Source organism: Oncorhynchus tshawytscha, linkage group LG27, assembly GCF_018296145.1.
Source record: "Oncorhynchus tshawytscha isolate Ot180627B linkage group LG27, Otsh_v2.0, whole genome shotgun sequence".
In the NCBI taxonomy this organism is placed as follows: Eukaryota; Metazoa; Chordata; class Actinopteri; order Salmoniformes; family Salmonidae; genus Oncorhynchus; species Oncorhynchus tshawytscha.
Genome location: NC_056455.1, coordinates 13,070,027 through 13,131,442, shown reverse-complemented (window position 1 = coordinate 13,131,442; position 61,416 = coordinate 13,070,027). Strand labels below are relative to the sequence as shown.

Genomic DNA, 61,416 nt, shown 5'->3' with positions numbered 1-61,416 from the left:
TATGCAGTGAAAGGACTTGTGCTGATCATATACACTTAATAGCGCATTTTTAAGTTTCAAAAGATTGCGACCTCCCCGCCCTTTGCCTCACAATTGTTTGATCCACTACCAGTTCCTTATCTGGCAGGTAACAGAGGGTTAGTATCTACTGTCTGAAAGGCACTCAATGCACGTAACTGACGTGAGGTTAATCCAGTCAATCGCGCCATAGCAATGTTTTATTTTTATGTTGGCAGGGTTTACACACACTAGCTGAATTTGCAGAGCTAGCGGGCAAACATGAACTATTAAGCTAGCTAGTATCTATTCCATTTATGTGGCGTCGTCAAAGATGGAATCTTTGCTATCGTCAGTTTATTCCAAGATCAGCATGCAGCTGTAGTGCTTCAAAATCCCTGTGAAAAGGTTAACGATAAACTGAACTCCCAACTGAACAGAACTACACTCTCTTCTACCATTGTCTTAAATATCTTTAATGGTCTCGTTGCAAAAGCTAAATTGTGGCTATGGGACTTTGAAGCACATGTGTGCCGATCTTGGAGTAAACTGACGATAGCAAAGATTATAGCAAACACCACAGAAACGGAATTGGTGCTCGCTCGCTTTGCAAATTCAGCTATTGTTGGAAGCCAGCCAATATGAAACAAACTATATTAAAATGACAAAAGGGTGCAGCATATGTTGTGTAAATGCTGATCTCATACAGCTGTCAACTCGTCAGTGCAATCCGTTTCACATTTGCTAGCTACCTTTTAGATCGAAGCCCATATAGAATGATAGAAGATGAGATAATAGAAGCCCATCTCCTACTGTAAATAACCTACACACTGTGTGTGTGTGTGTGTGTGTGTGTGTGTGTGTGTGTGTGTGTTTGTGCAGCTAGCCAGCCTGTCAGGTAGAAAAATGTCAGAAAAAAGTAAAAAGACAGACATCAGAGTATTTTTCAGTACACCAAAACGCAATGCAAGAACCCAAGTAGCCTAAGACTAATTGTTAAAATGTTCATTAGAAAGAAGTGAAATGCTAATGGAAATGTTTCACAATGATGTCATTAGGCAGAACAGGCAACAGAGGGCACACAGACAGCAGAGCTGGGGACAGATGGGCAGGGACAGACTGGCAGAGACAGGGAGTCTCGGGTAAGTTTGTTGAGTCTTTGTTTGGCAACATTATGAAAGGTTCTCAATGTTTTTGACATGTAAAATAGTGACATCATTGGAAAATACCATGGATACCCCCAGACTATTCTATGGATTACATTTCATGAAAATCACCAAAATATTTGTTTCTCTGGGTTTTGTGAGGAATCACTATTTCACCCTAGCCAAAACCTCCCTCCTAGGTTACATCATCCACTCCCTCCATGTCTCCTTCCTACCTTATGTCTTCCCCATCCTCACTCCTTTGCTACTGTTAGACTATTCCTCCAACTCCACTATCTTTTTCCCCCTCACACAGACCACATCCTTATTCTTCCTATCAACACCTGCTATAATTATCATCCCTCTCACAAAGATAAAATCCTTGCATGAAAAGGCTTCAAAGATAAGCAGGCAATATCGCTTTTTCTCATAATATAGATACTGTTTGATGTCTAATGAATTGTGTGCCTTATGTCTACAGTAGTTCTGTTCTCTTGAACTTTGTTCTCAACAAAGATAAGCTTTGCCTTTTCCCATCTGTCTTCACCAATGATGTACACTACATGACTAAAAGTATGTGAACACCTGCTCGTCAACACATCTCATTCCAAAATCATGGGCATTAATATGGATTTGGTACCCCTTTTGCTGCTATTACAGCCTCCACTTTTCTGAGAAGGCTTTCCCTTATATGTTGGAACATTCCTGCAGGGACTTGCTTCCATTCAGGCACAAGAGCATTAGTGAGGTCGGGCACTGATGTTGGGAGATTAGCCCTGGCTCACAGTCGGCGTTCCAATTTATCCCAAAGGTGTTCAATGGGGTTGAGGTCATGGCTCTGTGCATGGCTCTGTGCAAGTTCTTCATCACCGATCTCAACAAACCATGGACCTCGCTTTGTGCACGGAGGCATTGTCATGATGAAGCAGGAAAGGGCCTTCCCCAAACTTTACAGTTGGCACTATGCATTGGGGCAGGTAGCGTTCTCCTGGCATCCACCAAACCCAGATTTGTCCGTTGGTATGCCAGATGCTGAAGCATGATTCATCACTCCAGAGAATGTGTATCGACTGCTCCAGAGTCCAGTCAAATCAAATTGTATTTGTCACATGAGCTGAATAAACATGCATTTTTCGAGGACTGACAGCACTGCAACCTTTTTGTTATTTTGACTAGTTGTCAGTTTCTGCAAATAAATTCCCTAAATTATTTGGAATTTGGGAGAAATGTTGTCAGTAGTTTAAAGAATAAAACAAAATTTTTAATTTTACCCAAACACATACCTATAAATAGTAAAACCAGAGAAACTGCTAATTTTGCAGTGGTCTCTTAATTTTTTCAAGAGCAGTGTATAGTGTTTATAAACCCTGGATTGCTAATTCTATGTATTGGCAATTGAGAGGCTTTGAAGCCATATTAGCACTTACTAGTAGGCGCAGTCCTCCAGGAATTAATGGAATTCTACAGTATTTCAATTAAAGGACAAAATTGCATTTATTTAAGTATTTACATGTTTTCAAGTAAAATGTTTTCTTATATATTTTTTAAATGTTTAGCTCACTTAATGTAATTTTAAAATATGCATTAAGGTGTCTGTAATATGTGTCTGTAAAATGTCAAAAACTAATGTAGACATCAACAAATGCTTTTATTTTGCTCCCAAAAATATTATTTTTTACAATTGAGGAGTATCAAGGTGGCTTCAACACAGCGTCCCCTGTCAGTCATCCAGGGTTTATACACACTTGGTCTTCACTCACCTCATTTTTTCATTGCTGTTTTAAATGTTCCACGTGTGACCCCTGCCATTCATGACTGGACAATTAGTAAATAATTGCTCATGAAGTTGCACAATGTTTACTTTGTTTTAATTTTGAAAGCAGAGGCTGTTATCGCCAACACCAGAGGGCGATATAGGCTTAATCGACCGGACGTGAAATGTCTGTGGTATGTCTGCGGAACTTTATATCCCATGATTCCTTTTTCCGTCTTCCTCTTTCCCTTTTGCAGCAATGTCTAAGAGAGGTAAGAGACTTGCTAAGAAAAATCCACATCCATCTACCCGTTTGCAGAATGTCTAACATAGGAACATAATGTTATTTGGATAATGGACGTTTTATGAATAATTGTCATTCATATTGGCTTGAAAATGTGAAGGACTGAGCATTATTCAGAGGGATGATTTTAGGGGCTTGTTACGGAAGCCATTTTTGCTATCATTTAGCTGATTAGCTTTTGGCGTGTTAGCTAAAATGCATGAATTGGTGAGTGTGTTCTAATTCCTCACGTATAAGCGCAGTTGCCATTCCAGTACAATGTCCAACAAATGAGTGGCAGGTGAACTACTTATTTGAGAGTGTTCTAGTCAGTGCGTGGTAGCATAGCGTCTGACTAAAAGCAAGGCATGACTCCAAATCATGGACACCGCTGAAGCCCTAGGCTGACTAGCTGTAGCTACGTGTTCGCAATGATTTCCCCGGCTAGCTAAGTTGAGCCACGGTGTATTGTTTTAACTTTAGAAAGGGGGACTCTAACTCAAAAACAATGAACCAAAGGCACTGATTTCGTCTGTGATTGAACGTTATTTTCCTTGCCAACTAGCTAGTTTCCTCCAACTCTTCTCCCAGGCCATGCAAGTAATTTCTAACTAGCTAGCTATCACCTTACAGCAGCCTACTCACAACTAATTGGTCAATTGCTTTGCAAGCTACCCTAGTTGGGTGCATTAAACAAGGGGTAGAACTGTCAACATGGGCTGTCTTTTTGTAGTGCAAGCAGTAATGTTAGCCAGTGTTAAGTCACTTCTAATCTTGAGGCCTTGTGTGTTGGTTCTATGGTGACTTTACCATGCCTCCCACATAGTGCTGTGGCTGCATGTTCTTGGCAGTAGTTTAAATCTGAAAAGAAAATAACGAAATGTGAGGTTGAACCCCTTTCAAAAAGCACTTGCTTTGTCTGGTCAGTAGCTGGGTGAGTTGTCGAAGAAGGGTATAGTAATCATCACTGGTGGGTGAGATGGCAGTCACCTATACTGAACAATCTCAATCCGTGATGGAACAACTTGGATAATATTTGCTTGATTTAAGCAGTGTGTTTTCAGTCTGTATTATGCAAAGTTTACTTAAATGGAATCTCTTCTCTTGTTCAGGACGTGGTGGGTCATCTGGGGCAAAGTTTCGCATCTCGCTGGGTCTCCCAGTGGGTGCCGTCATCAACTGCGCTGACAACACAGGTATGTTACATTCAGATCTGTTAGAATAAATATCCCTTCAAAAAGCACTTGCTTTGTCTGGTCAATAGCTCGGCAAGTTGTCGAGAAAGGGTATAGAAACATCATCACTGTGGGTGAGATGGCAGTCTCATTTTGGCTGCGCAATCTCAATCAGTGATGGAACATGTCATGTAGTTCAACCTGGTCTTGTTTTGAAATGGTCTACAAGGATCTGTACCTTTAATCAAGCCTGGGCAGTGGAACCATCTCCATCCTGTCATATATTCACCATCTTCTTCCCCCTTTCTCACTAGGTGCCAAGAACCTGTACATCATCTCTGTCAAGGGCATCAAGGGGCGTCTGAACCGTCTTCCTGCTGCTGGTGTGGGTGACATGGTCATGGCCACTGTCAAGAAAGGCAAACCAGAACTCAGAAAAAAGGGTGAGTGTTCTACATTATGTATTCAATTACTAGAATAGGATGAACTGGGGCTAGCTAATCAAGAGATTATGGCGGTTTGCATAGTAATTTGATTGGTTTTTAAAATTACTTGTAGTTTTCACCACCGTTGTAGTCCCAGACCGATTGTTTAACTGAATGGTGAAAATCAACAGTGTAGCGATGTGGGTTATGTCAGGTTGCTGGATTCTGATAGTCTTCGTCTTTCCCACAGTGCATCCTGCGGTTGTGATACGGCAGCGGAAGTCATATCGGCGAAAGGATGGCGTGTTTCTCTACTTTGAAGACAATGCGGGGGTCATAGTGAATGTCAAAGGAGAAATGAAAGGTGAGTTGGGATTTTGAGTCTTTGGGCCCCCATCCCAAGTCGGTTCTTCATAAGGATGTTTGGCTGGGCTTCTTTGAGTGCTTTTCAAATTCTGGATGTGAATTTTGAGTAGTACATTTTCTTTTCTAATACTCTGTTGCGAAATATAAATGACACCCCTTCAAAAAGCACTTGCTTTGTTTGTCTGGTCAGTAGCTCAGTGAGTTGTCGAAGAAGGGAATTTTAAGATCATCACTGTGGGTGAGATGGCAGTCTCATTTTGGCTGACCAATCTCAATCAGTGATGAAACATTTGTGTTCACTGGATAGTGGTCATCCTTTGAATACATTTAGATGCAATGAAATAATGGAGGCAGTGTGATTCTGTACCATTCTCCTCGAAGTGTGTATGTCCTCACTCAGTCATTTATTAGAAAACATGGATTGGTATGCACACCTGTCCATTCCTTTCAAGTTCACTTGGGTAGAGAATCTCACTGCTACATGTCATATTTTGATGTTACAATGCCAAGTGGGGTTATTTGTAGGTAACGCTATAGGAATTGACCTGGAAACGGTGGGGATTTGTTTGTCAGCAACCAAAGTAAAGTGTGGATGTTCAAATCAAGACGGTGCAGTCAAATTGAGTATGTAGTTTTCTTGTGGATGCATGAGCTCCATAACTATGTTTTTGTTCACATTGTAAGTGGCAGGTCTGCAAAGAGTGAAATGTTATTACACTGATGCAAGGCCAAAGGCATCTTGTCTACTATTTTATCTCATTTTTGTTGTGGGCTGAATTTGTCTTCTGTGTTACAGGTTCGGCCATCACAGGACCGGTGGCCAAGGAATGTGCAGACCTGTGGCCCAGGATTGCTTCAAATGCTGGCAGCATAGCGTGATCCTTGATCCTGGCTTGTTGTTTTCAATAAAAACCATTGTAAAGTCAGTGTCCTGTTTGCAAGATCCCAAGGCAGTGTCAAACTACACAGTATCTACTGTATACATCTGTTTAGTCTCACTGGGTGTAAGAACAGGAGCACATTCAAAAAATATTGACACGCCGATTATTTTTTTTAACCTTTTATTTAACCTAGGCAAGTCAGTTAAGAACAAATTCGTATTTTACAATGACTGCCTACCCTCCCCTAGCGACACTGGGCAAATTGTGCGCTGCACTATGGGACTCCGGATCACGGCTGGTTGTGATACAGCCTGTGATTGAACCATGGTCTGTAGTGGTGCATCTAGTGCTGAGATGCAGTCTCCTAGACTGCTGTGCAATTTGGGAGCCCATAAAATTGTCAGAATGGCCCAGCGAATTGTCGTCCAAGTCAGGATATGTTTGATAACTTGTTAATGGATGACTAAATTATGGATAGCGGGGGTAAAATTGTGGAGAATTTATCTTCATGGCTGAAAATACAAATCCATATTGCAGGAGGTTGCTCGTCGAAGAGCCTAAATTAAGTTTCATTGAGGGATATGAAGGCCCCCACAAAAACAAATTGTATTTAATAACGAGATGGGTACATGTAGTACCAGAAAATAATATATATTTACAAAATTACCAAGTGGGTAACCTAGAAGGCAAGACAACAAGTGACATTTTCATGTAAGGGCCCTGAGATCAGAGAATCCTTGTCCAGGGAAACGTGTAGGGTGGGGTAGGCAACCCTGGTCCTGTAGTGCCGCAACCACTTCGTGTTTCTGATTTAATTAACCTGGAAGACCAGGTGTGTTGAATTCAGGCAATCACTGATCAATTGGTCATGTGGTGCCTAGTTGGAACAAAACCCTGCAGTACTTGTGGCACTCCAAGAACCGGATTACATACCCCTGGTGTAGTAGCTTGCCTGCATGTAAACAAGTGTAAGGATGGGACATTGTCATTCATTCAACTGGGTCCGTATCAAGCGTCTCCGTAGGAGGGTTGATCTGGGGTCAGGGCCCATTATCCATGTAATCTTATTCATTGTAATCTATTAAAGGCAAAACTGATCCTAAATTGTCACTTGAATCTGAGACGCTTGATACATACGGTTCCTGATGTTTATTTGATATGTCCATCAAAGGTACACTTCATAGAACTACAAGTCAATTTATATACAGAAAAAGGAACATTTCCATTTCAGTGTTAGAACCGTTCTGAGATGGATATCAATGTTATTAAAGAAACAACAGTAGTCAAAGAAATATACAGAGCAATGTTAATGTGCACTAGTGTAAACCTGAGATTAATAAAAGGGTGAATGTTGCCACCATCTCTAAGTGTCCACTTACACCAGCCCTTTGATGACAAAACCAGACTACTGCAAGTGAAGGACAATGGAGACAAATTAATTTCACAGAACTATATGTTATAGTTGTGTATTGTCTTTAATGTGCACCATATATTGTTCCTGTGTGCAAAGTTTTATATAATGTTGCACAAACACTACTAGCTCGTAATGTTATTGTGGTTGTATAATGTGGTGTAGTAGATCATCCCTGGCCCTAAGCCCTATGCAGACTGCACTCAGCAGGGCACGGAAAACAACCTGCCCGATCATCTCCCCGTTTCCCCTTGGCGCACTATTACCCTCACACCCACCCTCCTGCCTGCTCACGGGATCCAGTCCAGCCTGGGGCGGAAGTCCCTGTCCATCTGCTTGGTCTCGTCTTCCTCGGGGGGCTCAGAGGGGCTGGGGTTGAGATCGGGGTCCGGCAGCGAGCGCTGCTCGCAGGTGGCATGGGGGTGCATCTGCCAGGTGCTGTCCCGGTAGGTGCAGTAACACACAGTCTGCTTGTCTATCTCTACTCGCTCCCCTGCCGAGATCACTCTGTCACCCACAAAACAATTGGGCCCTGTAGGCAGGATGCAGAAAAACTATGTAAAATAAATAGATGTTATATCAGATGTCACCATAAATGTGAATTGCATATGTTTTTGACAGTTAATTGTATATGTAATGTGCTCTTTTGATCAGCATTGCAATGAGAAACTTCTGTAGTCCTATTAAAATCATCCTACTGTCATTTGCAGCACCAATAGGCTATACTTTGTAGAGTTACTTACACATCCATAAAGGCAGACATACAGTTGTGGCCAAATAAATTGGCACCCTTGCACTTTTCTTAAATAATTCCCTACACAAGAAACGCCTATTGAACTTCGCAAAAACACACCTAAACAAGCCTAAATTCTGGGAAAAATGTTCTGTGGACCAATACAATACAAATCAGCACTATTTTTTACTGATAACCAAATTAAGCATTCAAAGAAAGACCCTTCCTACAATCAAACATGGGGGAGATCCAATAATGCCGTGGGATTGCTTTGCTGCCTCTGGTACTGGGGGCCTTGAACATGTGCAAGGCATCCTGAAATCAGCAGATTATCAGTCCAACGTTACAACCCAGTGTACAAGAACTGGGTCTCTGTCGAAGGTTGTAGGTCTTCCAGCAGGATAACAAACCCAAACACGCATCAAAAAGCACCCAGGAATCATTCAAGAATAAACACTAGACTGTTCTGGAGTGGCCAGCATTGAGTTCAGATCTGATTCCATCTAAAACATATGGCGAGATCTGAAAACAGCAGTTGGTGGAAGGCACCCCTCAAACATCACAGAAATTGAGCAGTTTGCAGCTGAAGAATGGGCCAAACATCCAGTAGAAAAGAGCTAATTGAAGGCTTCAAGAAGCATTTGTCAGCAGTTACTGTCTCAGCAGTTACAGCTCTTGGTTGCTAATAATTTAGTCCATGCCATTTGTTTTTATTTTCTCAATTAAAAGTGTAAACTTAAGTTTCAAAAACCAAAATTGCTTCTTCAATGTTGAAAATCCAATGTGTGGAGACCAAACATTTTTTACATGTGTTTATATTTTTGTTCAGTGTACATCTGCATTGCTTGCTCTTTGGGGTTTTAGACTGGGTTTCTGTATAACACTTTGTGACAACTGTTAATGTAAAAATGGCTTTATAAATAAATGTGATTGATTTACTGATTGAACTATATACGGCACACACACAAGCTGTTCATTTACTGCCTGCTGTTGGATGAATGGCCCCATGCCCCACCAGGCTGGGGGCTAGTTACTATTCCTGTGTTGGACAGAGCACTATCGAGCAGTTTGATTTACATCCCTCTTTATCCAGTGTCTAAATTCAGTTATGTAATCTGTGCAATGCTGAATTCCATAGTTTAGTTCTAAGGATGCTAGGATCCCACATCAGTGACTAAATATTTCCAAAACTGCTTGGCTTGACTCTAACTAATAATTGAGCTTGTTATGAATATGATGCACATATCATGTTGAACGCACAGTACAGATGGTACCAGTGCAGTGGAGCAGTGATTAAAGAAACATTGAAGATATCGATGACCTTAGACTCCAACTGGGGGCAGCAGCCAACTACTGCCATTGTAAACATTACATAAGAGCTGCAGCTGTCTTTATAATCAATATCACACGCTGTGTCAAAGCTAATTACTAATGGTTGACATCAAATCAACGTTTATTGGTCACATACACAGATGTTATAGCAGGTGCAGCAAAATGCTTGAGTTACATATGACCAGGCTTATGGAGTCTGTATATTTGCGTTGTATGTTCAGGTCAAATTATACAGAACACATCTGTGTGTGTGTATGTCCACCCTATCATTATAACATGTAAACTAGTGTGGAAGAAATTGTGTGTTTGGGTAGAGACCATTGGGTAGAGACCATTAATTGTATTGGAAAGTTGTGTGTTTGTAGAAGTGAACTCACCAGTGTAGCAGACAGGACAGCAGTGGTTGGGCTCATATGTAGGGTTGACACAGTGTGGTGCAGGACAGTCAGAGATGGAACAGGACACCTCCCTGTTGGACTCGCAACGACATCTCTCACAGCGTGACAACTGAAACAGCAGGTTAGATACACCTTTAGACATATTTTCTACCACACTCACTTTCATTCTCTCTAAAGTTAAACTCTGTGTTCTCCTGTCATTTGGAAGGAAGCATAATACTTGAGAAACCTATGAAGCATGCATCAATGTAATACCTGAATGTTTTCAATTAAAAAGAGATCATATGAAATGTCACCTCATGCCATCTCAACTGCTGACCCCCACATGACCCCTTGTTGATGGGGAGTACTGTTATTACACTTGACAATAGGCCTACATCTCTCATGCAATAGAGGATAAATAACCAATGTCCCCATCTTCACCACCAGACTAGACACTAAAAACACTGCTTTGACATTGAGTATAATACAGTATAATAAACATATTCCAAGATCCAACCTTAACCTTGGATAATGTTCACAGTCACTTAAAGTCGATGGAACATATTTTTAGTCATGTTTCATTAAAAAATTAATCTCACCCTGAATTCTTCGAATATTCTGTACATTTTGCCACCATATACACACACTTTGCTAACTGCCTCACACACTGGACAGCAGGATTTGTATTTAATCCGTGTACATCGAGGATGAATGCGAGGACACTTGGGTCGTATGCACACGGGTCCGTCTTCAGTGCAGGTGCACGGACAAGCAGATGGACTGGGATAGTACACTTCCCCGATGCTATACACAAATCCGTGGTCGTCTAAGCACCACTTGCCCCGGTAATCCCCAAACTCGTACTCCGAGTCAGTATTGGTTGAGTATTCCGTCAATGTTTTGGGGATCGGGTAGAGGAGCGCGACGTAGAGGCAAAGCGCGCGGCTATTCATCATTCCTGATATCGACACTGTGACCGTCTGGTGTTCTCTCGTTCTTTTAAAGAGGTGTGACGACGCATGGACGGCAGACAAGGCAAGAAAAGTGGGCATGCAACCACATTCCCCAATGGTCAACGAGATTTTACTTACAGTAGTCCAAGTTTGACTTTTTACTTTTTTATTTATAATTACAGTTTGAATATATTGTCGAGTCATCAAAATTACAATGCTGAGCTATTATTTCTGAATAGGCAGTCTAAGCAATCAGTAGGCCTACATCTAGAGAAAGCCAATAAAACATTTGAAATAAGCCATTGGTCCGAAAGACAGAAATTACTTTTATTTGGGCAAGAGGCTTGACAGTACAAAAAAAGATGCAAATCGCAGAGGCATACTAAAATCATTCAAATTCAAGTAAAAACAGTCATTTGAAAGCGTGAGGTTTTATCTGAGGTTCATCATGACCATTTCTCTAGTGGTGATACACAGCAACAGGGTTTGACAGCCGTGCAGTTGCAAACAGCTCATGTAAAACAGTTCACAATCATCCATTTGCTGTGATATAATAGGTGATATTCAAGGACTGGCCATTTCATATGAATTATGAATTTAATCCATCACTAACAGTCCACACCATATTGATTACTAACTAAAAGTTAGATAAAAATAGGCAACAAAAATAGCATGTAAAAACCATTGTCAATTGGGTGTGGAATAAATTAGGCCAAGGCCCTTCCCTGTTCTATCAACGCAAATAGCTAAAGAGGAACTGTTGGCTTGTGGTATGAATCCAGAGGTCCATTGCAAGATCAATAGAAATGTCAAACACACAAACCAAGTGTGGGGATGGTGGAAGAACATCACAGGGTCATATTTAAATGGGCACAGGGTTGCACGACATCGCAAATAACATACAGAATGTACAAAAGTATGGACATCTCTACCCATGAAATCACTTCTATACATTCCAATATTTTTGATATGCAGCACTGTGCCCACAAAACATGGCCCTAGTCTATAGGTTAGAGGGTGTGCTCAGAGAGAGGTGTGCCCTTCTACAGAGATGCTATTGGGAGGGCTGGCTGGCTGGGCGTTCCTCTGGGGCAGGCTCAGCTGAAGCAGGGAGGTCTGCAGGGGGCCCGGTGCTGCTTTCGGATGGGGCGGTGCTGTCACTGGTTCCCTCGTCCGTGACGCTCTCCACCGGCGGGCCCTGCTGCTTCTCTGCAGCAGGTGTGCCCTTCTCAGCCTCAGGATGGGTCTCAGATGTCTCTGATGTAGGAGTCTCTTCTGAAGGAAAGGAGGAAAGTGTGTAGGTCAGGTGTTTTTGTGTAGATTGTAATGATCATAGATCACAATGCTCAGTCTGAATGCCACAGCAGATAACATGTTACTGCAATAAAAGCACTACTTGTATCAGGCTTTTTCTTACTCCAAAACAGCAAGTTACTGAAATAACAGAGAAAATGCTTTAGTGCGATGTTGGTATGACTGACCTGTCTCCATAGGGGTTGGCTTGTCCTGGTCCTCCTTGGTCTCTGTGGTTGGTGGGGTGGTGTTGTTCTGTTCAGTGATGGGCAGGGTAGATGAAGCGGAGGCCGCTGCCGCATGCTGCTGCTCTTGCTGTTCCTGGGCAGTCTTCTCTGCCTGCTCCGCCGCTTCCTTCTCCCTCTCCTCCGCCCGCCGCCTAGCAGCCTCCTCTGCCGCAGCAATCTCTGCTGCAAGCTTCTCCATGTCTACCTCCACCTTCTGACCGCACAGCTGCACACAGACAAACACATCTAGTTGTAGACACTGCAGCTTTGAGCAGTTACGACAAATCAGACTTTCGTACAACACACCAGGGCTACAAAGACAAACTTGAACAGCTACTGAGTGGCACAGAATACAAACCTATCATCACAGCACGGCTGCTGTTAAAAGTAAACAAACTACACTGGTACAAAAACAAGACACAGGCTATCAGCTGTTGCACTTTGTATGAGGTGATTCTCACTTTGGACACTGTTGGGTGGGGGCACATACCCGTTTGAGCTCACTATTGAAAGAGTCTGTAGTCTCCAGGAACCTCCTCTTCTTGTCCTGGTGCCGATCCTCTATTTGCAGCAGCTCTGCTTCCAGCTTTCTCTGTGGAAAGGAACAACAGTGTCAAACCAGACTATTGTGTGATTACAGGCCAGTGCGTGTTTTCCACTAGCTTTGCTTACCTGGTGCACCATGAGGGACTGGACCTGGCGCTTGAGGACTTGCATGCGTGCAGTGGTGACGACAGAGCGCACATCTGGCACCACAATCTCACTGAGGATGTCACTGATGAGCCGGTGGTTCCTCTGGAAGCGAGCGGTGGCCGTGTGCTTCATGGAGAACCCATCGTCATAGTCTACGGAAAGGACACACAAAAACATTGGCTTTCAATACACACAATATGGATAAACAAAAAAAGGTACAGGAGAGACAGAATTTCTAGTCCCCAGGCCATTACCATCTGGGTCTTCAGCAGGCTGGATGCTCATGTAAGGTTCTCCCTTCTCAACGCGGGTCTGCCGCTGTCTGCTCTCCTCCTCCAGAGCCGCCTCTGCACGGTTCTTGGCATTGATGTAGGCCAGGTAAGCCGGTGAGTTGTGGTAGGCCTTCAGGGAGTCGTTGTACTCAATCTATAGAGGCAGTAATTATAAAATCTCAGTGAAAGGACTGGACTTATTTACCCAAGGCAAAATAGCTAGGGCATTGTAAAACTGCAGCACCCAACTGTCCTCACCTTTTCCGCTTCATATTCGTTCAAGTAGTCCTGCTTCTCCTCTTCAGTGAGGTCCCTCCACATGCCACCAATAATCTTTCCAATCTCCCATAACTTCAGATCCGGATTGGAGGCTTTGACTTGGTCCCAGACCTGGCAAAAAGGAGGCACCGTGGTCAAAACAGAGCAGCAACTAAGATGGAAAATGTATAAAAATAAGAGGAAGAAAGAGGGAGAGAAAGATTTGATTTGGAGGAGACAAAGGGAAAGCAAGCACAACAGGTCACACAGAAACAAGGACAGACAGAATCAACAATGAAGACAGGTGTTGAAGAGGAGTGGATCCGGATGGTGGGGTAACTCGGCTGTCTCCGACCTCCAATCCAGAGGGGGTAAGATGTGAGGAACATACCACCAGGGGTCATCAACAGTGGGGTCCCCGGCCATCCAGACGGTTGGCTGGGCGACCCCCTGTACAAGCAGTAAAAGTAGACACCGTGGGTGTCTTACCTTCCTGCTTACCTTCCGGCTGTACCGCATGTAGGGCATCAGCGGCTTGTCTGGCGGTTTGGGCGGCTTGGGAACAGTGACTCCTGAGGAATTCTGGGAAAGAGAGCCAAAGAAAAGAAAATATCAACAGGTCAAACCAATGGACATAGTTATTACAGAAAACACGTATATAACACTTATGTACTACTATGAAAAAGGGGCAGGGCCACAACTGAAAATGACACAATCTGCATTAAGTGAAGCTCTTAAAGAGACTCATTCCAAAATGTTGCACCTTATTTTTGGGATAGTGTTTCATGCATAGCTGGTATGTAGGACAAATTATTGCCCTCTCAGTGTTTAGGGCTATAATTCAAATGAATACTGCTATCAGTTTTGGCTGCCTTGTGATTAAAACACCAACTAGTATGAACCTCTGACATGCCAAGTCATGAGCCTTGGATGGACGGGGCAACATGCTGCTGCTCCCTAGCAGGCTGTACAAGCAGGGGAGGGGCATGTCAGAGGGGCAACTGTACTAATATGAAATGCTTTTGCATCAAGGACAAGATGAGGGGAAATGGTGACACTAACAAATAATTGGGTCATCAAGTGGAGCATCAAATCAGTTGGAGTAAGATGATTGTGTGATTTACAGAAGATTATAGGAGGACTTCAGCAATTACTGACCTCACTTGACCACGACCAGCAGCTGTTTTTATTGTACCATTGATCCCCCCCAAAAAGTATCCTTTTCTACATGTTGATTTTTTTTCTCTTCACCCTTCTATTCTTGTACCAAACACTCATTTCCCCTTTCTCCAAATTATCCCTTTCTCACTCAGGGAATAGCCAGCCTTACTCCTTGGGCTCTAGCCCCGGATGGCATTGGTCCTACCATTACCCTGTTGTTGCTGCCGGTATTCCCTCCCAGCCTGTAGTTGTTGTAGGCCAGATGGCTGTATGGGTTGTACCCCACAAACCCAGGGGTGTTGGGCACTTGCTGATGGAGACAAATGAGACAAAACACGAATGAGAAATGACACAAACAAGGGGGAGGGACAAAAAAAATATGAAAAGGAGAGTTGGGGCTAATGATTTGCATAGCATAGTCATGCGAAAGCAGCCATCTTGAAAAAACAAAAAGCAGTGCATAGTCATTGGCTTGTTTCTGTCATAGGAGGATCACAAAATAAAAAGGTAGCAAAGAGGGAGGTAAACAGCTGGTAACTGGCCAGTTCTACTTCCATCCGTTGATGTTCAAAATGTATAGCAGCATGTGATTTAGATGAAGGGAAAATGTTTGTCTGCGAGTCACAATCTGGCAAATGTATTGACAGAACATCCCGAGCTAATATGTCTGTGCGGTCCTGCAGCCCAACAGCACATTACTGAGCTCCTGTTGATTGTATAGAAGACCCACTCCCCTGGCATTGGGAGGAAAATGGGAGGACTGGTGTGGGATGGTGTGTGACACTTACAGTTGTGGGGGCTGGGGTGGGGGGAGGTGCATATGATGGCCTTTCTGTGTAAAATAAATGTTAAGACAAAGATCAGACATACAAAACTAAGAGTAAATTGCACTCCCTGTATGAATTAAGCTCTATAATGCAGTTAGTGTTTAACCTGTATCTAAACCTACATGTCAGTTATATTGGTCCCATGTGCTCATTAATAACAGTTTTTACAATACAGGTCACAGATTTCTTTAAACTGGTGAAAATTCTTAACCCATGTCGCTTGTTAGTGTATTTGTACGTTTGAGGTGAATCCGTGCAGTATTTTCACTTGGACCCCTTTCATTTTTTGGGGTTGTCATTTAGCAGACATTTTGATCTAGACTAGAGCATGAGGGTTAAGTGCCTTGCTTAAGGGCACATAGACATATGGTTCACCTAGTCAGCGCAGGCATTTTAACCAGAGACTTTAATGGCCCAACACCCTTGACCGCTAGGCTACCTGCCACTCCAATTCAAAACCAATTGAGATACAGTTGAAGTCAGAAGTTTACATAAACTAGTTTTAATGCCTCCAACCTAAGTGTTTCAACCACTCCACACATTTCTTATTAGCAAACTGTAGTTTTGGCAAGTCAGTTAGGACATCTACTTTGTGCATGACGAGAAATTTGTCCAACAATTGTTTACAGACAGATTATGTCACTTATAGCGCACTGTATCACAATTCCAGTGGGTCAGAAGTTTACATACTCTAAGTTGACTGTGCCTTCAAACAGCTTGGAAAATTCCAGAAAATGTCATGGCTTTAGAAGCTTCTGATTGGCTAATTGACATCATTTGAGTCAAACTCAGTGCCTCTTTGCTTGACATGGGAAAATCAAAAGAAATCAGCCAAGACCCCAGAAAAAGAATTGTAGACCTCCACAAGTCCGCTCCCAAGGATGAACCAATTTCCAAACGCCTGAAGGTACCACGTTCATATGTACAAACAATAGTACGCAAGTATAAACACCATGGGACCACGCAGCCGTCATACCGCTCAGGAAGGAGACGCGTTTGGCCTCCTAGAGATGAACGTACTTGGTTGAGAAAAGTGCAAATCAATCCCTGAACAACAGCAAAGGACCTTATGAAGATGAAGGAAACATGTACAAAAGTATCTATATCCAAAGTAAAACAAGTCCTATATCGACATAACCTGAAAGGCCGCTCAGCAAGGAAGAAGCCACTGCTCCAAAACCGGCATAAAGAAGCCAGACTACGGTTTGCAACTGCACATAGTACAGTTGGAGAAATGTCCTCTGGTTTGACGAAACAAAAAAAGAACTGTTTGGCCATAATGACCATCGTTATGTTTGGAGGAAAAGGGGGAAGGCTTAAAAGCCAAATAACACCATAACAACTGTGAAGCACGGGGGTGGCAGCATTATGTTGTGGGGGTGCTTTGCTGCAGGAGGGACTGGTGCACTTCACAAAATAGATGGCATCATGAGGTAGGAAAATTATGTGGATATATTGAAGCAACATCTAAAGACATCAGTCAGACAGTTAAAGCTTGGTGGCAAATGGGTCTTCCAAATGGACAATGACCCCAAGAATACATCCAACGTTGTGGCAAAATTGCTTAAGGACAAAGGCAAGGTATTGGAGTGGCCATCACAAAGCCCTGACCTCAATCCCATAGACAATTTGTGGACAGAACTGAAAAAGTGTGTGTGAGCAAGGAGGCCTACAAACCTGACTCAGTTACACCAGCTCTGTCAGGAGGAATGGGCCAAAATTTACCCAACTTATTGTGGGAAACTTGTGGAAGGCTTCCCAAAATGTTTGACCCAAGTTAAACAATTTAAAGGCAATGCTACCAAATACTAATTGAGTGTATGTAAACTTCTGGCCCACTGGGAATGTGATGAAAGAAATAAAAGCTGAAAGAAATAATTCCCTCTATTATTCTGACATTTCACATTCTTAAAATAAAGTGGTGATCCTAACTGACCTAAAACAGGGAATTTTTACTAGGATTAAATGTCATAAATTGTGAAAAACCGAGTTTAAATGTATTTGGCTGAGGTTTATGTAAACTTCTGACTTCAACTGTAAATATCTACTTACTTGACATCTTGGCTGAGGGATTGTGGATTTCAAGCTGTTCTCATCATTGGTGCTGTAATAAAAATATTGAGCTTGTTATAGGAAAATAATAACAACAATGCCAAAAATGGCTAGTGCTGCCCAGTGCAAGAGATTGAAAGATTATGGCATCTGGGAAACAAGACAGTAGGATTCACACTGTTGTTGGCTCATTAATTCAATGTAACCAGTAGGCTGCATACAAAACATGGTGTAATTTCCTTAAAATACGAAATAAATGAATTTAAAGCACTTTCTATACTGGCTTTCGTTCACGCATGCAGCTCGGCAGATCCGAAGCAAACTCATGGACCGGACCTAGGTGTGGCGGTACAGAAAATGCAAAAAAAAACAACACTTTATTTCGTATTTGGGATTAAATGGCACCCTATGCCTACATAAACGTTCTCCAGAACCCTAGCAACATCTTTACTTTCATAAATTAAGAAAGTAACGTTATAGTTTAGCTAGTCATAAACACAGAGCCTCATACTGAGCCAAGTAAATTAACGTTCATTTTAGTTGTCATCGCCGCGATGTGACCAGAGCAAACTAGCAACTGGAGGGAGGCGGTAGACCCCACGTTGGTTGAAACCGGACTATCAAACTTATTTTGTTTATGTCAATTTCGTGACACAGATGCAAGTACAAGATACCAGTGTGTGAGAATCTACCCGACAATGCCATGTGATGACGCAATGGTTGGAAAATGTCGAGAAGTGGCTAGTAAGAGTGCTAGCCGCAGAGTGGGATAGCGACAGTAACTATAGTTAAATCATTCTAGGTTGAAACTAGCTACGTCAAGGACGTGATCTCAAAACAATATACGCTAACGTTAATTAAACATCCAAACTAGCAAAGTTACAGAATGTAGCTAGCTAATCTAGTAAGCAGAGTTAACGACAACAGCTAACAGTTACGGTTAGCTAGCCCTTAAACCCCTTTCCATATGTAAGGTTTTCAGCGGTTACATTCTCAAACATTTGGCTCCATGTAACTACAATTCCGACGCTGTTTGAACTTTTAGATAAAGTAAATAGCCACTCCTTCAAAACCGATTTTCTAATCATATGCTGATATGCCCCTTATCTTTCATATCAGTGAGAAATAAACTTTCAAATACAAAATAAACACTTACAGTATTGCACAGAAGTTGTTTCTCCAGTTGAAGAACTACACTTCCTCCCCACTGTTGCGTACAGCCAGGTGTTCGAAGCAAGCTAGATAGCTCATTAGCACAGGTGGCCGCCTATGTTTTCTGCCTGGCTTCCGTAAACAAGAGCTGGAGATTATTTACACTGTATACATACATAATATGACATTTGTAATGTCTTTATTGTTTTGAAACGTATATATGTGTAATGTTTACTGTTAAGTTGTATTGTCTATTTCACTTGTGTATATTATCTACCGCACTTGCTTTGGCAATGTTAACACGTTTCCCATGCCAATAAAGCCCATTGAATTGAATTGATATGGCCTTGTGGGAACACCAACCCTATAAAATAAAGGTGTGGTAATTTCACCTTTAGTTCCTTAAATTATTTATCGCTGATATGAAAGATACGTTCCATAAGTTTTCAAAAACATACCGCAAGCGATGCGTGTTAATGTTTAGAGCAGGCTTCGGGGCTCTTAACAAAACCTCCCCTGATCAGGAGATATCGTTCATGGGCGCTAAAGCAGTTAGCTAGCGAACGTTAGCTAAGCCTTGCTTGCAAGTAAATGCAGATTTTATTTAGTTTGAATAGTAATACAATTCTATTCAGTTGTGAAATTATCTCCATCTGACCTTTTCAAAAAAGTTACATGCAAAACTATCGAAAGAATATACACTTGAAAATGAACTCACCCCGACCTCCTTTCTTTGTTCCTTCAAAAGCGCGTCTGTTCTTTTTTTCGCTGGTAAATAACTGCGGATCAAAACACGATTTCGTGGAACACGCCGTCTACTGTTTCGGAGAGGAACCGCTTATTTGCACCCAGTTAGTTAATATGCTTTGCCTTTGCTTACCGCTAGGTGGCTGCAGAACACCACCACTGATTTTATGCAGACTGCTTTTAGGTATTGCATGGCTGCACCCCTTGATCATGACTTGAGCAAAGATGAAATCAAACTGATCTTGGGTCAGCTCTCCATCCCGTACCGTTATTGTTAAAGTTCAAGCACAGACAGATCCTGATCCTGATTGTCCTCCCCTCCTCAAGATGTTTCATACAAATGTTTCACCTCTTGTCTTTCTTACACTTCTGTGCACACAGAACACAGAACAAATAAAAAGGGTATGTTTGAGATTCAAGCTCCATTTGAGTTATTTAGCCTTTATAAAGCCCTGTAACTTAGTAAAGTACAGTTTCAGTTCACTTGTATAACACCACCACTTCTTGACCAAATTGAGGGCGAGATGTGTGGTAGTACGTCCCCAGAGCTTCCATGTTGCTGTGAGTGACCTGGATATGTATTAGTCTTCTCCGTTTTATTCAAAGGATTGCTGCTAGAGTGCATCCCCAGAAAGAAGCAGACAGGACTGTGAGGTAAGCCCTAATAATGAAGGGGAGCTTTTCTCCTGAAGACCAGACATCTAGGCTAAACCTCTTGTATGTTGCCCAACACCAAGGCGCAAAATGTCCACATGAGTGTTTACTTAGGTCTTTTTACATTCTTACTGTCCTGTGAGCTTAATGAAGATGTAATATGTTTGAGTGCTATATTATGTTTCTGCTCAAGGTTTGAATGGTGCCACTTGTGTGCGTGATGAGTCTGTGGAAGAGAGTGAACTGGGATTTGTTCCACTTGACATAGTTGACAACAGAGACAGATAGATGCTGTCAGATGTTGAAAAATGTATTCCCAATATGGAGTGTCCTTTCCCAGGGGTGTTTAACCTCCTTTCCCACTCCCACTTCTCCATTCTGGCTAGACTGCATTGAGAGAATGTGCTGCTGTTCTTACTCTGTCTGTACTTTTTCAAACTGCTCCAAGTGGAAACGTCCCCCAAGTAACATCGCAGAATGCAACACTTTTTTCAATGATTCTGTGCTTATTTTTCAAGCCAGCAGCTGCATCATTTATTTTCAGTCAATCATGAAACCACCAATATCCTTCAGGATTATCAAGTCATTAAAACATGGATTCATGATGAGGACATGATACTGTAGTACAATTATACTAAAATGTAGGCCTACTTGCAGTGCATAGAACTAATATGGTCCAAAGATAGCGACAAGATATGACTTGAACAGAAATATGAATGATGAATATCTCTGTTGTCTGAGGAATGCCATAGTAACCGTGAACACCAATCACCTGCACACAGACATGCATATTGAAGAATAATGAATATTCATTTCCGGGGGCACAGATGGTGTAGTAAAATAGGTTGCTAGGTAACGCTAGCTGACCAAGGCTGGGGCTCCTGCAGAGAATACATCTGATGAATGCATATAAGATTTTTCTTTGAGAGAGAACATATACACTGAACAAAAATATAAACGCAACACGCAACAATTTCAAATATTTTACTGAGTTACAGTTCATTTAAGGAAATCAGTCAATTGAAATACATTTATTAGGCCCTAATCTATGGATTTCACATGACTGGGAATACAGATATACTTGTTAATCAAAGATACCTTCAAAAAAAGTAGGTGTGACCACCACTTGCCTCGGCTCCCGAGTGGCACAGTGGTCTAAGGCACTGCATCTCAGTGCTATAGGTGTCACTACAGACCCTGGTTCGATTCCAGGCTGTATCACAACCGGCCGTGATTGGGAGGTCCATAGGGCGGTGCACAGTTGGCCCAGCGTCATCCGGGTTTGGCTGAGTCGGCCGTCATTGTAAATAAGAATTTGTTCTTAACTGACTGGTTAAATAAATACAAAATAAGTGCAGTGCGACACATCTTCTTCACATCGAGTTGATCAGGCTGTTGATTGTGGTCTGTGGAATGTTGTCCTACTCCTCTTCAATGGCTGTGCGAAGTTGCTGGATATTGGCGGGAACTGGAACACGCTGTCGTACACATCGATCCCAAACATGCTCAATGGGTGACATGTCTGGTGAGTATGCAGGCCATGGAAGAACTGCCACATTTCCAGCTTCCAGGAATTGTGTAGAGATCCTTGCGACATGGTGCTGTGCGTTATCATGCTGAAACATGAGGTGATGGCGGCGAACAATGGGCCTCAGGATCTCGTCATGATATCTCTGCATTCAAATTGCCATTGATAAAATGCAATTGGGTTCATTGTCCGTAGTTTATGCCTACTGGGATATAATCCCACCGCCACCATGGAGCACCCTGTTCACAATGTTGACATCCGCGCTCGCCCACACGACACCATACGGTGTCTGCCGTCTACCCGGTAGAGTTGAAACCAGGATTCATCCGTGAAGAGCACACTTCTCTAGCGTGCCAGTGGCCATCGAAGGTGAGCATTTGCCCTCTGAAGTCAGTTATGATGCTGAACTGCAGTCAGGTGAAGACCCTGGTGAGTACGAGCATGCAGATGAGCTTCCTTGAGACCGTTTTGGACAGTTTGTGCAGAACTTCTTCTGTTGTGCAAACCCATAGTTTCATGGGGTTGTCCGGATGGCTGGTCTCAGATGATCCCACATGTGAAGAAGCCAGATGTGGAGGTCCTGGGCTGACGTGGTTGCACGTGGTCTGCGGTTGTGATGCTGGTTTGACGTACTGCCAAATTCTCTAAAACAACGTTGGAAGAGGCTTATGGCAGAGAAATTAACATTAAATTCTCCTGCAACAGCTCTGGTGGTCATTCCTGCATTCACCATGCTAATTGCAAGCTCCCTCAAAACGTGAGGCATCTATTGCATTGTGTTGTGTGACAAAATTGCACATTTCAGATTGGCCTTTTAATGTCCCAAGCACAAGGTGCATCTGTGCAATGATCATACAGTTTAATCAGCTTCTTGATATGCCACACCTGTCAAGTGGATGGATTATCTTGGCAAAGGAGAAAAGCTCACTAACAGGGCTGTAAACACATTTGTGCATAAAATTTGAGAAACAAGCTTTTTGCACATTTAGAACATTTCTGGGATCTTTTATTTCAGCTCATGAAACATGGGACCAACACTTTACATATTTGTGTTCAGTATATATATATATATATATATATATATATATATATATATATATATATATATATATATATATATAGAGAGAGAGAGAGAGAGAGAGAGAGAGAGAGAGAGAGAGAGAGAGAGAGAGAGAGAGAGAGAGAGAGAGAGAGAGAGATAGTGGTATTATCATTATCATACAGAAACAGTACATGTATGATATTGTGTTTAGACAGACTTCAGCCACCCAAACCATGGACGCTCTCTCTGCTACCGTCCAGCAAGCGGTACCAGAGAATCGGGTCTTGGACCAACAGGCTCAGAGACAGCTTCTACAGTGACTTCGGGAAGTATTCAGACCCCTTGACTTATTCCACATTTTGTTACATTACGGCCTTATTCTGAAATGGATTCAATATTTTTTTCTCAGCAATCTACACACAATACCACATAATGACAAAGCAAAAACAGGTTTAGACATTTTTGCTAATTTATTACAAATAAAAAACAGAAATACCTTATACCGTAAGTATTCAGCCCCTTTGCTATGAGACTGAAATTGAACTCAGGTGCATCCTGTTTCCATTGATCATCCTTGAGATGTTTCTACAACTTGATTGTTGTCCATCTGTGGTAAATTCAATTGACTGGACATGATTTGGAAAGGCACACACATCTGTCTATATAATGTCCCACAGTTGACAGTGCATGTCAGAGCAAAAACAAAGCCATGAGGTCAAAGGAATTGTCCTCGGAGCTCCGAGAGAGGATTGTAAGGCTGTAACGTAACGAAACGTGGAAAAAGTCAAAGGGTCTGAATACTTTCCGAAGGCACTGTATCCCCAATAATAAGACAGTTGAATAGCTATCCAATGGTTACCCGGACTATCTGCACTGCACTATTTTGCACTCTCACAGGACTTGATCCACACACTCACACTGGCACTCTCACAAACACGCAGATAACGCATGCATACTGACGCCACACAAACACACACTTTCACACATACACTCAGAAAAAAAGGTGCTAAGTAGAAACATATAACATAGAGTTCTTCAGTTTGTCCCCATAGAGTTCTTCAAAGAAACCCGTGCAGGGTTCTACCTAGAACCCTCTATAAACAATTCCACCAACCTTATTAGCCTTTAAAATCAAATGATCTATGATAATACATTACATTTCACAAGGCCTTTCTTTGAGGGCCTAGTTATACCCTAACACAGGGGTGTTAGGAAACTCCTGGTTACAGGCCACATCAGGCCTGCAAGTCACATTATGCTGGCTTGCAATGTGATGTGTAATTCCTATTGGAATCCAGCTACTTAGTATATCCAACAAGTGGAATTGTTAAATCACCCACAACCTGCATTCAGAATGACTGTCAGGTTATGGAAGATTGAATACTGAGACTATCTCAATCATCTAAACTGGAACAGCCATCTCAGTTACGGGTAAAATGAATCCAATTACGAACAGATTGGATTATTTCAGAAAACTGCATGTTAGTTATCTTTGTGTAGCATGAAATGAATGAATCAATAAATGTACATGCAAAAACACAGATAATACAGTAAAACAAACCATTCGTAATCTCCCTGAAATAGAGCATACTGGGAAATATTATGTATGATTTTATGTAGAACCCTTCTTGCCTTCCAAAGAATCATCAAATAACCCTTTCTTCCAAAAACGGTTCTCAGGATGTTAAATGTTCTAGGTAGAACCCTTTGCCTTACAAAATAACCCTTTTCTTCCAAATAGGGTTCTTTAGATCAGAACGGTTCTTGGTAGAAACCTATCCCTCCACAAATAACCCCTTCGTAACCCCTTTTTCTAAGAGTGTACACTCATCATATACACTGCTGCTACTTTGTTTTTTTAAACTTTTATTATTATCTATCCTGATGCCTAGTGACTTTAACCCTGCCTACATGTACAGTGCATTCACAAATTATTCACACCCCCTGATATACACACAATACCCCATTATGTCAAAGTGGAATTATGATTTTATATATTTTTACAAATGAAGAAAAATTATGGCTAGCCTAAATAAGTTCAGGAGTACAAATGTGCTTAACATGACACATAATAAGTCGCATGGACTCGGTGTGCTATAATAGTGTTTAACATGATTTTTGAAATGACTACTTCATCTCTGTAACCCACACATACAATTATCTGCATGCCCCAGTCAAGCAGTGAATTTCAAGCACAGATTCAACCACAAAGATCATGTAGGTTTTCCAATACCTCACAAAGAAGGGCACCTATTGGTAAATGGGGGAAGAAAAAAAAGCAGACATTGAATATCCCTTTGAGCATGGTGAAGTTATTAATTACACTTTTGATAGTGTATTAATACACCCAGTCACTACAAAGATACTGCCGTCCTTCCCAACTCAGTTTCCGGAGAGGAAGGAAACCGCTCAGGGAATTCACCATGAGGCCAATGGGGATTTTAAAACAGAGTTTAATGGCTGTGATAGGAGAAAACTGAGGATGTATCAACAATATTGTAGTTACTTCTCAATGCTACCCTAAATGACAGAGTGAAAAGAAGGAAGCCTGTACAGAATACACATATTCCACAACATGCATCCTGTTTGCAATAAGGCACTAAAGTAATAATGCAAAGAAAATGTGGCAAATAAATGATCTTTTTGTCCTGAATACAAAGCATCACTGACTAACAATCTCCGTATTTTCAAGCATGATGTTGGCTGCATCATGTTGAGGGTATGGCTGTCATTGGCAAGGATTAAGGAGTTTTTAAAATTAAAATAAACGGAATAGAGCTAAACTTTCCAACAGACACTGGGAGACAAATTCACCTTTTAGCCATACAATAACCTAAACACTAGGCCAATTATACACTGGAGTTGCTTACCAAGACAACATGGAATGTTCCTGAGTGTCCTAGTTAAAGTTGACTTAAATTGGCAAAATAATCTATGGCAAGACTTGAAAATGGCTGTCTAGCAAAGACCAATAACCAGAGCTTGAAGAATTGTAAAAAGAATAAAGGGCAAATATTGTACAATCCAGGTGTGTAAAGCTCTTAGAGACTTACCCAGAATGACTCACAGCTGTAATCGCTGCCAAAGGTGATTCTAACATGTATTGACTCAAGGGGTTGAATACTTTGTGTTTTATTTTCCATTTAATTAAACATAAAAATAAAAATCTTCCATTTTGACATAAGACGATTTTGTTTAGATCGTTTCCAAAAAATTACAATTCAATTCATATAAATCCTATTTTGTCAAGGGGTGTGAATATTTTCTGAAGGCACTGTGTATACTTACCTCAACTACCTCGTACCCTTGCACATTGATATGGTATATTGGTACTTCCTGTATTTAGCTTCATTCTTGTGTGTTATTTCTCTTGTGTTTTTATCTTCTTGTTTTACTCTGCATCGGTGGGAAAGAGATTGTTAGTAAGCATATCACTCTAGACCTGTTGTTGTATTTGACACGTGACAATTACAATTGTATTTGTTTCGTTGCCACAAAACGAGGAGATTTACCCTATTTAATGAGAAATACAATTCCCAGGAGAGAATGCACACACACACACACACATACAGTCATGTACACATGCGCGCACACACACACACAAACCCACATTGCCTGTAACGCCATACACAGCTCTGAATCGAAAATGAGGATAAATAATTGATAAGGAATGCCTTGTGACTGCTTAAAGAATTTGCAGACAAATCACGTCCCATGCTCTATTCAGTGCTAGACAATATACAATTCTTAAACAGCATATACTATATAGGCCTTATGTAAAGTGTTATTTTATCTTAGATCATTCTCTGAAACATGTTAATTGGGCTGCTATCATTTAAATAAACAGAGTGAATGAAATTGTAAACAATTAAACAGAGAAAAGGCAAATGGCCCAAAATGGCTAGAAAAGTTTAGTAAATACAGTATAAAATACTGGATCTACCAAGTCTATGGCTAGGAGTGTTTCCTGACTATGTGGCCTGAACAGGAACATCTCATGCCCTGGTGTTTTCTGGGGTCCAGAGTTTTTCCTGGTTAGGTCACATGGTCAGGAAATGTTTCTGCATTTGTGACATTTATTCAGTACACCTTTTGCTTGTGACATGGTTATGTAGAAGCTTTCATCACCAGAAGCACCCTCTTATCATATTCAGATTCTTAGCTTGTTGTTAGATCTGATGGAATGCTGTTGGTATCAAAACACGTTATGGTTGTATCTGTGATTACAGTTAGCTCATTTCAAGAAGTGTTGGTCCTTTGGGATCTGTGGGTGCTCAAGTGAATCTGATGTTGGTGATGATGTCATAAAAGAGGTCCTCGTTATCTCCACTGCAGAGGTCAGTAAATGGCGGAGCCTGCTGAATTTCCATACAGCCCATTTCCATAAGCTCTATAAAAGAATTACATTTGTGCAGCCTTAAAAGTTACACTTTTCAATCTTTCCTTGTCTTTCTTCGCAATCTCAAACATATTCAAAAAACAGCCTCTCTTCTGATAATGTAGTATTTCCACATTCAAATAAAGTCTTGAGAATCAGGATCCAATATTTAGTTTTCATCCTGTTGTATTGTACAGCATGTTCATATTTTTCCTACTTCAGAAGCCACTGGTTTACTGGAAAGAGAACAAAGAGATGTGGAGGTTAGCATGAACTGCTTGAACTGGAAACAAAAAGGCAATGCTTGAGACATAGAACCTACAAAGAAACTATTCATTTTGAAGGACGAGGCATTTCTCTATAGACATCTCAGAACTATAGAAGACTGAGAAAACATAGTTTATTAGGTACACCCATGTGGTACCGGGTCGGACCCCCCTTTGCCTCCAGAACAGCCTGAATTCCTCAAGGCATGTAAACGTCACTCAATTGGTATCAAGGGACCTAATGTGTGCCAGGAAAACCTTCCCCACACCATACGCCATACACCACCGCCACCAATCTGTATCGTTGACACCAGGCAGGATGGTGCCATGGACTCATGCTGCTTACACCAAAGCCTGACTCTGCCATCAGCATGACACAACAGGAACTGTGATTTGTTGGACCAGGCAATGTTTTTCCACTCCTCAATTGTCCAGTGTTGGTGATGGCGTGCCCACTGGAGACATTTCTTCTTGTTTTTAGCTGATAGGAGTGGAACCCGGTGTGGTTGTCTGCTGCAATGCCTTTCTGCACACGACTGTTGTACTGCAATGTTATTTACTTATTTGTGGCCAGCCTGTTAGCTTGTTAGCCAGCCTGTTAGCTTGTTAGCCAGCCTGTTAGCTTGCACGATTCTTGCCATTATCCTTCGACCTCTCATCAACAAGCTATTTTCGCCCACAGGACTGCAGCTGACTGGATGTTTTTTGTTTGTCGCACCATTCTCAGTAAACCCTAGACACTATCATGTGTGAAAAGCCCAGGAGGCCGGATGTTTCTGAGATACTGGAACCGACGCACCTGGTACCAACGATCATACCATCGCTTAGGTCACTGGTTTTGCCCATTCTAATGTTTAATCGAACATCAACTGAATACCTCGATGCCACTGTCTGTAGGAGCGAACCATTTTTTGTGAATGGGGTGGTGTACCTAATAAACTGGTCACTGAGTGTAAATATTGAATTTCTAAAAACACAAACCGGTTTCAGAATACAGTATGTGCAGTTTATATTACAATGACAAACTTCTTTCTCACAGTCTGTTTTTACCTATACCTTAATTTTACCGGAAAGTCTCAAGTAACCGTGTTGATTGAATAAAGATCCTAAACAAATGCGTTCAGACACACCTCGATACTGGGGCCTCAGGGCACGGTTGTTGGGGCAGTCCCGGCCCTGCTTGCTGAAGTTGATGTTGGTGCGGATACAGCGTTGTAGGAGAGGCTGGGCGGGCCGCGTGTTGTCACTCATACTGAGGAATATCTTATATGGCTCATTCTGACTTAGCAGTCGCAGAGAATGCATCTAAAGAGGCGGCGTGAGAGAAAGTTGGACAGATAAGGTTTATGGTAAAGAATCTACAGTCTCAAATATGGCCAATTATCAAGTAACTTCTGGCTAACATGAGTTACTGTTATTATTGAGTCCATGATCGAGGGTGAGTTACCTGCATCTGCGTGACGTACACAGGTTTGTTCATGAGGATCCAGGTGGCTGTCTCGAAGCAGGGCGGGATAGTCATGGAGCCCTCGTATGTTATAAAACGTGTAGTGTCTGGATATAGATCTGCTATGTTGAGCCCCATGAGTAAGAATGCGTCATCTGGAGGTGGACCAAAACAGAGGTAATCAGATTCATACTGTACCATCCTCAACACTTTCTACACTGTATTACAGAATAATAATAACACATTTCATTTGTATGGCACTTTTCATTACAGTGTTATCGCAAAGCTGAGGCAAAAAGTAATGATAATAAAATAAAAATTACAATAAAAATCAAGGCAGGAAATAGCAATAGTAGGGTAGTTGCTAAAAGGACTTTCCAGATTAGGTCTATATGAAAGACAGTCTGTAGAAATGTGTTTAAAGACCCGTTTTAAAAGCTCTGATTGATGGAGCGGCTCTCAAATGGTCAGGGAGAGTATTCCATAGGCGAGGGGCAAAGGAGCAGAAGGCTCGGTCCCCCATAGTAAGGAGACGTGTCTTGGGGACTTGAAGCAGTGGTGAGTTGCTGGAGTGGAGAGTGCGAGGTGGCTCATTGATATAAATTATATTGTTGATGTAGGTGGGACTCAATCCATTCGAGGCTTTAAACACTAGGAGGAGGATTTTAAAGTCAATCTTATAGTTGACCGGTACCCAGTGGAGTTCAGCAAGGATGGGGGTGATGTGGGCCGACTTCTTGGTCCTGGCAGGACTCTTCTGGAGAAGTTGTAGCCTCTGAAGTGATTTGGTTGAAAGGCCCCGGAACAGAGCATTGCCATAGTCGATCTGGGAGAAGATGAAGGCGTGGACGGGTTTCTCTGCATCTGGCTGGGCAATGTTTCGTAGATGGAAAAATTATGTTTTGCAGATATGTTTTATATGGGCATCAAAGGACAGAGAAGGATCAAACTTAACTTCCAGGTTAGAGATGACAGAGGACAGATGGATGACTTGACCGTCACTAGTAGGGCAGATGTTTCCAGCATTGGTGACCTGCTTGTGTGTCCCAATAAGCATAGCCTCAGTCTCGCTGCTGTTCAGCTGGAGGAAGTTCTTTTTCATCCATGCCCTGATGTCATCTAGGCAGCTGCCAAGTTTTGCTAGGCCTGAGATGGTGTCCGGATTGATGTAAATATATACTTGGGTATCGTCAGCGCAGCAGTGGAAGTTGATGTTACAGATTCTGAGGATTTGGCTGAGAGGGAGCATGTAGATTAGAAACAGAATAGGACGTAAAACAGACCCCTGTGGGACACCGCATGTGACCGTAGCCTCCACCGATCTGGACTCTCCAATCGGGATGTATTACTTCCTATTGGAGAGGTAAGAGGAGAACCAGTTCAGAGCAGTTCCAGAGACTGCAGTGTGCTCTCTGTGATGCCGCAGGAGGATGTTGGGATCAGCAGTGTCAAAAGAGCACTGAGATCTAAGAGAAGTGGGGAGGCTAGGTAATCCAGATTCTGCAGGCATCAGTAGGTTATTGGTAACTTTCACCATAGCTGTTTCGGTGCTGTGCAAGGACTGGAAACCTCACTGGAAAAACTTGTTCAGTTAATTGGAAGACGGATGGGATTGAAGCTGGTTTGCAATCCCCTTTTCCAATACTTTTGATTGGAAGAGGTTGGAGATGGGCCTGTAGTTGGATAAGAGGTCAAGGTTGGGTGTCTTCAGTAAGGGGGTGACTGCATCTGTTTTGACGAATGATAGTACCTCCCCAGTCAGCTGGGACTTGTAATACAGTTTTACATCCAATTATTATAGTAATGGGATACAAATAAAAGGATGAATAGTGATTTATTTAATGTAATTCGTTTAATTTAATTTAATTAATGAAAAAGGACAGAAAATTAAATTAACCAGACTTAATGAAGAGCATAAATCTGAAAGAAAAGAGTTTGGGTAGAATCTGTTAATACTAACTATAGCAATGTTACATAATTGTTGTCTTTAAAGGAATGCCGACATTCTGAAAGTGCCACAGAGTTATTTCTGTCGGTTAGAAACAGGAGATGACTCAAGCATCTCTCAGGGTTGGGGGCGGTTTCTATTGTTACACATCTTATCTATTGAACCAGGAGGATCACATTGGTAATGTAGCTGATTAATTCAGAAGTTAGAATGAATTTCACTCAATCTCTGATTAAGTCCATCTCTGGCAACCTTCCAATTAGCCAAATTAATTCAGTTTCGAGATATAATTTTTTATGACGGATCCAGAAATGGAACTGACTACTATTCTATCTGTGACTACTGTAGATTTGACAATGTGTGTGCATAAACCCACAAATCTTAAATGCCTGAGGGTGCTTACGTTTGTATGTTATTCTCGTGATGGTGTCTCTGTTCAGCATGCGATTCAGGAATACATTTGGAGACTCGGATATCTGAGAGGGATGAGATGTAAAGGAACATAAAATATTCAGCATCCGCAGCACAGTCCCATGGGATTCTGAATATAAAGACCACTGTCGCTACAATAGAACACCACAGAGAAGGAGATTGTCTGCATCAAGCACAAACTGACCTTTATAAATATGGACACAATAGCTACGCCATTGGGGCTCTTGGCTGCCTCACTGTAGTTGGCATAGAGTTCCTGGTTGTAGTGTATAAGTTGCACCTGTAAGTGAGGCGAGATAAAGACAAAACAAACAGTGAGTCCTTCATTTCCTGGTGTTAGACCATGTGAGATAGAAAGGTTAATTTGTCTTGCACATGAAAGCATTATGTCAGATTAAACTAATTTTACCCATCCAACCCTCACTCGAAGATAAACTCAAGAAATCCAGGAATGTTTTACTTTGACACTTGTCTGCTCAGTAGAGTTCCAATTTAGAACGGGATTCAGCTCTAATTATCTGGGCAGCCGCTTACTTTTGGCAACATATCTTCCTCACTTAAAAATAGTGACTGGAAAGTGTTTGCCAAATCTAATTTAAATCGAGACAGACAAACTCAGTTTGGTACCCGATAAGTTTACTGCTTTTACTTTGTCATTATAATATCGCCCTCCTCCACTGAAAAAACCCACTGCCACTTGTCGATCCTGCCTTCAATTACATTGTTAGGGTGCAGATTGCTGATGCTCTCCTACCCCACCCTTCAAAGGCCCTGTACATGTGATTAGTGGACTGAGTGATCGAGGTAGTCCAGCATATTTTATCATTATCCATTGTTTGAGGAAATCTTCCACACAAACCAGCCTTGGTAGGGCTGTGTAAAGCAGTGAAGCCTTAACTGTAATGCAAGTTTGATTGAATTGAGCTCTTAGTCTAATGAAAGCAACTTTCAGTGGATTGGATTGTTTATAGACACAACAAAGATAAAGATAATCCCTCTCGGCTCATTGGCTCGTTCCCTCTCACCTCTGCAGGGAAGGACTGTCCATTGAGCAGGTGCTCCGAGCCCTGGCCTTCCTCGCTGCCGAAGTGCAGGCGGATCTCCTCCAGCCGGTGACTGTAACCCAGAGGCCCACCGGAGATGTTCACCAGGTGAGCCTTGTCTGGCCGCAGCGACACGTGGCGCCCTGTGTTGTACATGGTGCCTCCCATCTGCACAGAGAGGAGTCAAGTGAGGTGTGGTGGATGTGTGCTTCCAGGAATTGTGTACAGATCCTTGCAACATGGGGCTGTGCATTATCATGCTGAAACATGAGGTAATGGAGCTGGATGAACGGTCTCACCACAGTATCTCTTTTTGTTCAGTGTAATTCTTTATCATTTCCATTATGGGTAGAAAAATAAATTGCACTTTCCCATTACTGCAATGTAAAATTATAATATTCTTCAGGCTCATAATCACAGAATAATCCTTTGGGATTGGCTGTTGGCCTGCATTAAATTAGGTTTTTAAAAAGTGGATTAAAATGTTAAATCATCTTCCAAATCATTATTAAGGAAGCAGGTGAAATGAATAATAAACTGAGAAACCAACTCTCACATTGTTTGAAGTGACACATTGAAATGCCCAACAGGTAAAGGAAGACCTTCAAATCTTTCTTCCATTCGTTCATATAAAACTAGGATAACATCAAGACTTATAATGAAATGAGAGAGAGGTAAGGAGAAACAGTGAATGGAGGGAGTTCAGTGTTATGCCCGTGTAGATCTTGATGGAGTCATTCATCATAGGGTGATCCACTTAGTTAATTTATTCAGAGACAAAGGAATACTGAAAAATATATACAACAAATACTGCCGATGGTTAAATGAAGTAAGAAAAGCAATATATTTCACTTGACATGTTTTGTTTTTATAGCCCTTTAAACAGGGTCTACTCCCTCTTAGTGCATTATGCATGTAATCAAATGAGCAAAATAGTGAGAGCTGAAAATTAATTCAATTCCTCAACAGTGTTATGTATTATACCAAATCTTCCACTGACACCTATTCTAATCACTAGGCAAAAGAAGCACTCAGCAGGCACTGAGCTGGCACTGAGCTGGTACTGGGGCCAATACTTTGTGCATGAGAAGACGGCAATATGGGTTCGGAGTTGTAGGTTCTGTTTTGGGGATGATATAATCTCTACTGGCTAGTAAGCAAACAAATGTGATGAGGCCCTTTGGGATGTGATAATGTAGCTAGCTTGCTTTGTCATAAAAATATGTTTTCACTAAATCCACCTACGGTTCACCAAACAGCCTTCAAAATCCTTCTGATAACAGTGGTGCATTCAAATCTGATAGACAAAGATATAATAAGAACATTTAGAGTACCCACTTAACAGTGCATTTAAGGTACAGAATGAGTACCTTGAATGAGTAAGTGTGTCCACATTTTTGACTGGTACTGTGTATATATATATATATATATATATATATATATATATATATATATATATATATATATATATATATATATTATATTATATTTTTTCAGACAGATTTGGGTTATATTACATTTTTTCACAGGGTAATGATTTTTTTATAGCAGCAGATGTTTAAAGTTTTTCAGTTACTGTATTCATCTTGTGTAGCAACCGACTATACTCTAAATCAGTGCTTTTATACTGGCCGGGTATGGTCACGTGGTCACTCAATCAAACCAAATGAAATCTCTTAGCATAACTTCAATTTATTGAGATTAGCATCTTTCAAATGCTCTCCATTCTGTGCTGTCTCATTGACACCACAGACTATGTCTACCTAACAGTCAGAAATTCTGCAGATGAGCCTTAATTCTATTCAGATTCACAATGATCATTGATTATGACAACGCACACAATGCTCTAGCTACCTTGATGTATGTATTTGGACATAAAGTCATGCTAGAGGAGGAGCTGACACAACACTCCTGTTGACGGATTTACCGATTTTGCTGTCCACTTTAAGCATTCCCAAACAGAGCATAAAAGCTGCTTACCATGAGCAAAAATCCCCCCACGCTTCATTGAGGTAAAAAGGCTTGGGACTAATTGCTGTTCTGCTTCAGTGAATTGAGTCCAAATATTGAGGGCTTACATTTTGGGGACATTTGATTTTAATTTGAAATTTATTTTGTATCAGGTTAGGTTAAACTATTCCCCTCTGCTGTACAGTGGACTGTCCCTCAGGCTCAGGAAAGTATTCACACCCCTTGACTTTCCACATTTTGTTGTGTTACTAAGTGGGATTCAAATGGATTTAATTGTCCTTTTTTTGTCAAGGAAGAAGGGCACCTATTGGTAAATGGGTAAAAAAATAAAAAAGCAGACATTGAATACCCCTTTGAGCACGCTGAAGTTATTAATTACACTTTGGATGGTGTATCAATATACCCAGTCTCTACAAAGATGCAAGAGTCCTTCCTAACTCAGTTGCCGGAGAGGAAGGAAACTGCTCAGGGATTTCACCATGAGGCCAATGGTGACTTTAAAACAGTTACAGAGTTTAATCCCTGTGACAAGAGAAAACTAAGGATGGATCCAAAACATTGTAGTTAACTTCTCCAGGGTAGGGGGCAGCATTTGGAATTTTGTATAAAAAGCGTGCCCAAATTAAACTGCCTTCTACTCAGGCCCAGAAGATAGGATATGCATATAATTGGTAGATTTGGATAGAAAACACTCTAAAGTTTCCAAAACTGTTAAAATAGTGTCTGTGAGTATAACAGAACTGATTTGGCAGGCGAAAACCTGAGAAAAAAATCCATTCAGGAAGTAGGAATGTTTTTGTTGTTGTAGTTTTCTATTCAATGCCATTACAGTATCCATAGACTTAGAACTCAAATTGCAGTTCCTATGCCTTCCACTAGATGTCAACAGTCTTTAGAAATTGTTTCAGGCTTGTATTCTGAAAAATGAGGGAGTAAGAGCAGTCTGAATGAGTGGACCCTCCCGTGTCACAGAGGTTTTTCATGCGCGCGACCGAAAGAGTGCCTTTCTTGTTTACCTTTTATATTGACGACATTATTGTCTGGTTGAAATATTATCGATTATTTAGGCTAAAAACAACCTGAGGATTGATCATGAACATCGTTTGAAATGTTTCTACGAACTTTACGGATACTATTTTGATTTTTTGATTGCCTGTTGTGACTGCGTGGATTACTGAAGAAAACGTGCAAACAAAACGGAGGTTTTTGGATATAAAGAGACTTTATCGAACAAAAGGAACATTTATTGAGTACATGAATGTCTTCTGAGTGCAACCATATGAAGATCATCAAAGGTAAGTGATTAATTTTATCTCTATTTCTGACTTGTGTAACTCTTCTACTTGGCTGGGTACTGTTTGTAATGATTTGTCTGCTGGGCTATGTTCTCAAATAATCGTAAGGTATGCTTTCGCTGTAAAGCATTTTTAAAATCGGACACCGTGGTTTGATTCACAAGAAGTTAATCTTTAAACCTATGTAAAATAGTTGTATCTTTCCTGAATTATTATAATGAGTATTTCTGTATTTGAATTTGGCGCTCTGCAATCTCACTGGATGTTGGCCAGGTGGGACGCTACCACATACCCTAGAGAGGTTAATCCACCATACTAACCTAATTGACAGAGTGAAAAGAAGGAAGCCTGTACAGAATAAAAATATTCCAAAACATGCATCCTGTTTGCAACAAGGCACTAAAATAATACCGCAAAGCAATTGTTTGTCCTGAATACAAAGTGTTATGTTTGGGGTAAATCTAACACAACACATTACTGAGTACCATTCTCCATATGTTCAAGCATAGTGATGGCTGCATCATATTATGGGTATGCTTGTAATCGTTAAGGACTGGGGAGTTTTTCAGGATAAAAAATGAACGGAATGGAGCTAAGCACAGGCAAAATCCTAGAGGAAAACCTGGTTCAGTCTGATTTCCACCAGACACTATAGGATTTCTTTCTTTTCTTTTTTTTCTTTTTTACAAATGTTACACATTTTTCTTCTACTTTGACAGAGTATATTGTGTTGATCATTGACAAAGAAAACCTCCCTGATCTTTGTGGTTGAATCTGTGTTTGAAATTCACTGCTCAACTGAGGGACCTTGGAGATAATTGTATGTGTGGGGTACAGAGATGAAGTAGCCATTCAAATATACAGTTAAACACTTATTTCCCATTGAGTGAGTCCATGCAACTTATTATGTGACTTGTTAAGCCAATTGTAACTCCTGAACTTATTTAGGCTAGCCATAACAAAGGGGTTGAATACTCATTGACTCAAGACATTTTAGCGTTTCTTTTTAAAATTAATTTGTAAAAATGTCTAAAAACATAATTCCACTTTGACATTATGGGGTATTTTGTGTAGGCCAGTGACATACAAATCTAAACATAAACCATTTTAAATTCAGGCTGTAACAGAACAAAATGTGGAAAAGGTCAAGGGGTGTGAATACTTACTGAAGGCACTGTACATGTCATACCTCACTCTTATGCAGAACGCAAGAATCTCCCATTATTATATCAATGAAAAGTCAATTGCAGTGACTGCCCTCAAAACAGTGGGAACGGGAGCTAGTTTTGGTTTTCCACCATGTTTTGAGAAGAGAAGTTAGACTAGCTTTGATTAGATTATTAAATCCCCCATCAGTTTTCTCTCAGTTCCCTGGAGGCCCTCTATTGTCTCTGCCTGAAAAATACACATTTTACATTTACACCATTTAGCAGATGCTCTTATCCAGAGCAACTTACAGGAGCAATTAGGGGTAAGTGCCTTGCTCAAGGGCACAGTTACAGATTTTTCACCTAGTCGGCTCGGGGATTCTAACCAGTGACCTTTCGGTTACTGGCCCAACACTCTTCACCGCTAGGCTACCTGCCGCCCTCTAACTGTGGCCTTTACACTCTGAAGTGAGCTCCTCTCTGTGGGGAAACTCATTCTATGCAACGAGGGACGTCTACTGGCTCTGTTTCAAAGTTGGGATTTTTCTGATCCACAATAGTTGTATAATGGAGAGAATTTTGTCTCGGGCTAAATACGAGCAGCAGAGAGAATCTCCAGTAAACACACGTTGACAGAAACACTTCCTGTTCCTGGCAGTTCAATGCAGTTGGGGTGGTAAAGCAACAGGAGGCATGTTATTTGTTCTGCCAACACAGTAAGGTTACATTATTCAAAACAGGTACACAGAAATCCTCACAAAATCATACACGAGAAGCGCACCAGTAGCTCCCCTTTTGGCTGGTTAACCATCATTTTGCAACATTAAAGACAACATATGCTAAAACATCTCTGCCAATAAAGTGTGTTTTCTAAATTCCCGGTTCATGGTGTCTGAATGTTGTGTGGACCTCAGACAACCCCTGAACATCTTTGTTAAAGGGATTCTCAGTACTGTTGTATACTGTTTAGCCAGTAGTTCTGAAAGTAGCACTCACGAGGCAAAAGAGGACCCCGAAAATGATGTACTGCAGATATGTGCACCACGTCATTGCTCTTGCTCTACCTCTGCTGTGTGGCATCAAGTGCATCTTGCTAGCTATCACTCATATGACGAGGGGCTGAAGCTAATTGGTTGAACTCAAATTGCCTAGGGGGCAAATGTAGGGAAAATGGTGAAACACAGCTTCCAGAAAAACAGTTGCTTTTAACTATGGATTTTGTGGATAATTAAGGTAAGACGGTAATTCTCCTCATAGATTATGGGTTTATGAACTACATATTGACACATCCAGCCCAAAGATGTAGGTTTAAAAAATGATTCCTACTATGCGGTGCATTTTCTGTCCCCAGGAAAAATCACTTCTTATTTAGTTTAAAATGTGGATTCCAAAAGACTTGAAATATAAGGTCAGGTATCCTTTACCTTAAAAACACAAACATTTGGATATTGAAAGGAAATGCCATTTGAACACTTTTTTTAGTGTGGATGTAGGCGTTTTTGCCGTGTCCCCGGGTGTTATTCATCAACTTCCAGGAGAAATATAAGCCATAAAATAACGGAAAACATGTTACTTGCTCCGCCAACACAGTAAGTTTACAACACGCGAAACAGGTACACAGAAATCCTCACAAAATCATGCATGAGAAGCGCACCAGTAGCTCCCCTTTTGGCTGGTTAACCATCATTTTGCAACATTAAAGACAACATATGCTAAAACATCGCTGCCAATAAAGTGTGTTTTCTAAATTCCCTGTTCATGGTGTCTGTTTGAATGTTGTGTGGACCTCAGACAACCCCTAAACATCTTTGTTAAAAGGATTCTCAGTACCTTTGTATAATTTTTATATTTGTTCATTATTTTATAGTCCTAGTTCAATTCTCTCTCAATAACTTTCTTCCATGATTATTGTATTTATTATAATTTGATTTAATCCTGTTCAAGTGTTCACCATTACGATATGATATACTTTATTGTACATTTAAATGCTCACTCACAGAGCTATGGGTAATTTAGGCTCCAAATGTCCACCCTGTTAGGTTCCACCCTGTTAGGATTATGCATCTAACAGGTTGGAAAATGCACCAAAAAAAATAAAAAGTGCCTGAGCTTGACCAATATGTTTTTCTGAAAGTCAAACTGGTAGAATACAAAAAGGTCCAAAAGGCACCGCAATGAAGGAATGAGTCACCAAAGGAGCATGTCTTTAAGTGGTGACACTCCATGTGAAGCCTGTCAGAATGATGAATCCTCCTGTTATTTGACCCAACACTTATCTCACCCACCTTACCTATCCTTTAGTCTCTGTCACTCCTAAGCCACTTTGTACACCCTCCCTTCCTTGACGATTCAAAGTCTGGGATTTGAACATAATTGAAGCTGTGACAGACTGAGGACATTGAAGTGCTTCAACCTTCGAAAGGAACTAAGGTCACTTTTATCTTATCTCAAACTTGTCTCATGTTAATAGCCGGCTGTTTTCTGGATAAACAAAAAAAGAAGGATATTCTAGCGCTGGATTACATTACATGAAATAGGTTATGCTGTATAATTGCACCAATATTTTCAAAGGACCAACATTTCCCGACTGACAGTTTTCCTCATGGGTGCTTTGCAAAATGCCAACTTGTTGCCTACTAAATGTTTTCTATGAGCAACTGTTTGAGCTTTACTAGGGTAAGTTAATGAGAAACTACGTCTTCATGAGTGAATTTGGTGACAGTGTGTGTGAGTGAGTATGGCTTTGTGGACATCATGGGAGCAAGTGAGATAGGAAATGACTAATGTCCTGCTATTGACTGTCGCAGCATCCAAATTATTACTAAATGTCAACACATTGAAGTCAATTCAAAGATGCTGTGAACAGAACCATATATCAAGCAAAGGCTTATCACCACAGTTTCATGTTGTCTTTTTTCATGACAAAGATTGCCACACTAAATCGCTTCTTCGGATTAATTGTCTTAATCAAGTATCTAAAAATGCAAATTGCTATTCAGTCTCTGCCTGAGCATACAAGTTGAAAATATTTCCCTAATATTCAAGTGAAGTGAACAAATACACTTCCGTAAAAGTGCAGTTTTTGGAGTGCAGCAACTGCATCTTATCGTTTGATCTTTGACCACAACAAGTCTATTTCACACTTTCTCTAACAGTTAAATGCCTTTACAAAACAGGTTCCTCAGAATCTCAGCATCCCCTCCACCTGAGCATCCGTCTCCATCTGAAGTGAGACTCCTCCACGAGGTCTAACATCCCAAGTGCTTAATAACAAGATGGAAATTCATTTACACCTTTTTCAAGCAACCGCCTTTCATCAAGCTGTAAATCCAAGCTCAATGTTAATCAGGAATAACATGTGCTCTATTTGTGTGTGAGCTGAGTTTGTTTGTGTGTGGTGCTGTATGTAGTGTGTAAATGGCACATGACAATATTTAAAACTAAAATAGTGTATACATCTCAATAAATAGCTGCAGGAAAAGAGGCAGTTAACTGGGAGAGTAAACATGTCCATCTGTTGATGGACATATATCTGGGAATATCGAGTAGACGAGCTGTGGCGAATGTAAAAACATCCTGGCTAACTTCATGTATCCCCTCTCCCACAGTCCTCCCACAGACACACGCCAGCACAGATGGCCCAGCTCTCAGCGCTCTCGCTCAGCAGATGCACACTTGCATTAATCATAAAACAAGACTTACAAAGAGAATTTAACCCTCTCTTACATGTACTGTTCTTTGCCAATCCTCCCTGGCTCCTTGTGGTAGTTTTCTGATTCAAACTAAATGAGAGTACTATTCATGGGAATCAAATGTTGGGGGAGGGGGGTGGACTGTCTTAATCAAAGGGTTTTGTCCTCTGAAAAATGGCCACCACATACATACCTTACAGTAAGTCAATTTTCATTCTTACACAACACTGCAAAGAACCAAAAGATACATAAATAAAATGTAATTGCATCAAATAGGCTCGGTAATAGTTCATTTGTCCCCATTTGAACTACAGTACTGCGTGTAATTCTGTTGTCATTCTCATTTTACATGATTAGTAATTTCCCCTATTCCCTAGTGGACTTTATGCCCTGTGGTGAACGATGGTCATGCCCCCTTGTCCCCAGCTTGAGCTTGGGGCATCCTGCCAACACCCTTTGATAATGTTAGTGAAATCCTACAATAAATACTATCTGCTATATGGGTCATTTGATGGGATCGGGATGGGAGAGATTCAGAAGGCAACTGTGAAAGCAGAGCATGATGTACAACTAAAGGAGAGCCATGGGGCTAGATAGCGGGGGTGTTGCTAGAGGCATTTAGAAAATTGACCCTGTCTGTGTAGTCTAAAGAATTCTGAGTAGAAATCTGACATTACTTCATACTATAAATTCATAAATGTTTATTCTGTAAACAGAACACCTTGTTTTGATGATGGCTGAGCATACTAGTCCTCATTACACATTATAAATATAATATGAACACACACAACTGGAATCCAATAATAGCCTGCAGATGATCAACGTCTCCTGAAGTTTTAGACCTGATGCCCTTCAGATCTACAAGCTCAAGAGTCATCAGTGAGTTCAAGATCAGGCTTTCCACAATCTCCTTACCTTGCTGCGTCCGCCTGTGTTGAGACGTAGAGGGGTGAGGAAGGGGTCAAAGATCATGTGACTGGTCTCGACGTTGACCGGCGACTGCCTCTTTCCCATGGCACACAGGTTCCAGGCGGAATTCACTAGCCCCCAGAAGGATGGTACTGTGGACAACAAGCACAGTTCAATTTCCTTTATCATGTGGATGTCTAATATCACGTTGATGTGTGAGATGAGTAAGTTCTTAAACTATAAACTTGGACTAAAAAAACTTTGACAGGAACCACCGAGGAGGAAACACTGAGTAATGAAACGAAGTAAAGATATCCCTTTAAAGTCCTTGCCTTACTGTAACCGAAACAGCAGCAGTTAGAGTATGGAGTATGCCATCAGCACAACATTCCATATTATGATTGTACAGTCCTAGGAAAAGCTATTTTGAGAGAAGGGCATGTGAGTAATGCCAAAGTTGATTATGTATGTATGTATGTAGATACTACTATGGATTTAGATAGAATCCCTCTATATTAGAATCAGTTTAAATGCTTCCAGAATCTGATTTAAGATCAGCTGAAATAATCTTAGTTATCCCTCCCTCGTTACTTGCACATGACAGAAGGGACTGGGGAGAACCCATCCTCTCCTCTTAGTAGGGCTCAGAGCCTGGCAGTGGCACAGGAGCAGGGCCGCTGTGACAGATGTGGCAGGCCTCAAGAGTGCCATCAGTACTCCTTTCTGACACGCGTGACGTCACCCAGCTGTGATTACATCACGTGGGTCGGCTTGAGTGGAGAAGGCCGCCCAGCTGTGAAACAGATGAGGGTTCAGGACTTTTACACTCTCTCCCTTAGCACAGGGATTAGAGGCTGATACTCATCTGGACTGCTGGACGGAGACTCCTGGGACAACCAGTACTATTCATTGCTTAATTAATGGGCAAGGGGCATGCCTTCTGGGCAAAGCCCAATGGTGGTTAAGGACTATCAGATCAGCGCCACAACCCCCTATAGATATTTCTACAATAAGAGGAAATCATGACTAGGAGTCAATTTCATAATTAAGAATCAGCTAAAGAATCAGCTAGTGAATCTGCTAGTGAATCAGCTTAAACTAGCAAATAAGCAATGAATTAGCCACCTTAAGCTGATCAGTGACCTATATTACAAGCTGATCTTGGCCAAACTACTCTTAATGCATGATAATGAAATACAGTAGATGAGGATCTGGAATGATGTTGGAATTTCTGAATGTCAACTAATTGTTTACCAGTTGTAGCTGCACGTGTAGATGGTTCAATAGTGTTAAAAAAAAAAAGTTTAGTAAAATTATCACAAAATGAAGCCTAGGCATTTTTAACTAAACTATCATTGTTTTAACAATTGATCCAGGGAAAAATGTACACTGTTGTTGATAGTTTCGAAGGCAGTATGTTGGCAACAATTGTTACTTTTGCCCAAAAATTAGGTCATGTGACATATATAAAAGCCTTTGTGTCCTAAAACAGTGATGTAACTGTGTTGTAATCCCACTCAGTGACATTTGGTGAGCACAACAGTCGGAGAAAAGAGAGGATATGTCAAACTGAGAACCATGCTCAAAGGAAATATAAGATAGCACTACACTCAACTCATGGCAATCTAACTGTTGTATTAAATTGTTAATCACTTTCATTGCTTGTTGGTTTGGTGGAGCAAGAGCGATACAAACATCTAAAGAAAGGATGAGGCATTCATTGTTAAGGATGCTTCATAGGGCAGATTCAAACAAACATTATTGTTTTAGCAGAAAGGTGCTTAGAGGTGCTCCTAGACATTACTGAGGCTGAGCAGGAAAGACAACAATTTCCATTAGAAAACTCAGCTAGAAAAGTACAAGTATGTCTAAACCCTCACGTGTGAACTCTCACCCCCTTTACCCATGCTGCCTAGTGCTCATGATCTCTATTCCAGTACAGGTATATTATTGGATCAGGTAGCAGGTGCATGCAGCAGGTGCAATGCAGTACGTCCCAGCCAAGAGCTGAAAACCAGACCCTACAGTACAACTACCTCTAGGGAGACTTCACAACACGTGTTGGGATATGCAGCTAATTGAAGTCTAGAGGTTTTTTTCCAGAGCAAAATAGTCAGGATATAAACATAACGTTACAGAGAACAAACTAAAATGAGAACATAAATGTCAATGGGTCTGGAGAGACCACTAGGACTGAGGACTGGCCAATTCACAGCAATCACAATTCACAAAATTCACTCTGATTTTATATCAAAATGACCAGGGAAATCCTCCCCTCAGATCGTAGGGATTACATTTCACAATTTCCAAGCAGCGTAAACAAAGAAGACAAAATTGGGACAGTTTGCAATCTATTGAACCTGCTGGACTGTGCAGACACTCCCGACTCCAGTGTATTGCCTTCCTAAGGTCCTGTGGATATAATTAAAGTGGAGGAATAGCCGATGATCCATCATGCAGTTAACATCAGAGAGCAGATGTCTTGGGACGTGGGAGAACTACAGATGGAACTGCAATTAGTTCAAATAAATGTGTTGCAACTGCAATATTGTCTGCCAGATACTAGGACACAGTAGACCTTTTCACACTCAGACAACCGACTCATGAAAACTATAGGCTATGCAGTGTGAGACAATCAGAGAGTAATGATGAAGGGAGAATTGTTCTTCAATAAACAGTGCTTAAAAACATGCTGTAAGCCAAGGGGTAATTCCATGGAGCAATTTATTTAAAAGGCAGGCAGGTGTTTTGGGTATTGGTGGGAAGGTAGCAATATCAATTCCAACGTGGTAGCCTGACAATACACAACAACTAGCTAGGTTTCCATCCAGTTGGTGACAGATTTTCATGTGAATATTCTAAAATCTGCATAAAAACAACATACACATTTTCTTACCAGAAATTTTTCCATCAAGTAACGGACTTGTTTGAGGATAAAAGTCTGTGCGTGATGACGTAATGCACATAAAAATAACTTTTGCAGTTCAATTTCCATGTACTGGATAAAAAAATACACGTTAGATGGGTTTCCATGACATTTTCAACTCTTCCGATTCAAAAGGTTGAATGTAAACCTGGTTACTGACAAGCTTCTAGTTTGACAGGATAATATACCTAGGTCTAGACCCTCTTATCATCATAGAGGATTTAACACCATCTGCTGTAGGAGGTTATTTTGCTCAGCCCTCAAACAAATCAAATCTTACTTTGACACGGCAAGGAGGAATAAGCCACTGCTTTTCTGACCTTTCCTTTGAGCATCTTCCTTTATCACAGCTGTAAATTACTTGGCTGGCTCACCTATAGATGATTTGGTTGTTAAAAGTCTTAAATGTCAGCCATAATCTAGCACCTTCACATAATGTTTTAGCTTTGAAGACAATGGTGTAGCTAGTGTTGCTCCAATAACAAACCTTTCCGCTCATCCTCCGACCGCCATACCCGCAGGTAGAAATACAGCAGCAATATGCTAGAACAGATGTATGTTCATCACATTAGTCGTTGGGTGGGAAAAGGAGGAAGAGGGGCTTAACATTATTATAGCTCTGAGTGAGAGCGAAAATGTAAAGTGCGGGTCCTGTGAATATGGCCTTTTAATACCATTAGAAGATTATTGAGCGCATAGTAATCATAATTCTATTCTAGCCTCTTCCCATTCCATTTAAATTCCCTCATAACCCTTTGCGTGGGAGGGATTCTGTTTCTTCCTTCCGCACTTCTTTTTTTGCCCCTCAGAGTCTTTGCAAGGGCGTCTGTGTATGTGTGTGTGTGAGAGAGAGCGAGAGAGAGAGATAGCTGGCTGTGATCACTAACTTGGTGACCTACTTTCCAAGACTGCAGCACATACAAATAATAATACAGAGTTATGCTCCTGTAAGAATATACAGAAGGAAGGTGATGCCTTTGTTTCTGACAAAAGGTTCAGTTGAATTGAAATCTGTATCAAAAAGTTAATGGGCCAAGGCATAATTGCACTCTTCTTGAGCCTGTTTAGATCAATTTGATTTCCTTTCTATTTCAAAAAGTTAAGTCTTAAATTAGATGGCTCCAAATGTACATTCTAGCTGTAGTTTCCCCGTTTTCATGAAAAAGGGCTTGAGGTGAATGAATGTACAATAGCAAAAACATCCCACCAACTTGGCTTCCACCCATATGACACCAGGCACATACACAGAGTCACTGTCACTTGCGGTTGACTGTGTGTGGATGTCTCCTCTCCTGTGTAAAGGTCTCTGTGGTGATAGACAGGAAGCTTCCCTCTAGCTAGGCCGAGAGGCTGAAAGGGCTCTCCCCCTGAGTCCACACACTGATACACTAGCAGGAGACATAAGGTTAAAGGTCAGGGAGCATCCCACAACCTTCTACAAGAGACTTCCAAAGGCCTCTGTGTCACCTGCTGTGCTTATCTGTCACAGCTAATAAATAGGCATTTCTCCTCCTAGCCCTGCTGCCCTAAAGGAGAGGAGAAGAGAGGTTGAAACTAAGGTAATCCAATGACAGAGTTACACATGGAGCAGCTGAGGACAGTGCTGGCCCTAAGGCAGCAGTTTCTGCTGGTTTCACATATCCTTATATGAGCCCATCACGCTATACCAAAATAAACATAAAGTTTAAATGCAGAGACTCCGAGATCATTGAGTGCTATTGAAGTGACAGGTTGGGGCGGAAACTGTAACCTATCTCCTTCTAGCAGTCATAAGGACAAATATTCAGCAGGAGGCAGGCAGGTAGAGGTGCAAATGAGTGTTGGAGTTTTTTACACAGCGCTGGGGTTTCAAAGATGACGCTGATATTTACAAATATATATATATATATACAAAGTTCTGACTTCAAAATGTCAGCATTCAAATGAAAACTAACAGTAAACTGGTAAGTGCAATTCAATAAACCAAAAGTTCTTTATCACAAGTGTTGCGCAGTTTGTGAGCTCTCCAAACGTTTCCAAATGAGAAATGGTACGAATGTATAATTATATTTAATGTTGTATTATTGAAATGTTACCAGACTACACTGGACTACACAGTTATATTGGTCATCCATCCTTCCTCGTTGAAAAGGTCTGAGACCTCTATTTTATTCAATGCGCTGCCATTCTTCTTCTGTATACTTGTATGTCTGTGCTCCCCTTGATTATGGAGTAAAGAAACACAGGGAGGGAGGAAGATGGAGAGAGGGCTGTGATAAACATTTCATAAGACCTGCAGTCAGAACAGTAGTGAACCTGAAGCTCCTGCTGCCGAGACAGAGAGCGGAGGAAGAAGCCAGCCCATGTCAATAACACTGCCCAAGAGCAAGAACGTTAGTAACAAGCGAATCCTCCTGGTTAACAAGAAATGTTCCCTTCCCAAAACAGAGAGGACTGTTTGGTCTGGCTTTCTGTTACGAAACAACCCACTGGACAAAAGCTGGTTGAATCAACATTGTTTCCACGTCATTTCAACAAAAAAAATGACATGTGATGACATTGAACCAATGTGGAAAACTGATAGGACCATCTCCTTATTTAATAGTGGGCCATGTGGACACCAAGGCTTTGAGTTCATGTGATGTCAGTGTTTGTTCAATATCTAAAATAATTACCTGGAACAAAGCTCCCTTGGACAGCATCTTTGTACGCCCACCAACCGTCATGAATCTTTGGTGAAATTAGCTGTGCTGCAGTAGGAAAAAAAACAAAAAAACACAGAAACTATCATGTCGCTGAAAATGATCACCAACTCACTTGTTAGAACACTATTAACTTTCACTTCTTAAGTCTAATATTACCTTTAAAGAGATGATGAGAGAGATTAGAGATAAAAACTGAATTGAGGCCCTGTTTTTTGTGGTCAGCCTGACCATATTAAAGAGACGTAGGGTTTGGAATGATCAAGTGGATACCTTCATTTAATAGGATATGTTGCGTTACGGTACAAATAGAATAATGGTCTGGATACTGGATACAGAAATGAAAAGAGGTTGGTCCATAACCAAGGGAAGTAGGGTGCACAAGCATTTCGCTACACTCACAATAACATCTACTAACCATGTGTATGTAACCAAGAAAATGTGATTTGATTTTGATTAGTTGTCCCCGACGCAACTCGAACACACAACTTTTTTTGAATTATTTTTTCAGATTTTTCAGGGGGTGCTGAGGGTACTTCAGCACCCCCTGAAAAATCTGAAAAAAGATTTCAAATAAAGCAACCAAAGGTTGTGTGTTCGAGTTGCGTCGGGGACAACTGTAGCATTTAAGCTAACACTTTCCCTAACCTCAACCTAATTCTACTAACCTGCAACGTAAATTCCCCTAACATTTGTCCTTACCACAAATGCTAACAGAAGAACAAGCAGACTGTAATCAGAGCAAGACATCTAATACTTATTTTTTTAAACTAGGCAATTCAGTTAAGAACAAATTCTTATTTACAATGACAGCATACCGGGGAACAGTGGGTTAACTGCCTTGTTCAGACTGACAGATTCTTATCTTGTCAGCTCAGGGATTCAATCCAGCAACCTTTTGGTGACGGGCCCAACGCTCTAACCACTAGGCTACCTGCAGCGCCATTTGTCCTCCGAGATGCATTATACATTTCATCATCCAATTTGTATGATATTGTATGGCCGGGTAAGACATGTGATTCTACACGTCCTCCAATTCGTATGATATTGTACAATAGCTATTCCATTCATAACATAACATATCATACTTAATGTAGGGAAACAAATTTAGATCCCAAATCCTATGAATTGCCCTGAGGCCAAGTTGTTGTGGTACAGGTGGTAGAGCACCTGCCTCTGCACCACACAGGATTTGAGGATCGTGCCCCCTGTCAGTTTTCCTCTCTCTTGCTATATTGATGGCAGGCAGCAAAGGGATCATTCCGGAGGTTTCTAGGGTGCTGGTTTGCAGATGGGCTCTGTGCGAATGGACAAGTCTCAAAGGGAGAGAATGCTGAAATGTGAGTGTTCTACTGCCTCTATCCCAGGCCCAGGGTTTTGTGGTACATCACTTGACCTCTGCAATGCTGGATCTTGGGGTCAAGCCCCACGGTCAGCTGTTCTTCCCACTAAACATCATGTCAGCGGTCATGAGAGTAAGAACATAAGATACCATTTATTGCTGTCTGGCAGATGTAAATAAGAACAGAAATGAAACATACTTGAAAAGTTCCATCTATTGACAAATGAGTCTCTGTCATCGTTTATTTTGGGACAGAGGCCTCCTAGGATGCAGACAAGATATTCGATGTGTTTGCGGTGATGTAAGATGTGGGTAATAATATCCATGCAACATGCAAAGAGCATCTGTATGTGGAACACGCCCAATGTTGAATCTAATCTCAGCATTACAAATTTGACAGGCGCAAAGAGATTTTGTCAAATGTTCTCTCATTGGTACCAAATTAGGGGCGGGACAAAACAACATCCTAAACACAAATAGCCTATTATATAATATTATGACTAACATTCAAAAGAACGGCTAGATAATCAACGATTACAGTAATTGTGTTGCCAACTCACGCGCAAGTGGAGTAAATATTTGCTTTAGTGACCTTTAAAGACTTGTCATGCTTAAACCTACACTGAAACAATTCTTGGTAGACAGCTGCAACACCCGTGCCCTACATTGCACGGTTTACAGTAGGAACCGTACCACCAACAGAAGACTATTCTATATTTCCTTATCCAAATACATTTAAATGTGTCACAATATTCTGGGGTTTGTTCAAGCCCTGAAGTTCATCACTTCATCTCATGTATTCCATTTAATAACCGCAGGCTTCAAGGCTTACCTGATGTGCAGATGAAATATGCTTGAAAAATCAAAAATATTTCCCAAACGATATGCATTCTTCATTCATTCCAAATTAATTTTGCAAAAGCTTAAATATATTAATTGCAAAGTTTGAATTCTTAACGATGACAAACTTTGACGAGGCATTTTCCCCAATCCGTCAACGATCCAAGGTGTCACATTCAGAGTGTTGCGCGCTCTGCCAAAATGGTAGGTCAAAAGAACGCCCGCCAAAAACGACGACCGCTCAAAACACGTAATGTGATCCATAAAAATAAAAAAATTCTATAATTACGACACGATGCCGTAGTTCGCTTCGCCACTGAAAGTGTTTGAAGACCGAGTACAAACTAAAGCTACATGACTGGCTATCTTTGAGTGGACTCAACTTGTCACTGCGTGCGGCAGACATTCAGCATGGACAGACTGGTCTCGTGGACTAGACGTAACATAATAAACGTAAGTACGGGACAATCAAATTAGTATAATACTGTATGTTTGGTATGCTTACATGAGATACTAGGTTACTTAAAGCAAAAACGAAAGGAGAGTGGTTGGTTGATCGTGGTGGATGAGTGAGTCTAGCAACCCAAAGGTTACATGGTCAAGTCTTATCACAGACAGCTTTTGCGATTGAGCTAATTAGCAACTTTGCAACTACTTACTTATTTTTATGTACTTTGCAACTACTCAGTAGCGGTGCATGGGTAATATCACTGAGGATGCCAAAGCAGTACAAAAGCCATATTACAACCTATGTTGTGATAATTGCGTTATTTGCTTTATAAGCTATTCGTTCATATGCCACCGTGATATACAATAAGGAAGTGACAACAGTCACACAGTGGCGGAATAAATTCAAATACACATATGTTAGTTTCGTCACAAAACTGGAGAGCAACATCTGTCCAGTGAAGTCCACAGAGCAAATATTGCATGTAACAAACAGTTATATGACCTGCAGCATGGTCAAGCGTGTTAATGTTTTCAACAGTTTACTAGACAACTACTGATTTAGAACCACAGCGTTACAGCAAGTCAGCACAAAGACAACAGGAGCACTGCCTCCGCTGTTCCAGCACCATTTCAATTTAAACATTTAAACATCATCAAATCAACAAGGCTATATATGCTTAGTTTAATTCACTGAAAACAAACTTAAAGATACCAAAAACAATGTAACCTAATCAATGTTGCTAAATATCATATGGCTGTCCATGGTACTGATTTGTGTCTGTGTGTGTGTGTGTGTGCAAGTTAAAAATAAAAAATAAAATTGGACTTCACCCTACTTGTATAGTTGAATGCAAATGTCATCCTCTTCTCTTTCATGTTGGCAAAACGGTCTATGGCTCTGTCATACAGTGGTACACTTTTAATTTTTGTTGTCATAGGCTACCTAGCTAAAGTGCTTGCTAGTCTAACTTCCTTGCATGGTCAACAATGAACCAGCTATGTTAGCTAGCTAGTTAACGTGAGCCTACCATGTTTTTCTGACAATGGTGAAGTTTTGCTTAGGATGTGACTTGATTGGTGTGAAGTCAAATCCAAACGGGCCTCCCATGGGGGGGTGTTTTGCTGTGCCAGGATAACCCACAGTTTAGCTCAGCTCAGCTCAACGCTGATTGGCTAATTATTTTATACTTTTTTTTATCAAGAGAGGCCAAATGCTTGCTGGCATCAATCAATCAAATGCCATGGCGGCAACATGTCATACTCATTTGTTCCAGACAGCATCAGATACATGGGCTTGGATGATTTCTCCCGTGAGATTATGAAAACACAGAGACAAAAGAGACATTATTTTATCATTTAAATGTTTTATTGGTCAAATATTTTGGGAAGCCTGGCTTCCCTTGGCAACCATGACTACATGCCATTGCAACTACTTAGCATGTTAGCTTACCCTTCCCCTAACCTTAACCCTTTTTACTAATCCTTCCCTTAACCTTAACCTTTACCCTAACCTCTAGAGCTAGCTAATGTTAGACACAACAAATTGGAATTCATAACATATCATATGTTTTGCTACCTCATAATATCATATTGTATTCATTGCAATTCGTAACATATCATACAAATTGTAATTTGTAAAATATCATACAAAATGGATGATGGACATCCACAAATTAATACATACCATACGAAAGGAAACATACCATACTAAATGTGGGTTCTTGGATTTATGTACAGAATAATACGAAGTGCCCTGAGACCGAGTTGTCATGACATGCCAGGAAGGTGTGAAAAAAAGAACGATGATCATCAGTCAATAGATAGGCTACTCTGAATCTGTATTCTTTAGTTTTATTATTTCATGTAGTAATGCATCTTAACAGGGAGTGCATGTAGCCTACGTTTTGACACTTTGCAATATATTGCCAATGGCCATATTTATAAGGTTATAAGTTTTAATTAACGTTATTAAATCTATGCTTATAATACCCACAAACCATGACAGGCCTACACAATACAACAATATAACTTAACACCTACCTAGCCCATAATATTGGGAAAAATGTAGATACATTTCATAATTTCCTACATAGCTCGAAAATACAAGTTCAATGCAAATTAATGGATAATGTGAACACTTAGAGACATCTGGTGGTTGTACTTAGCTAGTACATCTTCAGGAAAAATGTTAGCCGATATACAAACATGGAGGTATTCCACCCATTGTAGACTATACTGTACATAGTCCCACTGCAACACGTATATGGCTTGGATATAATTGAGTTGAGAAAACAATTATTGTTGGGACCCTATAACTGGTTGTCAGCTTTCCACTGGATCAGGTGTTGGACTAAGGTGTAGGCCTATACTGTATGACAGACTGGAGTTTGGGGCCACTGGCAACTATGGGTTCCTATGAGAATTCAACTATGGGTTCCTATGAGAACTCAACTATGGGTTCCTATGAGAACTCAACTATGGGTTCCTATGAGAACTCAACTATGGGTTCCTATGAGAACTCAACTATGGGTTCCTATGAGAACTCAACTATGGGTTCCTATGAGAACTCATGTTGCTCATGTTGCCACTAATGTCAATACTAATATTCTAACTGCAGGCTAGTAATTCAATAGCCATTTCGTTGTTACATATGAAATTCACGTATTTTGTTTCCTGCGCTTGATAGCCTTCTCAATCTCCCTGAGGATTGTTCCCTTATTGTTTCTCATGTTTGCAGATGCCTTTTCTAGAAGGTGATACATCTTCTCTACAATGTAAGACAGTACGAATGTGGTGTGCTCAACCATCTCCTTTTTTATTTCCTCCTCACCTAGAGACATGATAAGAAACATCAGGATCAGACACATCAAGCAACCAAGGATACACAAGGAGAAGGAATGCATAGAATGAGATGAAATACCTTTAAAATTCTGCATATTGAAAAGGGGCATGTATATGATGGTGGGGTCACTCGGTTGCCCCTCAAACACGAAGCAGTCCTTTGGATGTTTTTTTTCCTTTGTCACACTACCGTCTATTTTGGGAAAAGGATTTGCCATCTATTTTTTTAATAGTCCCTGGAGTGCATCACAATCTGTGTGTAAAGAGGGTATTCGGGTGCGTCCCAATATAATGTTTACATACCCTACATTATTCATCTCATATGTATACGTATATACTGTACACTATATCATCTACTGCATCCTTATGTAATACATGTATCACTAGCCACTTTGTTTACATACTCATCTCATATGTATATACTGTACTCGATACCATCTACTGTATCTTGCCTAAGCTGCTCTGTACCATCACTCATTCATATATCTTTATGTACATATTCTTTATCCCCTTACACTGTGTATAAGACAGTAGTTTTTTTTGTGGAATTGTTAGTTAGATTACTTGTTGGATTATTACTGCATTGTCGGAACTAGAAGCACAAGCATTTCGCTACACTCGCATTAACATCTGCTAACCATGTGTATGTGACAAATAAAATTTGATTTGATTTGAAATGGCACCCTATTCCCTATATAGTGCTTTACTTTAGACCAAGACCAGGGGCTCTGTTCAGAAGTAGTTCACTACATAGGGTATATGGTGCCATGTCGGACGCAGACTTTGAATAGGGCAGAACCATCTAGGCCGGGGGTGTCACAGTTGGATAGAAATATAGTATTATGCATCAAAGGAGATTTCGAAGTGGAAAATGAAGGGTAGATTTTCCTCAAATATGTCCACTGCACTGAACACCACATCTCCAAACACTTCACCAGTTCGTTTTTAAGCTCTCTGGCTCCAGTGTAAAATGTGTCTTATCATCATTGTCATCATCAGCAGCATCACAAACAATCATAGTTGTGACTGGATACAGAACCAGAAACAGTGCCTTTCTTTGTCTCCAAGTTCTGGGGGACACGGGATAGCTCTGGGATAAATGTATTCCTAATTATTTTTGTTCCAGATTACAAATAATATTTATTATTTTTCTCCTTTGATTTATTCTAATTTCTTCTCTCCCTCTGTTCCAATCTAAGAGCACAGAGTAATACCTTTAATCCAGTCAGTCGTGATCTCCTTTTCCTCTGCCAAAGCACATCCCAAGATATCTGTAATTAGTGACATCACCATTGAAGAACATACAGTTTGTGTGGCTCAAACTGATTCAATTTATCACAGGTGTGATAAATTTATCACAGGTTCATGTATCTGTTATAAATACTATGTAACAGGGCCAACACTAACTATAACACATAAAAGTGCAACATACTGTATCTATGTACCATCTGTTAGAGATGGGCACCGATATGGAAAATCTATCGATCAGTTACATTTTTTGATATCGGTTTACAAAAAAACATTGCAAATGTCTCTGGGCAGAGAACCTCTCGCTAATTGCCACCTGGGCCAGGTGTGAATGTTCTAGGAGTGTAAGCCTACTGTGCACAAACCATTTGGGGGGCAGGTGCTCCAACCAAAAAATCTGCAACCACGGTCACAGTCTCGTTGAACAAACCTGACTGATTATTTAGTCGCATAGTAGCAATAGATGGCCACATCTTAATGGCTAATTAAATTAAACATATTCTACACAAATTTAAAGACTACTTGCGAGAAGTGGGTTCAGAACAATAAGGACAAAAACTGTATAGAGGTGTTTTTAAGGGGCATGTGCTCTGTACAGGTAGAGCCCTATCTAGAAGTTCCGTGGGAGGAATTTGTGCATGCAGAACAGTCATATGTTGTTGCATAATAGTGTAGGTTAACAGAAAGGATCAACTGATATCATGATATTCTTTGCTTATGTTGATATCAAACAATATCGTGGGCTCCCGAGTGTCACAGCGGTCAAAGGCACTGCATCTCAGTGCTAGAGGCGTCACTACAGATCTTGGTTCGATTCCAGGCTGTATCACAACTGGCTGTGATTGGGAGTCCCATAGGGCGGCGCACAATTGGCCCACCGTTGTCCGGGTTAGGGTTTGGCCATGGGAGGCCGTCATTGTAAATAACAATTTGTTCTTAACTGACTTGCCTAGTTAAATAAAGGTTACATTAAAAAATATATAATAAAAAATAAATAATAATAATCGATATTGGTGCTCACCGCTTGTCTATATGTATATAATGTAAACGTTTACAAAATTTTATTTTACATTTAACTAGGCAAGATAAACACTTGCCCCATTGACAGATGCCATAAGTGGAAGCCTTACCTTGCAGTTTGACCAGGGCCATTTCCTATTTTCTTCTCAACCATTTCCCCAAACTCACAACTGCTCCCTAGACAGGGGGGTGTCCATGAAGACTCCCTTGAGTCATCTCAAACAAAGACCCTATTGGTAAGAGTGAAGGAACATACACTTACCTACATGGTAGACATATGTACAGTAGACATACAGTAGATATACACTGAGTGAACAAAACATTAGGAATACCTGCTCTCTCTATGACAGGTGAACCAAAGTGAAAGCTATGTTCCCTTATTGATGTTACTTGTTAAATCCACTTCAATCAGTGTAGATGAAGGGGAGGAAACAGGTCAAAGAAGGAGTTTTAAGCCTTCAGACAATTAAGACTTGGGATAAACAATGGCATAATTATTTCTAATTAATACATGATGTATTTGTAATAATTACGGATCGCCATTAAATCAAATCAAATTTATTTATATAGCCCTTCGTACATCAGCTAATATCTCAAAGTGCTGTACAGAAACCCAGCCTAAAACCCCAAACAGCAAGCAATGCAGGTGTAGAAGCACAGTGGCTAGGAAAAACTCCCTAGAAAGGCCAAAACCTAGGAAGAAACCTAAAGAGGAACCAGGCTATGTGGGGTGGCCAGTCCTCTTCTGGCTGTGCCGGGTGGAGATTATAACAGAACATGGCCAAGATGATCAAATGTTCATAAATGACCAGCATGGTCAAATAATAATAAGCCAGAACAGTTGAAATTGGAGCAGCAGCACGGTCAGGTGGACTGGGGACAGCAAGGAGTCATCATGTCAGGTAGTCCTGGGGCATGGTCCTAGGGCTCAGGTCCTCCGAGAGAGAGAAAGAGAGAAGGAGAGAATTAGAGAACGCACACTTAGATTCACACAGGACACCAAATAGGACAGGATAAGTACTCCAGATATAACAAACTGACCCTAGCCCCCCGACACATCAACTACTGCAGCATAAATACTGGAGGCTGAGACAGGAGGGGTCAGGAGACACTGTGGCCCCATCCGAGGACACCCCCGGACAGGGCCAAACAGGAAGGATATAACCCCACCCACTTTGCAAAGCACAGCCCCCACACCACTAGAGGGATATCTTCAACCACCAACTTACCATCCTGAGACAAGGCTGAGTATAGCCCACAAAGATCTCCGCCATGGCACAACCCAAGGGGGGGCGCCAACCCAGACAGGATGACCACATCAGTGAATCAACCCACTCAGGTGACGCACCCCTTCCAGGGACGGCATGAGAGAGCCCCAGTAAGCCAGTGACTCAGCCCCTGTAATAGGGTTAGAGGCAGAGAATCCCAGTGGAAAGAGGGGAACCGGCCAGGCAGAGACAGCAAGGGCGATTCGTTGCTCCAGAGCCTTTCCGTTCACCTTCCCACTCCTGGGCCAGACTACACTCAATCATATGACCCACTGAAGAGATGAGTCTTCAGTAAAGACTTTAAGGTTGAGACCGAGTTTGCGTCTCTGACATGGGTAGGCAGACCATTCCATAAAAATGGAGCTCTATAGGAGAAAGCCCTGCCTCCAGCTGTTTGCTTAGAAATTCTAGGGACAATTAGGAGGCCTGCGTCTTGTGACCGTAGCGCACGTGTAGGTATGTACGGCAGGACCAAATCAGAGAGATAGGTAGGAGCAAGCCCATGTAATGCTTTGTAGGTTAGCAGTAAAACCTTGAAATCAGCCCTTGCTTTGACAGAAAGCCAGTGTAGAGAGGCTAGCACTGGAGTAATATGATCAAATTTTTTGGTTCTAGTCAGGATTCTAGCAGCCGTATTTAGCACCAACTGAAGTTTATTTAGTGCTTTATCCGGGTAGCCGGAAAGTAGAGCATTGCAGTAGTCTAACCTAGAAGTGACAAAGGCATGGATTAATTTTTCTGCATCATTTTTGGACAGAAAGTTTCTGATTTTTGCAATGTTACGTAGATGGAAAAAAGCTGTCCTTGAAATGGTCTTGATATGTTCCTCAAAAGAGAGATCAGGGTCCAGAGTAACGCCGAGGTCCTTCACAGTTTTATTTGAGACGACTGTACAACCATTAAGATTAATTGTCAGATTCAACAGAAGATCTCTTTGTTTCTTGGGACCTAGAACAAGCATCTCTGTTTTGTCCGAGTTTAAAAGTAGAAAGTTTGCAGCCATCCACTTCCTTATGTCTGAAACACATGCTTCTAGCAAGGGCAATTTTGGGGCTTCACCATGTTTCATTGAAATGTACAGCTGTGTGTCATCCGCATAGCAGTGAAAGTTAACATTATGTTTTCGAATAACATCCCCAAGAGGTAAAATATATAGTGAAAACAATAGTGGTCCTAAAACGGAACCTTGACGAACACCGAAATTTACAGTTGATTTGTCAGAGGACAAACCATTCACAGAGACAAACTGATATCTTTCCGACAGATAAGATCTAAACCAGGCCAGAACTTGTCCGTGTAGACCAATTTGTGTTTCCAATCTCTCCAAAAGAATGTGGTGATCGATGGTATCAAAAGCAGCACTAAGGACTAGGAGCATGAGGACAGATGCAGAGCCTCGGTCCGATGCCATTAAAATGTAATTTACCACCTTCACAAGTGCCGTCTCAGTGCTATGATGGGGTCTAAAACCAGACTGAAGCATTTCGTATACATTGTTTGTCTTCAGGAAGGCAGTAAGTTGCTGCGCAACAGCCTTTTCTAAAATTTTTGAGAGGAATGGAAGATTTGATATAGGCCGATAGTTTTTTATATTTTCTGGGTCAAGGTTTGGCTTTTTCAAGAGAGGCTTTATTACTGCCACTTTTAGTGAGTTTGGTACACATCCGGTGGATAGAGAGCCGTTTATTATGTTCAACATAGGAGGGCCAAGCACAGGAAGCAGCTCTTTCAGTAGTTTAGTTGGAATAGGGTCCAGTATGCAGCTTGAAGGTTTAGAGGCCATGATTATTTTCATCATTGTGTCAAGAGATATAGTACTAAAACACTTGAGCGTCTCTCTTGATCCTAGGTCCTGGGTTGTGCAGACTCAGGACAACTGAGCTTTGAAGGAATACGCAGATTTAAAGAGGAGTCCGTAATTTGCTTTCTAATAATCATAATCTTTTCCTCAAAGAAGTTCATGAATTTATCACTGCTAAAGTGAAAGTCATCATCTCTTGGGGATTGCTGCTTTTTAGTTAGCTTTGCGACAGTATCAAAAAGGAATTTCGGATTGTTCTTATTTTCCTCAATTAAGTTAGAAAAATAGGATGATCGAGCAGCAGTAAGGGCTCTTCGGTACTGCACGGTACTGTCTTTCCAAGCTAGTCGGAAGACTTCCAGTTTGGTGTGGCGCCATTTCCTTTCCAATTTTCTGGAAGCTTGCTTCAGAGCTTGGGTATTTTCTGTGTACCAGGGAGCTAGTTTCTTATGAGAAATGTATTTCGTTTTTAGGGGTGCAACTGCATCTAGGGTATTGCGCAATGTTAAATTGAGTTCCTCAGTTAGGTGGTTAACTGATTTTTGTCCTCTGGCGTCCTTGGGTAGACAGAGGGAATCTGGAAGGACATCAAGGAAGGAATCTTTGTGTTGTCTGTGAATTTATAGCACGACTTTTGATGTTCCTTGGTTGGGGTCTGAGCAGATTATTTGTTGCAATTGCAAACGTAATAAAATGGTGGTCCGATAGTCCAGGATTATGAGGAAAAACATTAAGATCCACAACATTTATTCCATGGGACAAAAGTAGGTCCAGCGTTTGACTGTGACAGTGAGTGGGTCCAGAGACATGTTGGACAAAACCCACTGAGTCGATGATTGCTCCGAAAGCCTTTTGGAGTGGGTCTGTGGACTTTTCCATGTGAATATTAAAGTCACCAAAGATTAGAATATTATCTGCTATGACTACAAGGTCCGATAGGAATTCAGGGAACTCAGTGAGGAATGCTGTATATGGCCCAGGAGGCCTGTAAACAGTAGCTATAAAAAGTGATTGAGTAGGCTGCATAGATTTCATGACTAGAAGCTCAAAAGACAAAAACGTCATTTATTTTTTGTAAATTGAAATTTGCTATCGTAAATGTTAGCAACACCTCCGCCTTTGCGGGATGCACGGGGATATGGTCATTAGTGTAGCCAGGAGGTGAGGCCTCATTTAACACAGTAAATTCATCAGGCTTAAGCCATGTTTCAGTCAGGCCAATCACATCAAGATTATGATCAGTGATTAGTTCATTGACTATAATTGCCTTTGAAGTAAGGGATCTAACATTAAGTAGCCCTATTTTGAGATGTGAGGTATCATGATCTCTTTCAATAATGACAGGAATGGAGGTGGTCTTTATCCTAGTGAGATTGCTAAGGCAAACACCACCATGTTTAGTTTTGCCCAACCTAGGTCGAGGCACAGACACGGTCTCAATGGTGATAGCTGACCTGACTAACAGCCTGCTGCCTGGCCTGCACCCTATTTCATTGTGGAGCTAGAGGAGTTAGAGCCCTGTCTATGTTGGTAGATAAGATGAGAGCACCCCTCCAGTTAGGATGGAGTCCGTCACTCCTCAGCAGGTCAGGCTTGGTCTTGTTTGTGGGTGAGTCCCAGAAAGAGGGCCAATTATCTACAAATTCTATATTTTGGGAGGGGCAGAAAACAGTTTTCAACCAGCGATTGAGTTGTGAGACTCTGCTGTAGCGCTCATCACTCCCCCTAACTGGGAGGGGGCCAGAGACAATTACTCGATGCCGACACATCTCTCTAGCTGATTTACACGCAGAAGCTATGTTGCGCTTGGTGATCTCTGACTGTTTCATCCTAACATCGTTGGTGCTGACGTGGATAACAATATCTCTATACACTCGCCAGTTTTAGCTTTAGCCAGCACAATCTTCAGATTAGCCTTAACGTCGGTAGCCCTGCCCCCTGGTAAACAGTGTATGATCGCTGGATGATTCGTGGGAAGCTTCGGCGTCTCAGACCCCGTAACGAGAGGAGTAGAGACCAGAGAAGACTCAGCCTCTGACTCGCTACTTAATGCGGAAAACCGGTTGAAAGTTTCTGTCGGCTGAATAAGCGACACCGGTTGAGCGTTCCTACAGCATTTCCTTCCAGAAACCGTGAGAAAGTTGTCCGGCTGCGGGGACTGTGCCAGGGGATTTATACTACTATCTGTACTTACTGATGGCACAGACGCTGTTTCATCCTTTCCTACACTGAAATTACCCTTGCCTAACGATTGCGTCTGAAGCTGGGCTTGTAGCACAGCTATCCTCGCCGTAAGGCGAGTACAGCGACTGCAATTAGAAGGCATCATGTTAATGTTACTACTTAGCTTCGGCTGTTGGAGGTCCTGACGAATCGTGTCCAGATAAAGCGTCCGGAGTGAAAAAGTTGAGGGAAAAAAAAATAAAATATGAACGGTAATTAAAAAGTAAACACCGTAAAGTTGTCAGGTAGCAAAATAGTTTAGCAACAAAACGCACAGCAACTCGAAAACAAGTCGGCAAGTTGTGACCGGAAATGACGTCAACACTGCCAAAGCAGCAGGTACTCTTCCTGGGGTCCAGCAAAAATTTTAAAACATGACATTACATTTCACAACCCATTAAGTGTGTGCCCTCAGGCCACTGCTCTACTACCACATATCTACAAACCAAAATCCATGTGTACATGTGTGTGTATATAGTGCATAGGTTATCATGTGTGTGTGTATGAGTGTGTCTGTGCCTGTGTGTGTCTCTTCACAGTCCCCGCTGTTCCATAAGGTGTATTTTTATGTTTTTGTAATGTGATTTTACTGCCTGTCTATGGTGCTGACCTCTTTCATGACACCGGCTTCTGTGAAGACACCCCAGACATCTGTGAGAGAGAAAGCCCTCCACCTCCACTCTGTTGGTTAACCAACCCTGGACCTCTCCAAAACCTACACTGGGTCCCTTTATGGTCTCAATCATTTTGTCTGGATGCCAGGCAGCTTCTTTGTACAGGGAAGACATGCACCTCTGTGTGTGTTTGTGTGCGCGTGTGTGCGAGAGTGAGGGTGTGTAAGTGCAATACACAATGAGAATCTTGTGTTATAACGTTCTGTCAAAATCAATGCATTTTCCTTACTGCTAAATACATATTTAAGATTTCTTTCCATGAACCTACTTGCTCTTTACTTGTGCTCTAATGTATATATTTACTGTACGATGATATACGGTATCTGTCTGTGCTTACCAGGTGGACTCAGACACCACACGCACATACAGGAGGCAGTCCAGCAGGTCATCCATGCCCATCTGATGAAGACACAAGCATGGCCACTGCAGCCCTTTGTCCACCTGCTGAACAATCAGTGCTATGTGTGACACGCCCTGATTGTTTCAATATGAAAAAATAATAAACAAAGAACTCCAAACCATCATGAAGGTTGTGTTCTTTACACTTGGAAACCTCTTACTCATGTGACTGTCTACATTTACTTCAGTTTCACACCGTTAAGTTGAATACATTTCATGCAGTTCATTTTGCTGCCATGAAAGGAGAAGAAATCCAGGGGTATCGGACAATTTGATCCACATACCGGTTCGCTGTTGATGTCATTCCTTCTCAACCATTCTAGAATGTTATGTTTCTTCTTCACAACATACTTCTGCCCTACAATGAGAGTGAGACTTCTGAACTGTCTGCTGAAAACACAAATGCTCATTATCAAAGGAGATAATAATGAACA

The 61,416-nt window shown here is 41.2% G+C and overlaps 4 protein-coding genes across 9 annotated transcripts; 1 reads left to right on the top strand and 3 right to left on the bottom strand.

Annotated features, from left to right (window-relative positions):
- The first annotated feature begins 3,066 nt into the window (after nucleotides 1-3,066).
- On the top strand, nucleotides 3,067-6,070 carry LOC112226112 (60S ribosomal protein L23). The gene is made up of 5 exons (XM_024390356.2): nucleotides 3,067-3,167; nucleotides 4,291-4,374; nucleotides 4,668-4,796; nucleotides 5,029-5,142; nucleotides 5,941-6,070. The coding sequence occupies exons 1-5, from the start codon at nucleotides 3,155-3,157 to the stop codon at nucleotides 6,021-6,023; spliced, it is 423 nt and encodes a 140-aa protein (XP_024246124.1). The 5' UTR covers nucleotides 3,067-3,154; the 3' UTR covers nucleotides 6,024-6,070.
- Nucleotides 6,071-7,192: 1,122 nt separating this feature from the next.
- LOC112225750 (von Willebrand factor C domain-containing protein 2-like) lies at nucleotides 7,193-10,934 on the bottom strand. The gene is made up of 3 exons (XM_024389862.2): nucleotides 10,481-10,934; nucleotides 9,879-10,008; nucleotides 7,193-7,968 (listed from the first exon to the last, which is right to left on the bottom strand). The coding sequence occupies exons 1-3, from the start codon at nucleotides 10,931-10,933 to the stop codon at nucleotides 7,727-7,729; spliced, it is 825 nt and encodes a 274-aa protein (XP_024245630.1). The 5' UTR covers nucleotide 10,934; the 3' UTR covers nucleotides 7,193-7,726.
- Nucleotides 10,935-11,140: 206 nt separating this feature from the next.
- LOC112226111 (SWI/SNF-related matrix-associated actin-dependent regulator of chromatin subfamily E member 1) lies at nucleotides 11,141-19,576 on the bottom strand. Of its 6 annotated transcripts, XM_024390351.2 has the most exons (12): nucleotides 19,488-19,576; nucleotides 18,774-18,897; nucleotides 17,618-17,669; nucleotides 15,527-15,570; nucleotides 14,944-15,048; nucleotides 14,067-14,159; nucleotides 13,578-13,709; nucleotides 13,302-13,473; nucleotides 13,027-13,199; nucleotides 12,845-12,946; nucleotides 12,316-12,580; nucleotides 11,141-12,109 (listed from the first exon to the last, which is right to left on the bottom strand). In XM_024390351.2, exons 3-12 carry the CDS (start codon nucleotides 17,622-17,624, stop codon nucleotides 11,889-11,891), a joined length of 1,314 nt encoding a protein of 437 aa, XP_024246119.1. In that variant the 5' UTR covers nucleotides 17,625-17,669; nucleotides 18,774-18,897; nucleotides 19,488-19,576; the 3' UTR covers nucleotides 11,141-11,888. The 6 variants fall into 6 exon arrangements, with proteins under 6 accessions (XP_024246119.1, XP_024246120.1, XP_042162984.1 ...); XM_024390352.1 differs by lacking the exon at nucleotides 18,774-18,897 and having other exon boundaries at nucleotides 19,488-19,573; XM_042307050.1 differs by lacking the exon at nucleotides 18,774-18,897 and having other exon boundaries at nucleotides 14,079-14,159; nucleotides 19,488-19,573.
- A 6,228-nt stretch (nucleotides 19,577-25,804) lies between these two features.
- LOC112225843 (carbonic anhydrase-related protein 10) lies at nucleotides 25,805-49,464 on the bottom strand. The gene is made up of 9 exons (XM_024389945.2): nucleotides 49,051-49,464; nucleotides 46,850-46,924; nucleotides 41,276-41,421; nucleotides 32,237-32,422; nucleotides 31,396-31,491; nucleotides 31,183-31,255; nucleotides 28,832-28,986; nucleotides 28,515-28,689; nucleotides 25,805-27,354 (listed from the first exon to the last, which is right to left on the bottom strand). Exons 1-9 carry the CDS (start codon nucleotides 49,106-49,108, stop codon nucleotides 27,332-27,334), a joined length of 987 nt encoding a protein of 328 aa, XP_024245713.1. The 5' UTR covers nucleotides 49,109-49,464; the 3' UTR covers nucleotides 25,805-27,331.
- Between the last annotated feature and the right edge of the window lie 11,952 nt (nucleotides 49,465-61,416).

What these genes read in the sequence shown, in the direction of transcription:
- LOC112226112 (XM_024390356.2), top strand. An exon ending in ACCAGAACTCAGAAAAAAGG is followed by an intron (nt 4,797 to 5,028) that starts GTGAGTGTTCTA and finishes TCTTTCCCACAG; the next exon opens with TGCATCCTGCGGTTGTGATA. An exon ending in TGTCAAAGGAGAAATGAAAG is followed by an intron (nt 5,143 to 5,940) that starts GTGAGTTGGGAT and finishes TCTGTGTTACAG; the next exon opens with GTTCGGCCATCACAGGACCG.
- LOC112225750 (XM_024389862.2), bottom strand. Translation starts at nt 10,933, where the DNA reads ATGCCCACTTTTCTTGCCTTGTCTGCCGTCCATGCGTCGTCACACCTC. An exon ending in GAATATTCGAAGAATTCAGG is followed by an intron (nt 10,009 to 10,480) that starts GTGAGATTAATT and finishes CTGCTGTTTCAG; the next exon opens with TTGTCACGCTGTGAGAGATG. An exon ending in CTGTCCTGTCTGCTACACTG is followed by an intron (nt 7,969 to 9,878) that starts GTGAGTTCACTT and finishes TCCTGCCTACAG; the next exon opens with GGCCCAATTGTTTTGTGGGT.
- LOC112226111 (XM_024390351.2), bottom strand. An exon ending in GCCGGAAGGTAAGCAGGAAG is followed by an intron (nt 13,710 to 14,066) that starts GTAAGACACCCA and finishes CCTTTTTGCCAG; the next exon opens with GTCTGGGACCAAGTCAAAGC. An exon ending in ACGAATATGAAGCGGAAAAG is followed by an intron (nt 13,474 to 13,577) that starts GTGAGGACAGTT and finishes CTGCCTCTATAG; the next exon opens with ATTGAGTACAACGACTCCCT.
- LOC112225843 (XM_024389945.2), bottom strand. Translation starts at nt 49,108, where the DNA reads ATGCATATCGTTTGGGAAATATTTTTGATTTTTCAAGCATATTTCATC. An exon ending in ATATTTCATCTGCACATCAG is followed by an intron (nt 46,925 to 49,050) that starts GTAAGCCTTGAA and finishes TTCCTACTGCAG; the next exon opens with CACAGCTAATTTCACCAAAG. An exon ending in CCAAGGGAGCTTTGTTCCAG is followed by an intron (nt 41,422 to 46,849) that starts GTAATTATTTTA and finishes TGTTGTCCACAG; the next exon opens with TACCATCCTTCTGGGGGCTA.